This window comes from Podarcis tiliguerta (genome assembly GCF_965153285.1).
Source record: "Podarcis tiliguerta genome assembly, chromosome: 1".
Classification (NCBI taxonomy): Eukaryota; Metazoa; Chordata; class Lepidosauria; order Squamata; family Lacertidae; genus Podarcis; species Podarcis tiliguerta.
The window spans coordinates 109220453-109292541 of record NC_139534.1 but is presented as its reverse complement, the minus strand read 5'-3'; the positions used below and the strand labels follow the sequence as shown (position 1 = coordinate 109292541).

The window sequence follows — 72089 nt, the reverse complement described above, 5'->3', positions numbered from 1 at the left end:
GCAGCTTCTTGTAGAACACATATGAATAGGCGCTGTGAAATAGGTAGAAATTCTCAATGTATTTTGCCCATAAGCAGCTTCTAGACTTTGGCAAAAGGGGATTAGCAAAGTGAGAAACTGGGAAATATTACAGCTCTTCTGTCTAACCACACCATGCAGAAACTTGTTACGGGTGCTTGGAGTACAGACCATGCTCTACAGTAAAACCTAATGATGGGTGACTTATACTCAGTTGACACTTTGGGAATTTTTTCAAAAAATCTGTTTTTAGGCCAAGCAGAATCAAGAAGGCAGCGCTGGTAGAAAGAAGTGCATATAGATGATTCCCAAGAAAATTCCTTCAGTTTTGTTTTCGGCTTTTAACAGTGCTTCTTTTCTTTTCTTTTCTTTTCAGCAATTTCTGCCTTCAGGGGCTAATGCTCTTTCGAAATGCATCTTCGGAAGAGACGAGAACTAGGAGGAAATTGTCCATGAGAGATATGAAACTTTACTAGCCTTCATATCTGAGGAGGTTTTTCAAGACTTCAGGCTGAACCACTCCCATGGAGTTCAATGGGACCTACAGTACTCCCTGATAAATGTGTGCAGCAAAAACCAACCTCTTATTTTCAAATATTAACAGGATTGGACCTTCAGTCCCTCATGGACCTGATTATTCGGTCAGCAACCCTATACAATGTAGAATGCAACATAGTCTCCAAGAATTTGTCTACGAAGAAGTAGAATCTTGATGTGTTAGATCAAGGGGTATCTTAGCAATGCATATACATACAGTGGTACCTTGGGTTAAGTACTTAATTCATCCCGGAGGTCTGTACTTAATCTGAAACTGTTCTCAACCTGAAGCACCACTTTAGAATCATAGAATCATAGAATCATAGAGTTGGAAGAGACCACAAGGGCCATCGAGTCCAACCCCCTGCCAAGCAGGAAACACCATCAGAGCACTCCTGACATATGGTTGTCAAGCCTCTGCTTAAAGACCTCCAAAGAAAGAGACTCCACCACACTCCTTGGCAGCAAATTCCACTGTCGAACAGCTCTTACTGTCAGGAAGTTCTTCCTAAGGTTTAGGTGGAATCTTCTTTCTTGTAGTTTGGATCCATTGCTCCGTGTCCGCTTCTCTGGAGCAGCAGAAAACAACCTTTCTCCCTCCTCTATGTGACATCCCTTCATATATTTGAACATGGCTATCATATCACCCCTTAACCTCCTCTTCTCCAGGCTAAACATGCCCAGCTCCCTTAGACGTTCCTCATAAGGCATCGTTTCCAGGCCTTTGACCATTTTGGTTGCCCTCCTCTGGACACGTTCCAGTTTGTCAGTGTCCTTCTTGAACTGTGGTGCCCAGAACTGGACACAGTACTCCAGGTGAGGTCTGACCAGAGCAGAATACAGTGGCACTATTACTTCCCTTGATCTAGATGCTATACTCCTATTGATGCAGCCCAGAATTGCATTGGCTTTTTTAGCTGCTGCGTCACACTGTTGGCTCATGTCAAGTTTGTGGTCAACCAAGACTCCTAGATCCTTTTCACATGTACTGCTCTCAAGCCAGGTGTCACCCATCTTGTATTTGTGCCTCTCATTTTTTTTGCCCAAGTGCAATACTTTACATTTCTCCCTGTTAAAATTCATCTTGTTTGTTTTGGCCCAGTTCTCTAATCTGTCAAGGTCGTTTTGAAGTGTGATCCTGTCCTCTGGGGTGTTAGCCACCCCTCCCAGTTTGGTGTCATCTGCAAATTTGATCAGGATGCCCTTGAGTCCATCCTCCAAGTCGTTGATAAAGATGTTGAATAAGACCGGGCCCAAGACAGAACCCTGTGGCACCCCACTAGTCACTCTTCTCCAGGCTGAAGAGGAACCATTGATGAGCACCCTTTGGGTCCGGTCAGTCAGCCAGTTACAAATCCACTGAGTGGTAGCATAGTCAAGACCGCATTTTACCAGCTTCTTTACAAGAATATCATGGGGCACCTTGTCAAATGCCTTGCTGAAATCAAGGTAGGCTACATCCACTGCGTTCCCTTCATCTACCAGGCTTGTAATTCTGTCATAAAACGAATTTAGCTAATGGGGCCTCCTGCTGCGGCCGCGCCGCTGGAGCACAATTTCTGTTCTCATCCTGAAGCAAAGTTCTTATCCTGAAGCACTATTTCTGGGTTAACGGAGTCTGTAACCTGAAGCGTATGTAACCTGAGGTACTACTGTACTTCCTTTGCCTTGCTTACCTACTCTGTGCTTTTCTTGCTCGCTGCACACCCTTTCCCCTGTCTTTTGATTTTAGGATTTTCTCCTAGCCAAACAGATCTTTTTCTTCTCTCAGAGAAGCTGCTCTGTTTGCCTGTAGTCTATTGCTAACACTTTAGTCATATCATTTGCAGAATATGCTTCCATAAAGCAATTAGAATTAGAATATGACAGGAAAACATAACCATTCCATTCAATTAGTAGTCTCTGTCCCTCTCACTTTCTCTCCCTCTTGCTTTGAGCTTTAGAAGTAAAACAAACAATATAATATAGTAGTGAATAATAAAAAAAGGAAATATGCTTCTTAACCGGAAAACCCTTTTCAAAGAGGTAAAGAGCTGATATTAAAGAAACAATAGGGAAGGCACAAATAAATAACTGAAAGGAAGGGGTGTGGACTGTTGTGGCCTTTCATATTTCAAACTATTAGATGTTTCAGTGCCTGTAATAGAATTTGGAAGGCAGGGACTGCTCCGGTTGTTTCCAGTAACATCAAATTAAATATCTAAAAATACATCTTCAGAAAGGAGAAAGCATTGCCACATGTGGCAGATCTTTTTTCTCTGTCTGTGAGGGAGCATCCATGGCTGATGGCCAATAATAGTTTCCAACATAGAAAGAATCCTCAACACCCACTTTTGAGTCCCTTGATTTCAAAAGCAGCTCAGCACTAGTTCCCACAACCCCATAAACCTGTCTAAGACATGTCGGATGAACTTAGGAGGTCCACATTCCAGAATGCTCTCACTTGGTCTGCAGCCACTAAAATGGTTTCCAGATAGGAACATGGTCCACTCTGGAATCCACACCCCTGTCCAATCTTATAAGGTGGCCTCAGGGCTGCCTTTCAGATACTTTATTCTTCTTAAACCATGTTTTTCCCCTGAGAATCATGGAGCAAAAGAGCATTAGAAGAACCCTGCTGGATAAGCCCATAAGTGTTATCTAGTCCAGCATCTTGTTCTCATGGTGACCAAGCAACTGCCCATTGGTAGCCCACAAACAAAACATCAATGCAACAGCACTCTCTGCATTGGTGGTCCCTGGCAACTGGTGTTCAGTAGGGCTGTGCATAAATTGGACACATAGAGCCACAGATTGCTGTGAGTCCAGTTGGATTGACCCAGAGTAATCCATGGCCATCAAGGGGGAGTGCATCAGGCAGGAAGAAGGTGGGGAAACGGTGGGAAAAGTCCAAGACCTATCTTGGGCCACATCTTCCAGGAAAAGGTAAACCTGGTGCCACAGTTCTCCTTCCTATATGACATCCTGTTCCACAGGATTAGTGTCTCTACTCATGACCTATTGTGCTCACTTCTCCTAGTCCAACGGTATCAGATTTGATATCCCGCCTTTCACTCCCCTTCAGGAGTCTCAAAGTGGCTAATATTCTCCTTTCCCTTCCTCCCCCACAACAAACACTCTGTGAGGTGAGTGGGGCTGAGAGACTTCAAAGAAGTGTGACTAGCCCAAGGTCACCCAGCAGCTGGATGTGGAGGAGCGGAGACGCGAACCCGGTTCCCCAGATTACAAAACTACCGCTCTTAACCACTACACCACACAGGGCTGGGCAAAGCTTGCCTAGAGCTATTCACATTACCCTGAGGGCATGGAAAGACTGCTGCAAGGTCCACTTAAACAAAAACATAAGTCTCCTGGAAATTGTGCTGGAGAGTTTTTGACACACAGCCTCAGGGAGCAACAGGGAATTTAGGGATTCTTTATATGGTAGAATATAATACAAACCTGCAGCAAGGCCTTTTGATATTGGAGTTAATGTGACAACTTATTCCCTGAACTATGTATACATTAATGCTGAAGCACAATGTAAACGAAAGCCCTATTTTTATTAACAAGCACTCAAAGAGGGATGAAGTTTTTTTTGTTTCACTATTAAAGATGCAGTACTCATTTTCTTTCAGAAATTCCATTTCAGGTTTAAACAGGAACTTTACTTATAATTCTGCACAACAGAATTATTTCGATTAAAAAATGACCGTCCACTTTTACTCTTCCTGTGAAAAAACACCTCTAGGCCCTTTCTTGGTCCTTTCCCTCCACCTAAAATAATTATACAGGGTCATAATGCCTGATAAACCCCTAAGCACACCTAGCTAATTCCATAGCCGGGCCCTATCTGCTGGTTAAACTGTCAAATTTCTCTTTAGCATTCTCAAGCTCTCCTGATTGGCTGTTTCTCCTGCCTTCCATGATTGGCTAAGGGTCTCCGAGATGATGATCTGATCATCTGCCTGTCACAGAGTTAACAAGCAATGAAGAATGCATTTAATAGTTAATACTCTGGAATGTTGAAATGGTCTGTTTCATGAGGAATAATTGATAAAACTTGTGTTTGCACCTCTACATTGATGAATGGGCTTATTTGACTTGGAAATGCCATCAAGGAATGACATTCATTTGGGAATTATTTTGCAATTAAATCGTATAAACACTCATAGCAATGATTTCTCTTAAACTAAAAGTATATTAAAAATGTTGGTCAGCAACTGGCTACAGTATATAAAACTGTTTCAGTTCTTTTCCATAGTTCTCATATTTTTCCCCTCAGTGAAGAACACCGTGTAGAAGTGTCACTTTTTAAACTGTTAAATCTACTTTAATATAGCAAACACTTCCCAGGCTTAAAACAATCCCCCTTGATCAGATATGACATAGGCTCCTGATGCTGGAACCTAGCCAATGTTTCCAGTCTGCTGCTTTAAAAAGAAAGAAGGGGAAACCCTGATAATAACTTTTAAAGACTGGCAAAAAATAGAATTGGATGAGCTCCACAGAGTTGGTTTTGAGACAATGGCATATTCAAGAGATTTCCTTCTTCCCTATGGACCCTCTCAGGATCAATGGAGGGAGCCCACTTAAGTGGTCCCAATACCCTTAGAAGTTTGGAGTGGCGGCGACCTGGGAGAGGGCATTGTCTGGGGCAGCCTCCAAGTTGTAGAATTGCCTCCTCAGAGAGGTGTGGCTGGAAGCTTCACTATCTAGCTTTAAATGAATGCCAAAGATGTCCCTCTTTACTCTGGCTTTTGACAACTGACATGTGTGCTTCCAGAACTCACTCTATTCCGTTGACCTTAATTTGTTTCAAATATTTTTAACACTAAAACTTAAATTGTTGTAACCCACTGTGGGACATCCTGATGAATGACAGGCCATAAATTTAAATAACAAGTATCATGCATGAAGAAATGATCTGATCAAAGTGAGTAGATTTAGTTCTGCTGCACTAATAATAATAATAATTTATTCTTTATTATTTATACCCCACCCATCTGGCTGGGTTTCCCCAGCCACTCTGGGCGGCTTCCAGCAGAATATTAAGATACAATGTATCATCAAATATTAGAAGCTTCCCTAAACAGGGCTGCCTTCTAAAAGTCCGATAGTTGTTTATTTCCTTGACATTTGATGGGAGGGCGTTCCACAGGGTGGGAACCACCACCAAGAAGGCCCTTTGCCTGGTTCCTGTAACTTCGCTTCTTGCAGTGAGGGAACCGCCAGAAGACCCGCGGCGCTGGACCTCAGTGTCCAAGCTGAACGATGGGGATGGAGATGCTCCTTCAGGTATACTGGGCCAAGGCCATTTAGGGCTTTAAAGGTCAGCCCCAACACTTTGAATTGTGCCCTGAAACATATTGGGAACCAATGTAGGTCTTTCGGGATATTGGATAGGATTCACCTAATAAATCACCACAGCAGAAACCCTTCTTCTTGTGCAAAGGGGCTTCCACCTCTTTCTCCTCCTGTGTCACCCAAGAGTGACTTGGGGAAGTTGAGAAAACCAACAGAATAGTGTGCAAGGGGGGGGGGGAGTCATTCTACCTAACAAGACAAAACGTTCTCATACCCATTATGTTACTTTAGATGGCTTTCTAATTAATGGTGCTGAAGCCTGTGACACGTAGCTACCTTCCTTTCTCATTCACCCACTCTCTAAATCCAACCACGAACAAATTTCAGTTTGCCTTATGGGATATTGTATATATAGCTAATGGGATATGAACTCCCTGAAATACCTTTTATCCATGGTATTCGCTAGATCTCCATGGAGTTTGTATCGTTTTGGTTCTTTGTCCTCAACATAGTTCTTCTCCAGGCAGGAATGAGGAAGAAACAATTCAGAAGAGTACTGAAATAATTGTGAAGGCACCAGTGTGGGAAATATGTGTATCACTTCCAGGGCATGTAAAGGGAATATTAAATAATAGGAAAAGAGGATCAAAACCCAGAAGAGTGTGCCAGCCATTGCGAATTACATGGCATGGGCTTTTTCTATGACCTTTCCAAATGCAATGTTTTCTACATTTATATTGGAAAAAAATGATACTTTTCTTCAAGTTCTTTTAAGAGCCCACAGCACCATATATATTATATTTAGTATATTAAAGATGAACTGTAGAGCTATTGCTCCTATGAAGAAACTGAAGCACTTCATAGTGCAATACAGAAGAAAAAGTTGGAGAATAAATGGGTGCCATCACATATGAAAGATGACTATTTTATCACTATTGGATTCCCTCCCTTATTTACTTTTCCAAACGTCTCAGGAATTTACAGGTCAAGTAATTGCTTTACTAACCATTTATGCTGCTAAAAAGTGGTGCACAGTACAGCCTCTTAATAACACTTTAGAAGGGTGAGTTAAAATAAAAATAGACAAGGAAAATATATATTTCAAACTTTTTGAAGATTTTTTTTTTACACTAAATACAATATCACCATTTATAGAGAGCAGAGCATAAACATAGCCATGAAGATGACTTAGCTTTCCTGGACAGCATTTGGAAATATAGCAGTAGAAATATGCTCATTATTCCTCTGCCTGATGCACGTTGGGACTACTGTTATATGGTATTGGTAAAGACATTCAGAAATGGTCCACGGATGCACACATTGTTTATTCCTATCATTTCTTATTTCCTTCTTTTAAAACATGGGTCATTTAACAACAGAGCTACAATAAATATCTGCAATCTGTGATTCTGATACTGTTATTACTCAACAATGGCACACAAGCTTCAAGGAATTTAAAATATGGCTACCAAGTCAATAATTAGGAAGTGTTTTAATTTTGCATAGCATAATGCAATAGCTTCTAAGAGGCAACAATGACAAAAATTATACATCTTGTCTGTGGGTCACTAGAATTCAGAGACTAGGTTCTTACTGTAGTGGTCTGGGAGCTGCTACAGCACTATTCCTTCTGTGCCCTCAGATTAATGTGTTACAGGGAACCAGGCAGAGGGTCTTCTCTGTGGTGGTGCCCAGCCTGTGCAACGCCCTCCCACCAGATGTCAAGGAAATAAACAACTATCTGACTTTTAGAAGACATCTGAAGGCAGCCCTGTTTAGAGAAGATTTTAACATTTGATGTTTTATTCTGTTTTTAATCTTTTGGGAGCCGTCCAGAGTGGCAGGGAAAACCCAGCTGGATGGGCAGCATATAAATAATGTTGTTGTTGTTGTTGTTGTCATTATTATCATCATTATCATCATCATTATTATTACTCTAGACCAGTCTTCTCCAAGTGGTCTCATAAATCACAACACACCTCAAGCTACATAGCAGCTGTGTGCATCCTAAATTCATCCCTGCATAGCAGATTGAAGGCATCAGAAGGTAAGCGATATTGATAATGCTGATAATGTTGGCAGGACCACTTTTACTCCACTACAGGGCAATTACGAGGGGAGGAAAATTCCTGTCTTTACCAACAATAGCTGGTAGTGCATGCATGCTGACTTGCTATCCCTTGCTGATTCCCAGAGTCCATGCTCGCTATTTGCCCCCAGCACCACTTCTCAACACTAGCTGGGAAGACTTGTTCCCTTTTGGGTCACCCCAGAGTGGTAGCCAGCAGATGATCCTAACAAATGGCTCCACTAACTACTGCTGAAGATTTTTTCTTTTCTTTTTACATGTTACTGTCTGCTTTCTGAAGTTATATGCTAGAGCCCCACCAAACTGGAACTTGGGGAACCACTTAATTATCCTGTAGCTAAAGTCATCTTCAGGGACCCAGGTGGCGCTGTGGGTAAAAGCCTCAGCGCCTAGGGCTTGCCGATCGAAAGGTCGGCGGTTCGAATCCCTGCGGCGGGGTGCGCTCCCGTCGTTCGGTCCCAGCGCCTGCCAACCTAGCAGTTCGAAAGCACCCTTGGGTGCAAGTAGATAAATAGGGACCGCTTACTGGCGGGAAGGTAAACGGCGTTTCCGTGTGCTGCGCTGGCTCGCCAGATGCAGCTTGTCACGCTGGCCACGTGACCCGGAAGTGTCTCCGGACAACGCTGGCCCTTGGCCTCTTAAGTGAGATGGGCGCACAACCCTAGAGTCTGTCAAGACTGGCCCGTACAGGCAGGGGTACATTTACCTTTACCTTAAAGTCATCTTCATGTGTTATAGAAATTATGCTGGTTCCATTCCAAACCCCATTGCCCTCCACAAGCTGAATGAGCAAGGAGCTTCCTCTATTTATGGAGGTTCCCCACACAATGTAGAACCCCAGTGTTGTATATATCGCATGAGTAGAAACAGGCTCCCCGCTTCAGAGAGTTGCTCTTCAACTTGCAGAGTGATATGGGGATTGGATGCAACTGTCACACATGTCCTGGCTTCCAGTGGAACTTCTTGATTCCAAAATGCCTGCTTAGGGCTTAATATGGCAAACTGACCGTTGTTTGGTTTCTATTCTGTCTCCTGTGCAATTAAGGAGGCTATTCCAGAAAGAAGTAAACTCTACCAGAATAAAAAGGTGTTGGACTTCTGGTGTGGGAATCTATTGATCTGGCTGCAAAGGTTTTTACTTGAGGTGTGAATGTTGTGACATCTTTGATTGAAATCGCCAAGCAGATGCAAAGTTTTCAAACTATCTTGGTCTAGTCAGGAAGGCAATACTAATCAGGCTCATGAAATTTTCAACTGCTAATCTTGTGTTTGTTTTTTAAAAAAATCTTTAAATGCATGTTATCCTTTGAAACATTTACTTTAAAAATAAGAAACACATTATACAGAGATGACTAGTAGTTGGATTAAGAAGGTGCATTTTCAAAGTTACAAAGACGTAAGGTGAAATAATGGTCATAATTAAAGAATTATTCAGTAATTTTAAATTATCTCCATTCACTGGTTAGCTTTCAATATTTCATCACCCCTTCAACTGCACAGTGTCACCCAGGAAATGTTCACACCCTCAAAAGTTGCTCTGGAAAAGATTTTTCATAGTCAAGTTTTGGAATATCTGAACTGTGACATGATTGGTCAAACAATTGTTTCTTTGCACTGAGCATGTCATTATACCTGCTACCAGATTGGTATAGAAAGGATAGAGATAGAAAAAAATGAAAAAGACCCTAACATACAGTTCAGCATTCTAGCACTCTCGACAACCCAATTATACTGTTGTTGGCTAGATATCAGCTCCACTATTTCTTAAATGGACTTAATTACAGCTGTGGTGTACATTAAATGTGACTGCTTTATTGTAAGATCAATATGACTGTCACACGAATAAATATTGTTCATTATTTTGCACTGCAGTACAGTGTCTGCTATGTCATATTAATGGAAGACAACCCTTATTATACTCTCTTAATGAAGTCCTAGCCCAGCACATATTTGAATTCTTCCACAGGAGACACCGGGGTGAATTGGCATGCACCAAGGTTGAATTGGAGTACAGAGATGCCAACATTTATTACCGCCTGGTGGTCAGTGTGTAACTTTATGCTGTTAAGAATAGATTCACATGTGTACCTAACTGCCTAAGTGCCCTCACCATGTTACATATGGGCATATCTGACCTTTCTGGCCTTTAAAAAAAAAAAATTAAACATGCACTGGATTGTGGAAGGCAATATGCATAATCTCCAATAAGCGTTAGGGAATGTAAATAAATGCCATCACAGCATTTAATACATTCTGTACGTAAGAGTCATAACCTTCAAAACACATGAACATCTTAAAGTAGAAATATAGCAGATCAGGGAGGAAAGCTGCACTCTAGTCCTCTCCCTGCTATGCTACCATTTTCCTTGCACATTGTTTTCACACTGGGGACCTTTCAAAAACCTACCACTTGCAGCCTATAATGGCACAGACCATTCAGCAACAAGAGGATGAAACCATCAGACCTATCAAGAGAGCCAGATATATTTTCTATAATGTCTAAGGCCAACTTTATTTGCAATCTGTGAATGTTTAGAGTCGAACTGATTTCTTGATGGCATCACTATGTAGTGAGGTGCCTCCCCCCCCCCCATCCTTGGAGGCCACACGATGGCCTCATGATCGCGCCATGGCCTATTGGCCAATCAGAAAGTGGTGGTGTGATTGTGGGGCCTTTAAAAGGCGGTGGTGCATTGCTAGGGACTTTACCTGGCTTCACACCACCAAACACCTGCCCACCCACCCTACTGTTTTAGGTGTCTGCTTTGGCCTTGCTCTGGACTTCGGTTGGTCGCCTGTTTTGGAACAGGGCTGGGTAGGATTTTTTTCCATTTGGCAGATTGGCAATGGCCATTTGGTTTTCGCCTACCTCTTAGCAATCGTAACAACTTTGTAAGGTTTGGAGGTTAGGCATTGGCTTAGTGAGATGTGGGGAGGTGCGACCATCACCTGCCCCTCCAGGTACAAAGGTATTCCATTAAAGGAATCCACGCATCTGGATTTCATCCAAAGTCTCCTTGGAGGGCTAGGGACATGCCAGGATCCAGCGGGAACTGTGGGGTGAGCTTTAGTTGGTCGCCATTGATGGAGCTCCCTCTTTTGGTGGTTTACCCTTCTAGACTTCCTGCAAGGCAGGCAGGAGTCAGATGTAGTTATTGCCAATGCCTAAGCCAATACCACTCACACTTCTGTAATCAATAAAGTTGTGGCCTAAAGTTGTGGCCTATTAATCTTTAAACCAAAATTCTGTGTCAATGTGTTTTTATTATTCTTAGGGGATACATCTTGACGTGCAACACTATGTAGCTGTTACATCATTCATTCATTCATTTTATTACATTTATATACCAACTTTTCCTTCCAATGAACTCAAGATGCATAGCTGTCAACTTACAGATTTGAAAATAAGGGGCCAGCAGCCTTGAAAATAAGGGACCAGCAGCCAAAATAAGGGACCTGCAGCCTCACCTGTTCCAGGCACTCCAGTCTTCCTGTCCTCCTGCAGTCTGGTCAAACTCATGCTGGTAGCTTCGAGAACACTGTCCAACCAATTTTGTAACCAGAGGTTCAACTGAATAGAATCTGAATCACATGCACCACAAGGCCTATGCAGCCTCAACTTAAGTTGGCTCCCCGGCCTGGCTTTGCACTGCAAAGTTTGCAGCAGCACGTGCAACAAATGGCGTCCAGCATTCAAAACCCCCCTCAGCTTGCATTAACTAGCCACACACAAGGCATGCAAGCTCCACCCCCCCAGTCATTCTTAGACTTCTTATTGGGTTAGCAACACAGCCAAGCGACACAGTTGGAGCCTCCCTCCTCCCTGGCCAGCAGGGAGGGAGGGAGAGGAGCTGCTTCCTTTGAAATTTAAGGGACATAATTTAAGGGACATTTAAGGGACATCCATCAATAAGGGACAGCAGCGGGACATGGCGCTGGAATAAGGGACTGTCCCTTCAAATAAGGGACACTTGACAGCTATGTCAAGGTGATGTACATTGTTCTCAATTAAGTTGCTCAGTTACTCCTTATTTAACAATGTTCTCCAACATAACTTGCAGACAAAGTACAATTTGAATGAACAATATAGAAAATTCTCTTCTTGTGCTGCTGATTTTCTATAAATTTTCTGAGTTCACTTGGAGGCTATGCTTACTGCATGGACAAAGTAAATGATTATGATCAGATTATGCTGGAGTATGCACATTCCTTATTGTTGTTGTTTTTCAAGCTGAACACATTGCCCAGATAATGTCCAGAACAGTGCTGAGATAGGCACAGTTCCCATTGTCTATGGAATATTATGCATATTGATTTATTGCATTTCTATGCCGCTTTCCACTCAAGTGAATCCCAAAGCAACTTACAAACAATAACAGCAATGGACATAATAATAGAACCTCACAGTTACAGCACATCACGATTATAATGCTTGGGATAGAAAGGACTGATGTTGCCAAGTAATATAATATCATTAAGAAATCCACAATAAAACAGTTTTAAGTATTCATATAAAACAATATTACAAAACAGGAGGTCGAAAAGTGGTCTAAACATTACTTCCTAATAAATATATTTTCCCTCAGCTCAGTTCATTATGCTGATCTCCCCACTGTCCTGAGCCCTGTGAGAATTTCTCCTGCCCAAGACATAATCAAATTAACTTTTCATCTCCTTCCCAGAAATGTTGACAAGAAAGAAACAGTTTGACGTTCTCCATGGTGAGCAGTTGGGATCAGACTGTGTTTGCCCCGTAGATCTTTCCACAAGGTTTTGCTTGTCAGTTGAGACTTTTCGTGTGTGAGGTTGTGGGTTTGAAGTTCCCCTCAGGGGAGCAAATGCTGGTATCATTTGACTGGGAGGCACATCTCATCCCTGCTAAGTAAAGCCAAAATGGCCAACCAAAATTATCCCTGCAACATGGGCGTGGCAAAATGGGTGAATATTGGGGAGGGCAGAAGTAGCTTATCCAGTCTAGTGAGGTCATTATTGCTTCCACTTACCAGGAAAGGTAGTGATAAGGCGGCAATGAATTTGGGACTTTGTGGGTAAGCTGGGCAAGCTGTGTGTGTGAAGTCTTCTAACAGTTTTTCCTCTCAAAATTATCTTCTGAGAAATTCTGGTGGATGAAGGAAACAGAGGAGAACTGGAAGAAGCATCCTTTGTCAATGCTAAAAATAATTTTAAAACTGGATCCATACTTATCCCCGACATCTGACTAAGTATAAGGCAGCTTCGTTTTTTTCTTCATATCCTCCACTTTTACCACACTACTGAAACTTGACATCAATGTTTCCTAGTGACTGTATTGCACAGAAAGGTTGCTCTGCAGAGAGCAGCCAAGTGCCCATCTCATAAGTGGTGCTGATATTTAGTCTCACATAAATAAATTGAAATTCAAGTATTGCACTTTAAGTTGTCTTAGATAAGCTGACACTCAGTGAAAATAATGACTCTGATAGAAGATTCAAATGCAGAAACAACCTCAAGGCACACAGCACTTAGAATCTCTGTTCATGTATGAATCGCTATTCATTACAAAAAGAGAAATAGGGAAGTGAGAGCAATTTTGTCCTAATAATGTTTAGCATTTATATGGCACATTGCAGGGAATCTCGCTAGCCTTATGGAAAATATTTTGATCTCCTTCAGATGGTTCAACCTGATGAGGAACTTCTGCATTCACTTTGAGTTTGGGTGGCATTTCCATGGCAACTCTTGTTTCAGATATTTAAAGCAGATATTCTCTCAACAATACTTTCAGCACCCATGTAAAGTAGACGAGCAATGTTATTCCCATAATGCCAATGGGAAGCAATGCAACCCTTATCAAGTTTACTCAGAAGAAATTCCTAGTTCAATGGGGCCTGTGACCGACAGACCTGGCATCAGGATGGGCTGCTATAGGGTGCAGCTAATGGCTTTGCTGGGAAATGTCATATGAATTTCCCACAATGCCCTTGTTAACTGCCAGTCACTCATTCAGTGTTCTCCTCCCCCTCCTTTTAGCATCCGCCTAGGTACGAAAGCACGTCAAAGTGCAAGTATATAAATAGGTACCGCTCCGGCAGGAAGGTAAACAGCATTTCTGTGCGCTGCTCTGGTTCACCAGAAGCGGCTTAGTCATGCTGGCCACATGACCCAGAAGCTGTACGCCGGCTCCCTCGGCCAATAAAGAGAGATGAGCGCCGCAACCCCAGAGTCGGCCACAACTGGACCTAATGGTCAGGGGTCCCTTTACCTTTACCTTTAGATAGGAAGGGGATCACCATATGGCATTTTGCTAAGGGATCCTTCAAAACAGAATGTGGTCTTGCATCCTAGTAAAGGCATATCTAGCATACTGCCCTCCAGACGTTGTTGGATTTCAATTCCCAACAACCCCAGCCAGCACAACCAAGGTGCTGACAGAAGTTGTCATTCAAAACACCTGAAGGGCATCAGATTGACTACCCCTGTGAGTACAGTTTGTGAGTTTTGAACTGTTGGCATGCCGGTTTGTTTTAGATCTACAATCTGTTAAATACAGTGGTACCTCGGGTTAAGTACTTAATTTGTTCCAGAGGTCCGTTCTTAACCTGAAACTGTTCTTAACCTGAAGCACCACTTTAGCTAATGGGGCCTCCTGCTGCCGCCACACAGCCAAGGCACGATTTCTGTTCTCATCCTGAAGCAAAGTTCTTAACCCGAGGTACTATTTCTGGGTTAGCGGAGTCTGTAACCTGAAGCGTATGTAACCTGAAGCGTACGTAACCCGAGATACCACTGTATTAAAGAAAAATCTCTACTTTGCATTCTTTTGCACATTTACTCAGAAGTAGGAACATAGAAAACTGCCTTATACTGAGCCAGACCACTGGTCAATCTAGCCCAATACTGAAAACACGGGCCAGCAGAAGCTCTGTGGGACTTCAGACAGGGGACCTGGAAATGCTGAGGATTGGACCTGGGGCCTTCTACATGCAAAGCAGATGTTCTCCCACTGAGCTATGGCCCTTCCAAAGTGAATTCCAATGATTTCAATACATGTACTCTCTTTAGTATGAACACATATAGCCATGACTGGTCTGTTTTGCAAGGCCTATATTTCTAGCCGTCCTAAAGCCTTACAGTCCTTGCTGCTCACACACGAGACCCATTGATTTGTATGAGAATTAAGCAGCTGTTACTGAGCACGGGGTTGCAACCATGGCTAGAGTACACATTTGTGGGTGGGTGTTTTATATCATGGCAATGTTTGGGATTGTTTTATATTATGTTTTCAATTTTTTTTACAGCTTTGTAGCTAGGACTTTATGAATTTTCCATAAATATCGGGGAAAGAAAGCAATAACCTTGATATTTTGACAGAACGAGTGCATAAAACAAAGAGCAGCTGGGAAGCCCTGCAATAGATTTCTCCCCCTCCCTCCTTAGACTAAAATGGGTGACATTTCAGATATCCTCGACACTGAATCTAATCCTTTTCCTTGATAACAGGCATTACTCATCGTCTTTCACTTTGCTTCTTTAATAAAGGCAGCATCACACTGGGAACAGTTTCTTTCTCGCTTTCTGTTTTGCTCGTTCATGGGTTTGTGTGTAATTTATTGATCGAAGGACATCTCAGCTCAGTGGTTGCATCTTTTATGTTTCCCAGTCAGATTCTCCCTCCCACCCACACTCACAGTTTTCTTTTTATCTGGACAGAAAAACATTTGACATGACCCAGTAAGAGAATGACATCCTGAATCTAAAGAAATGGTGCCAGGATAGGGTGTGGAATGCTGCCCTGAGGACTTTGGGGGGCTTTCTCCTGAGATGGCCTTTTCAGAAATCAAATAAAGAATAAAGGCAGGCACACTCTGATGTAGCCAATAAAAGCATAGCATGAGAATTGTTTTGTTGCAATAGATCAATATCCATTCTAATCCAGCATTCCACTGACCACATAGATATCTCTAGGAATCTTGCATGTGGACCTGGAGGCAATGCCTTGTTTTGCTTGTTTTCAGAGTTTGGTATTTGGATGTATAGTCCTCCTGAATGCAGGAGATCCACGTAGCCACCAACAGACCTAGCCTTTATGAATATCCCTTGGATCTCAAAATAAAGATTTCTGAGGTTTAGCTCTATGTCTTAACCTTGAGGAGATATTTCAGGCGCAATGCATTGATTTCCCCATTGATTTCTTTAGTTAAGGAGTCATGGGCAGCAACTGGGCACAAACAAGACACACTTCAACACAGTCATAGAATAGTTTGTAGGCCCTTTTCCACACTTGTGGGATATCAAACATTACATCTCCTCATTTGTGATGGAGCAGAGCAGTGAGACAGATGTTTTCCTGGAATGGAGGTGTGTGTGGGGGGGGAGTTCATAATGGAAGTCCAGCTGAGCACTATTTGAAATCTGTTTTGCAGAGCTGTTGCAAAATCCCCCACAGTTTCCCCCTGATTTGGAGTTGGCAAATCTGGGGACAATCTTGGCAATTTCTCGGTGAAAATAAATCTGACTTGAGGTCGTTGGAAGATTTCTGAAGAATTCTGTGGGAGGGTGGAAGCAGTTGTAGTGGAAATAAAAACTACCACCTTCAAGGATACAGCAGTGACAGAGTTCTTTGAAGTGGCTTCTGGGATTTATTTTATTTTTAAAATGCCCTATGTGTAGATTTGTTCTAGGTTATTTGCTTGTGTGGGGTGTGTGTGAAATGGAAGCCACTATACACACAAAATGGCAGCTTCCAGTGAAATTTCAAAACTTGAAGAGAAATTAACATAGCATAAACATCCCTGCCATTGAACCCTACAGCACATTGAAGGCCAACAAATGTACTGTGGTATGAAAAACAAGTGTATTTCATTAGATGCCTACTTCTATCATTATGAAGAAATATGGGATGAATACACCCATAATGGCAACAGCAGATGAGTGGCAGGTTTCACAGGAATCTGATCTTTAGTTACAAAAAGGTGATTCAGTGCTTTGTGTCTTGTTGATACTTTTATGCTATAAGAAGGTACAGACTAATGAATGTCCACTTAATTCCCCAAACAAAACTGCTGAACTTAAGTCTCTTTCTTTCTCTCTCACTCCCCTTCTCTCTCTTTTAATTGGGCATATGTATATATCCTTGGGAATTAACTAGATTTCAGGCTAAATCCTAATTTTATTTATCCTGGAGCAAAACCCAGCTGCAGATGCCTGATTTTTTTTATAAATAACTTTTTTCTACAGTTGTAACCAAATTACTATTTCTTTAACATATTTAGACTGATGAGGATTGGGTGTAAATTGTCATATTTTTTTCTCTGTAAGAACAGAGTCAGAAGAAATTTCAGAATGTTCAGGGCATTCTGCAATCTACAATTCATGAATTCCGTTTAATACAATAACTGAGCCAGAAAAGAAACAAGCCAATTGTTGCATAGAGACCACAATTTGTGTTATGAAAACAAAGAGCTTCAGAATATCTAATGATAGAATTGGGAATGGGAGGGATCTGTCAATTTCAATTCTCTCAGTTTCTTATTCTTTCAATCTTAAATTTGGTTGACTAGATTTCTGCAGCCATCTGTGGGTTTTCTTTTTGAAAATCCTCATAAAAAATTATTCAGCATTTTAGTGCAAATATCTCATAAAGAACACATTTCTGTATGACACTTTGACTAATACATACATTTTTGCAAGGGATTTATCCTAACATAATATATTTTGGTATGTTATTTTTGCTATTATATTCATTTTTATGCACACTTTTCTCCAATATATGCAGTTTTATTAACATTGTTCGGTCAGAAAAAATCCATAACAAATGTTGGTTGGATTTCATAGCATGGATGTGTTTTGGTTCTCATATGGTTTAGGTAAGTGCACAGTTGATAAAATGATAAATTCAGGTTTAAATGTGAACTAAATTGAAATTCTCCCTCATCCCTAGTACACAACATGTTTCCATGTGTATGTAGGGCACCTTTTACCAATGTGTCACTATGAATGCTTTGGCTGTGCAGGTTTAGGGTTATGGGACTTCTGGTACAAAATATCTGGAGGGCATCAGGTTGGCAAAATGCCAGTTTTTCTTTCCCTTAATGGCCCCTTCTATCTAGTGCAATATTGCTGCACTGGTGACAGACTTCCTGTGAGTTCATGGGGTTGTTGCTGAACAGGAAATGTCCCTTGGTGTACATGCTAATGTAATTGGCCTTTCCCACAGTGTATTGGGCTGTGCCCACAGTGTAGAAATGCCTTGAATCGTTACAATATGCATGTGATTGTGTAATAAAATGATTATATATCCAGTTGCATCTATTGCAAAATTGCACATACAGAACAGAACAAAAGCTGAAAGCATTGCCAAGCATTCAAATTGGTCCAGTGTTACATTTTTGCATACAATTATGGGTTTAAAGAATATACCCTGGGATATTGTCAAACTCCCATTAAGCTGCAGAGGGAGAAGGTTGGAAAGGGAAAATGCAGACCGCTGTGCTTGAAATGTAGTAGAGAAAGCCACAAATTTTCACTATGTTTCATTTTGGAATGAACTTCTTGAGATCCCAGTGTTATGTGTTAATTTATGAAATTGGATTTCACCAATCATTGCAATTTTCAGTTTCAACAGTGTCCCATTTGAACTTGAAATATTCATTTTAACTCTGTTCTCTCACCATTCAAGTTGCAATTTCACATCTAGAATAGCGTAGAAGTCCAGAAATGTGCCAGCTTTTATGTTTCATCACATATATTCCCATTACTGTGCACTTGCCAACTGCTCACTGTAGCCATGCAATCTTATGGGCCTATGAGGGTCCATCAAAACCCTCTAGTTGGTTCTGGAACATTTCTAAGACCTATAAGGCTGCAATTTTCAGGATACACGATCCATATCCAAGTTAGTTTGCCACTGCAATTTTAAGAGGAAACTACTGTTGGGTGCAGTCTAAAATTCTCATGTTCAGGTCTTTAAGATTCCGGCTCTTCCCCCCAATCATGTCTTGACCTTCTTGAGGCTGCCAATAAATGTGGCATATTTGTGAGATATTATATTACTTTTCATATTCAGGAAATCCTTCTAGCGGTGTCTAATAGACATGAAAACCTCATTGCTTTCCTTTGGGGATTCAGAAGTCTCAGCTATTAAATATAATTTACAGTGGGTTTTGGCTTCTGAGTTCAAACCAGATCTTGGCAGAAGAATGGCAAAACATTATTTTTCAAAATTTTATTTTCGTTAGTAAGCCAATACTTTTCCCCTTTTAGGAATTTCAGATTTCAAACCCTTGATGTCCTGGCCAAGGCTAAAGACATGCAGACTAAAGTTACCAAACATGTACACCACAAATGATGGTGACAGAGGCAGCAAGAATGACTGGATGGATGTCTTAGTGATTGCCTCTCCTCAGCTGAAGCTAGTACAATGATTCCCTCCCACACCATTAACTGCATATCTCACCTCTACCCATTTTTTTTTAAAAAAGTAACCTGAGATGTTTTTAATACTACAAATACACACTGTGTTACCAGTAGGCTTGAGGTAAAAGGAAAGCAGTAACACTTTTCTTAAGTTCTTATCCTTCTCCAATAATAATGAAAGTTCTGGAAACTATGAAATAGATTTCTGTGTGACTCATGAGACTGTGTGCATGTGTGCGGTGTACAATTACCTTGGGACAAAGACAGAGTCCCAGTGGTCAAATTCTTTTTTTTAAATGTCAAGTCATCATCCTGTTTGGATCCTATGCTTTCCAACCCAATTCTTGATTCCAACAGTGGTGCAGTTAAGTAATTTTAGACTCCGGATATAAAGGCTTTACCCACCCACTCCTCTTTAACTGATAATTGTGCTCCCAACAAATTGGGTATTGTTCTTAAAAAAAAAAAAGTATATATATTTTGCAGCTGATCAGAGCTACTTTCCTTCTTCATTAGTAGTAACAACGATCGCTAGAGCTGTCCAAGGGACAGAGCACTTAAACGAAGAACAACTCCAGGCTAAAATGAATCCCTAGTGCAAATATTCACAAATGGTATGCCAAAAGAGAATGGCAAGCCTGCTGTGTGGAATCAATTTCCGAGTAATCAAATTCTCCCAAGACCCCCAAAGGACACACAGTTTTCCAGTTTTGTCTCTGCACAATTTCCTCCTTAGGCCTTGTTGTCTTCTGAGCAGTAGCCACTGGGCTTGGGTAGCACTGCTTGTTCTTTGAAGTGATCATTCAGTCTCTTCCAGTGACAAGCAAGCTGCCTCTTATTGCGTCTCTGCATATGTCAGTGCTCTGGGCACCTCTACTGAATGAAAAGGGGTCCTTCTTCATGAAAGGAACATGCTATAGATAGGCAATGGAACCTGCACTAAGTTTGCAATGGAATTCCATGCATCTATAGGATAGTTTGGCACACCATGCCAATTCAGCTTTGAGGTATGGGGGCTGAATGTTTTAATGCTGAGATGGCATTTTCGCCCTGCTGAAACATATAGGCTTTGAGGGTGGAGCTGGACCAAAACATACATTTTGTGGGGGGAATGCATCAAAAAGCATTGAGAATGTGTCTTTTACATTTAAAATGCATACAAAATGTGTAGAATTCAAATGTGGATTTTCCATGCATCCTTTCAAAACATCCATGCAAAATGAGAAGGTATGGACCTATGATTGAACATCAATGAATGTAAAAACAAGACAGAATTAAGCTACTCAATCCCTCTCTAGCTATCTGCTTACTGACCAAGCCCAGAACAGGAAAGAAAGAAGAGTGTGAAAGTGAAATTCAAGAACAGAAGAAAGAACTTCACAGAAATGTCAAGAAGCACAGAAAAAGTTCACCTTTAGGTTAAAATATGACCAACAGCTGCTGGGCTCATTTTTCATTCATCTTGAACTGCTTACCCCTATTCCTGAATTGCATTTGTGACATTTAGTAAGATCATTTTATCCACTAGAAAACAGAGAACATAAAGTACGACCTCATTTATCCAAATTGCCAGTCTGGGCAGCCAAGATAGCCAACTTGGTTCCAGAAGACTAGTTAAATGGTGTGTGTGTGTTTACACAGAAGAATATTTACAGTAGCCCACATAAAATTAAGGGTGTAGCCAACTGAATGTCAAATGTTGTGAAATGACCACATCACTCACTGGTATATGTTAAGCCGTAGAAGCTGTTGCATGCCTAAAGCTTAACCACACCAGTTTGCTTGTTATAGGAGGTGGTCATGGAGGAGAATTTACTGATTTTCTCCACATAAGCACTGCCCTATCATGCTTTTCCTCATCCTAATTTATTTGAGTTTCCAAAACTAGTAGTCTCAAGAAATCACAGATCTGGGTTTGGATCTTTCTTCTGCAGGTAATTTAGCTCTTGTACGTATACTTCACAATGCTAATTGAACATTGTGTCATGTTGTTTGAATGTTGGCATTTGAATCAGGGGTTGAATCCTCACTCTGTCATGAAGTTCATTGACAGCACACTCCTACGCAGGTAAACTCAGGAATTAGTCCTACAGTGCAGTGGCAATTACTACCAGGTAGGTGTACATAGGATTGCACCCTGGCAAGCTTGTACTAATCCCCACATCTCAACTTCTCTCACTCCCTCTGGCTAACCTATCTCATAGTCCTGTTATGATAAAGTGGGGCAATCCCATCCATTTAACACAACTCCAAGCACATTGGAGAAAAGGTGGAATATACAGTGGTACCTTGGGTTAAGAACTTAATTCGTTCTTAACCTGAGGTACCACTTTAGCTAATGGGGCCTCCCACTGTTGCTGCCGTGCCGCCGCCGCGCGATTACTGTTCTCATCCTGAAGCAAAGTTCTTAACCCGAGGTACTACTTCCGGGTTAGCGGAGTCTGTAACCTAAAGCATCTGTAACCTGAGGTACCACTGTAAATAGCAAGAGCTGCAATTTCTACTAGTATTTGAAAACAAAATAGCAATCTTAAATGCTATATATAATGTAAAATGGAAGTTAAAAAAAATGCCAATTCTTGGAAGAAATGTTCACTCTATTTTCCTGAGTCTCTTCCAGGTCCTCAAAATACTCCTTCATTCTCTTTGCTTGTTTCATTTTGCCCTTCAGCAAGCAGCCAAGAGGGCAGAATTGATGGACTGATGACAAGATCATTGGTTTATTGTTTGCCTCCATCTGATAACCTATAACCAGAGACATTATATCATCCTAAAAAAATAGTTTTCCTCAGCTGACAGCAAGAGTACTTCAATGATTTGATATTGACCTACTTGAAGTTTGATAGGCATCCAGGCTAAAAATGTTATTTATTAGAGAACAGAAAGTGATTGCTTGATCAGAGAAAGGGAGCAGCTCCAATATTCTGGCAACACTTGCTTTTCTTTTCTTTTGGCTGTTGATTATTTTATCAAGCAAATTTAGAAGCACAGTGGCTCTAAATAGGCTGCAGAATTTTGATGGATGAAGAGCATATATATGGCATATGTTGAAACCTATGTATGAGGAAGTACAGGTTCCATGAGGCACTAGGGATGGAGAAATCTGGGATGAGTTTGTTGTTGTTTAGTCGTTTAGTCGTGTCCGACTCTTCGTGACCCCATTGACTAGAGCATGCCAGGCACTCCTGTCTTCCACTGCCTCCCGCAGTTTGCTCAAACTCATGCTGGTAGCTTCGAGAACAGGATGAGTTTAAGGATGAGTTTAGGGTTCCCATATTCCAGCTATGTCTGGGACACTCTGGACGTATCGCAACCCTATCTCAGTTTCTCATTTTTCCAAACTTAAATTCAGTCCACTTGTGCATCAATTTATATTTTTTTTTAAAGCAGTTCCTATAAAAATTCATTAGCATTTAATTTCACATTTTCCCTAACATACAGATTTTCGTATGCAATTTTGCCTAATGGATGGAAATATTGCCTAATATAACCAATTTCCATTTTTGTATGTTATGTTCATTAACATGCATTTCTGTGCGCACTTTCTCATAATATAAGCATTTGGGCACACATTATTTCATCGGAGAACTGCACCGCAAAATTCAGAGGAGTGAGATTTTTGAAGGATGGCTATGTTACAGTTTGCATTTTGAAGTATGAATTAGTTAAGTCCACATTAAAATGGGATCTGAACCTAATTCCCCTGTCATCTCTATGAGGTGCATGCAGACCATAGGACATCCTTGCATATTCAGTTGCTCTTCAAAATCTTGACTATCACATCCTTAATTTAGCAACCTTATTTTCAGTTAGATGAGCATGAGTCTAATGTGATATGGCAACAATTAATTGTGCCAGTACTAATTTCAGGGAATAAACACCTCTGGAATAGATTTCTTTATAAACAATCTATATGGGGCAGGGGAAGCTCTAAATGTGATCAGAAGATACAGATCTAGCACTGAGCACACAGCAGCTTCAGGTGAAAATGCCCACCACATGTGACCTCTAATCTCCAACTGTGGATACTTCTTACAGTGCATATTCTGAAAATGCCCAGTCTGTGATCTCTGATATGTTACAGAAATTTCAAGGCAAGTAGGCAGAAAGTGGTTGCAACTTTCAGATGAAAAATGTGACTTTGTGAATCTGTCCAAACATCAGTTAGCTTAAAAAGGGGGGACATCACAACAGATGAAGCTAGGGATGGGAGAATCAATCAGTTATGATTTTTCTCCGTTTCTCATTTTGTTATCTCAAACTCAGTTTTTTCCCCCCACATTTCCACATCAATTTACATTAAAAAAAAAAAAAATCATGAAAATTCACCAGCAGTTTGCTGTAAATTTCGCCCGGCATGTACATTGTTGTGCAATGTTGCACAATACACACATTTTTTTGTATGCCATCTTCACAATATATCCAGAATATGCACAGTGCATCTTCACATTGTATGCACTTTTATGAACACTTTAATGTACACATTTTGGGGGCACATTACTTGGCTTGAGAACTGCATTGCAACATTCAAAGGAGTATGAATCTCAAAGGATAGCTGTCTGTCGGGCCACATGGTGCTTCAGAAATTCTGAATTCACCATTAAATGTGAACTGATTTATCCCCCATCCCTAGATGAGACATACGACTGAAACAATGATGTGCAAAAGTGTACTTGTGAAAGTAAAAAGCTAATCACATAGTTCCATCTGATTTAGACCCAACTGCTTGGGTTTGTGATATACCTCTAGATATTGCATATTGACTAAGGGTCTCTGCTGTGTGAAGAATAAAAAAAATGATTTTTTAAAAGAAAGTAATGATCTGGCAGGAGGTATAGTTATTGCTTTTAAAAAAAAAAAAAACTTTCCCCAATATGCACTTCAGACACAGTGTCAAGCTCCTTCCTATCCCCTCAGGCAAATCCTGATTTTTAAAAGGCTCCAACCCTGTTTGAGCGAATTGGTTTTTATTAGATTTAGGTCTTACATATAATGAGTACAAGTATGCGCCAGTCAAGGAGCTTTATGGGACATACTCTGTGGCAAAATATAATACGTACAAAGCATTAAACTGTGCTGGGTAAATTCACTTCAAATTAACATTATACTGAGGTGATGCTTGAGCGAATGGTTTGGTTGCTTTCAAAATGTGAAGCGTGGAGACTCCGTGCTTCCCATGCACTTGGAGAGCTAATCATAAATGGTAAAAGGCTGTCTGGGGTGTACTGTAAATCATTTAGCGCCTCCTGGTTTTCACAAGGAGGGAGCAAATGAAGGGTAGACAATGGGCAGATTGTATTTGTTTTTATGGATTAGCTTTCTGACTTAAACTGTCTGCTGCCTTCCAAAAAAGAAAGAAAAACACCTAAAAAAAAAGCCCAACCCAATGTAATTTGTTTGTTCCACACAAAGTGAGATGAAAATGCAAGAACAGTGTCACCAAGTGGCCAGAATGTGTTTGTTATCTCTGTACCTTTGACAGGGTGGCCATTTTAGAAACAGGGACACAATCGTCACTTTGAATGCATGAAGCTGCCTTAATCATTGGTCTGGCTAGTTCAGTGACTCCCACTCTGAACAGCATCAGGTCTCCAGGTCTCGGAGATCTTATCCAGTCCATGCCACCTGAGTGCTTGGTGCTTGGGACTGAACTAGAGACTTCCTGCATGAAAACCATGCCCTGTTATCCTTTTTGTTCTGGTACCCTTAGATGTCACAGGGATGCTGATGCAACTTCAGCACAATTTCTGGTCATGAGAATTGAGCAGGTCAGTCCTATGTTGCTGGAACCACAGAACTGCTTCACACATAACAATTCCCCCTACGTTTAAGATTATCTTCAGTTAGAAACATAGCAAATATGAAGTGGCCTTAGGCTTAAGGTAAAGGTAAAGGTACCCCTGCCCATACGGGCCAGTCGTGTCCGACTCTGGGGTTGCGTGCTCATCTCGCTCTATAGGCCGTGAGCCGGCGCCGTCTGAAGACACTTCCGGGTCACGTGGCCAGCGTGACGAAGCTGCAGCTGGCGAGCCAGCACCAGCGCAGCACACGGAAACGCCGTTTACCTTCCCGCTATAAAGCAGTACCTATTTATCTACTTGCACTTAAGAGTGCTTTCGAACTGCTAGGTGGGCAGGAGCTGGGACCGAACGACGGGAGCTCACCCCGCCGCAGGGATTCAAACCGCCGACCATACGATCAGCAAGTCCTAGGCACTGAGGCCTTAGGCTTACAAGCAGCAAATAAGCTATAGCAGAGCGGTGTATATTAAGCACTGAGGAAAAATAAATCAAACTGTTTGCATCAGAATATCCCATCTTCTGTTTAAACAAAATTGGATTCCTTAACCGGTGCACTTTTGGGGTGGGGGGAAAGCAGGGCATCTTAAATATGAATGTTGCAATCATTAGGAATAAATTGTGCTATCTTTTGTAGTCATGGGGGAAGAGAGGGGAGTAATTGTTTCAGCCACATCCTAGTTTTCTGAGATGTCATCACATACTAAGTCTAAATCAGAAGACAAAGATGACCACAAGGGCCAGAGGGCAAGATGAGGTTCTTGGAAGGGGAGCGGAACGACCCAGTCATAGAAGGCCAAAGGACTGTCATCATGAATGAGCCGGGATAGCTATAAAAATGGAGCAGTTTGCTCCATCAAGGTCTGGAGCCATACTGAGCCCTCAAAACCTTCACTCGTTTCCTTTTGGCTAAGTGGAGAACTTTGAAATGGCAATCCTTATTTGTGGAGCTTTGTATGCTATCCTTGCATTGGGTCTAATGCCTCTTTGATACTTGAGGAAGTACCACTTCCCAAATCCACCTGCTTTTCTATTAAGATATTCTGTAGAGACTCTTCTCCATGTATACAGTACCCTCTTTAGCAGTTATATGTTATGTTTTCACAAAGGAGAAGACCTTTTCTGTGGTGGTGCCACAATTCTGAAATCCCCCTCTTCTGGGAGGCATGTCTGATGCGAACATTACAACTTTCTTTGTGCAAGGTTAAGGTCTTCCTGTTTGTCCAGGCATATTAGTAGGAATTTTGTGTCACTTATTATTTAGTTCTTTTTTCAGTCTGCATCTTATTTTTCTACATTGTTGTGTTCATTTTGTATTTCTGTATTCTATATTGTATTTCTAAGTTGTGTGAATACTTTTCTATACCTCCTTGGAATCTTCTAAATGAAGGATGGTTAAGAAATATACTAAACAAAATAAAATAATTAGCTCCCTACTCATGGGGTACAAAGGGCCAATCAACTGATGGCAAGGATCCTTGTACACAAATTTAGAAATATAAAGACATTCTTGAATTATTAAATGCTTCCTGACACAACTTGTAGCCTCTGAGTTTTCATTTGCATCGGAGGAGGCCAGAATTATTACCCTCTTTCTGGATAGTCTATTCTACAGAGAGGAGAAGCAGAAGGAACCATATCTGCAAATTGCTTTCCTTCTAAAGCTGTCAGCCCTGTGGGAGCACCAACACTTGCTGCTTACCCTGTTAAAAATGATAAGCACTATAATTTATCAACAATTACAAATGGCTCTGTGATGCCTGGGAGGATTGCATGAAGTGCTACCTCGAGACACATACTGTATTTTAACAGCCAGAATTGAGAGCCTCTGAGATGAGCTCGATGCTGCTGAAGTTCTCTCTAGAAATACCATTGAATTTCTGTTGAAAACTCCTTCCCTCCCTCTCTTTCCCTCTCTCTCAAAAGACCTGGTGAGAAGTCTGGATTAAAAGCAGCAATATAGGCAGGCTTCTCGCCATTGCCTCCGAATGGGACAATAAATTATAGTCTGCAAACATTGAAGGAATTCCCCAGAAGGCAGCATTCTAGCACAATCTTCATTTCTCTGGGCCCAAAGCAAACTGCAAATAATAGTCCCACTCCCCCATCCTCTAGCCTTTTAGGAACACCACATAATTAAACTATGGGATTTGCTATCCCAAGATAGAACGGTGGTTCCCAACTTGGATGACTTCCAGAGGATTAGGGAAATTCACAGAGGATAAGGCCAACATTAGTTACTTGTCATTATGATTATATATTACCACCAGGAAATATGCCTCTGAATACCAGTAGCTGGAAAGCAAGGTTTGGAGAGGGATATTATGCTAGTTTCCAGTTTGTGGGCTTCCCATAGGCACCTGGTTGGCTACTGTAAAAACACAGTGTTGGACTAAATGGGCCTTTGGTCTCATCCAACAGGATTCTTCTGATGTCCTCAATCTGCCTTATATCAGGTGAGCAGACTATCTGGCCACTGTCTTCTCGGACCACCAGCAAACCTTTAGGCAGGGATTTCCCCCACCACCTGATAAATGAACCTTTTTAGACTGCCAGAGGTTGACTCTGGGACCTTCTTTATACAATACATCTGGTCTACCACGGATCTATGGTCTCTCTGTCTCTTTTTGTTCTGAAAAACATGAAGATTGATTTGTGCCCTTTATAGCTTCCTTTAGTCTTTATGCTCCTTATGCATTGGGCTGCTTTATTAGTATTTAGGGATGGATGGATCTGTCATTCTGGGTTTCCCTCATTCCTGCCCCCACCTTAGGTTCAGTTCACCACAGTTCTGAATCAATTGGATTAACCATCTCGTGGAATACATAGATCTTGGTTGGGCTTGGAGGTGGAGAGCTACAACATCACTATATGTGAGTGAAGTATTGGGCAATGGTGATGGCTGGGGACCATCAGGACCAGTGGGGCAGAAGGCAGGGGGAACAACAGCAAGAGGAGACAGGGCCAATAATGGGCAGAGCCCATCCTCCCTGCTAAGGACAACACTAAGACTAATGATGAGGAAGCAGAGAGGCAGGGTTAGCCCTTGAACTGACCCTAAGTAAGGAAGCAGCTAGATAGATGGCTGGTGATTGAAGGCAGATAGAGATTGATGGGGCACTGCTTCAGTTGCCTCAATGAGCCAGCTTCCATTGTCAGAATATTTTTTTTAAAGACCACTACAGCAAGCAAGGACACGAGTGGCGCTGCGGGTTAAATTACAGAGCCTAGGGCTCGCCGATCAGAAGGTTGGCGATTCAAATCCCCGTGACGGGATGAGCTCCTGTTGCTTGGTCCCTGCTCCTGCCAACCTAGCAGTTCGAAAGCATGTCAAAGTGCAAGTAGATAAATAGGTACCGCTCTGGTGGGAAGGTAAATGGCGTTTCTGTGCGCTGCTCTGGTTCACCAGAAAGCGGCTTGGTCATGCTGGCCACGTGACCTGGAAGCTGTACGTCAGCTCCCTCAGCCAGTAAAGCGAGATGAGTGCCGCAACCCCAGAGTCGTCCATGACTGGACCTAACAGTCAGGGGTCCCTTTACCTTTACCTTTTACAGCAAGCAAACAAGCAAAAATAGAGTTTCATCATCACAACTTTATTTTCTTTAATCAGAATCCAACTTTTGTCTGTGTAGAGCTGTGGTTCAAGAGGTGCATTCTCCCTTGGCTAACCTTTCAGAAGACACATACTAGAGAAAAACAAACAACACAGAGATGTACAGGGTGTACGCACAGCCTCCCCATCCCACTTGCTCCATGCATCAAATTAATAAGGTGGAGGAGGCAGTTTACATCCCTATTAGGAGAGGTTTCTTTTTCCTACGTGGAGAGGTTTCTTTTTCCTTTTCTGCCACCCCAATGCTGTGCTTGCTTCAATCCCTACCCACTCTTTTCTGTCACCAAAATCCATTGGTGTGTTGTGGGGGCTGAAAAAAATATTGAGTGTTGGATCAGACCCTGAGGTTGATGAAGAAAATTAGAAAGAAACAGCAGCAAGGGATAATTAATGGTGTTTTGACACAATGAGTTGGCAAAACCCTGAGAGGGTAAAGTGTACTGTGTTGCTTTAGAACACAGGTACATAGGAAGCCACATTACACAGAAGATGCACCATTAGTCTATCTACATTATCCACCAGGGGTTCTCCAGGGGTTCAGAGAGGGAACATTCCCAGCTCTATCTGGGGATACTGGGTACTGAACATGGGTTGTTTTTCATGCAAAACATGTTCTTTACCACAGATCCAGGCTGTTCTTTCAAATGTACCATTCCCACATAGATGAGGGGCATAATTTTTGAATGCTGCATAGAAACACCTTTGCAGGTAGGAAACAGTCACATTACGGTCAAGATACCAGCTCAGTCTACTTTCTGCTGTTCTCTTCTTGCAGGGTTTTTAGAACACAAACAAGTGTTGGGAAACACTTGCAGTCTGAATTGCTTCTGCCTGTTCAGCCACCTCAAGATTGTCTGTGATTTTATTCTGTCCATATAGATTCAGACTCAGTAGAAACCATAAACAACTCCACCTGCTGAAACTTTGCTACATCTCATTTCTGTGAATTTCAGCAAAACAATTTTTCAGCCTACACACACACACACACACACACACACATTTTACCCCACATGTATTATGCTTGAAACATGATCTTTTGAAACCTACTTGCCTCCTTGTTTTTCAGACTGTCAAGAGTTAAGGGAATGTATTCTCCAATAATCTGCCTGGAATGTGTATTTATGGAGTTCCAATTACAGGTCCAGCAGTATTGTTCTTGGTGGATTTATATTAAATGATGACAAGGTTTGTGAAATAATAAAATGCAAGTTAGGGTTGAAGACGATAGATTGTATTAACTATGCACTGTGTTTTGAGAATAACAAGTTCAGGAAAAGTTCAGCAACTTACTATTTCAGCAGCAAAATATGTGGGCATTAAATTGTGCGGGCATTCAATGAAAGCTACCATGAAGGAGGAATATTCCAACATCCACACAAATATTATTGAGAACACAGATGCCATATGAAAATCCACAAGGGCTCTGAATCCGAAAATTATATCTGAGTGTGTGTGTCTCTCCCACACACAGATATTTTATACCCATGAGGCTAATTCTTCGATAAATTTGAGAGGGGAAACAAAGGAGGCAATCATGAATCACACAGCCATGTTATGTAAAACCTGCCTTTACACTTTTTGGTATGGCTTCAACATGGTGTTGCCTCGTCACTTCACTCGCCAACAGCTCATAGTATTTTCTATTGCAGGTTCTGATTACTGACACTTTAAGGAACATAGAAAGTCACCTTATACCAAATCAGACCAAATCAGAGAGCCAGTGTGGTTTAGTGGTTAAGAGTGGTAGACTCGTAATCTGGGGAACCGGGTTCACGTCTCCGCTCCTCCACATGCAGCTGCTGGGTGACCTTGGGCCAGTCACACTTCTTTGAAGTCTCTCAGCCCCACTCACCTCACAGAGTGTTTGTTGTGGGGGAGGAAGGGAAAGGAGAATGTTAGCCGCTTTGAGACTCCTTCCGGTAGTGATAAAGCAGGATATCAAATCCAAACTCTTCTTCTTCAGACTATTGGTATAGCTAGGTCAGTGCTGTCTGTGCTGATGGCCAGTGGCTCTCCAGGGGTTCAGCAGTTCTACATGGTTTCTGATAGGGTTATATTCCAGCCCTATCTGAAGACGCAGGGACATTCACCTGGAGCTTTCTGCTTGCAAAGCAGAAGTTCTTCCAGTGAGCTGCAGCTCTTCCCACAAAATGGCACAAAACCAGCAGCATACTGATGAAATAATGGCACAGGAGTTTTAAAAGAGCGAATATTTGCACAATTTAAGTGGTCTCCTGGAGAAATTACCTCCAAACTGATATTGTTAGTTTAACTCAAATATTGAAACTGGTGAACATTCGGCTCAGCCCTTTGTTTATTTATTGGGGGATTTATCATCTGAGTTCTGGAAGCAGAGAATGTTATTTTTAAAATTGGAAACATCTGATGGCAATGCAAAAAGAAATCAGCCCACTATCCAGCATAGAAGATTCATTGCATGTTCTGTGACATCAAAGAAGCTTCTCCAGTGATGGTACATATGCTGTTTCTCTAACCGTTACACTTTTGCAACACCACTGAAGCTAGGGGTAACTAAGGAAGTCTTGGTAATAGCACTCCACACTTATCTAGAGATGTGTTCATATTGCTACCTTAGAGTACCATGAAGTTGGGCTTGTGTGTGCCTCCATTTCACAGCTCTTTCCCCCCTAACTGTTCATATGGGCATGGCTTCAATTTGTTTCTGCTTTTATTTACACTGTGCAAATGTGTTCACACCTTGGCGAGAGATGACAAAGGAATGACTTAAGGATTTCAATAGGTGCAAAGCTAGTTTGATAAACAATGCATCAGATAGTAATATCTCATAGCAAAGCACAGGATACATATGCATTTTGGATAACATTGTGTGAACACAGATTTAAAACCCAGCACTGAAAACACAGTGGGTGCACAGTAAATGAGAGAGTGGATACAGCCTAAGGCAGAGGACAGACAGGCAATATTCATTTTTCTTTGGGAAATCTTCATGTTTTGCCACTTTATTCTTCTCTCTACAACCATGTGAAGAGTCCTGAAATGATATGATATATCCAGTGTCTGGCACAGGATTCATGGACAAGAGAGATCAGGTGTGTGTGTGTGTATGTCTATTTGATATACAATTCCACTATGGAGTTAGGGAAGCCATGGAGAACACTCTGTTTTACAATTGTGTAACATCCTTGAAAACACACATTTCCCTCACGGGCTTTGCTTCATTTCATCACTGTTCCTGACAGATGAGCGTGAAGTTTCCATTGCAGCTTCAGGGAGAGGAATCAGCACCCAATCTCCGTGGTGTAGATTCTCCTGATTTTCCCTCTCAAATGTAATTAATGACGGTGGCTTTCAACCAGGACTCCCAGAGGGATTCTGTTTACAAATAAAAAGAGCAATATGTTGCTGCCTCGCCACTCTTCCTTCTGGCTACCCATTCTTCTTCCCAGACATGCTTGGCAGTATTGGCCTCATTTTCAATTCATAATTGAAGGAGGCTTAAAAAAAGAAGCTTTTAAGATGTACATAGCTAGCCCCTGGCTCCTAAACCTCTGCCAAGAGGGACTGGATCAACTAAAGGCATTAGCTTGCTCCAGAGAACCAGAGCTTGGTTTGCTCCAGACTAAATCCCATTCCCTTTTGAATTTCTTAACAGCGGAGCTCTATTGCCTGACAAACAGAAAGCCAACAGGTGCAGGTCGTCCCGGTAAGCAGAGGCTGTGGTGTGAGAAGCTGTATCTGCTGAATTTCAACATGCCATAAAGAAGATAGAAGCACAGTGCAGTATTCTACTAATGAGTCCCAACAGCCCTAGGATTTCTTATTGCATTACAGGACTCCTCCCTCTTCTCTCATGCCTTCCTCAAATCTGCCCCAGGGGTTGGAGAAACCCCAGAACAGGTTTAGGGAGGCATGGGAAGTTCTATTTTGCAAGCAGAAATCTCTGTGCTGTTGGAACAATTGTTTTAGCACTATGTTGAAGGTGGTAAACTACTGAAGTTCAGGAAGAGAAATACTGGAGTAGGGGATACCAGCTGCTACTCCCTGAAGTCTTTGAATCCTTGGCTGTGTTTCAACAAAAGGTTTAGCCATTGTATCATCATAATGCTCCTTTGCTAGGAAGAAAAGTAATATCTTTGAAACCTTTCCCTGCAGCATAGATATTAAAGACATAGGAATAGGCAATTCAAGACTAATAAAGCGGGACAAGGTCACCTAAGAAACTAGGAGGCGCACCAACCAATCCCGGTAGAGAGCACAACTATATCTCTGCCACTTTGGTGTTTTCAGTCTAATTGGCTACCTTGTGGTGAAAAATGCACACTGGACATGACACAGTGAAACACCTATCTATTAGATTATACTTGATTAATGGAAGCATCTATAACTTATGTGCAAAGTATGCGACTTCTTGTTTCTTAAAGGTTATAGCTGCCAATGCATTAAGTGCAGCTGGGTAGTTAGTGTGAATTATGTATCTTCTTGTGAGTTTGTTTCCAGCATGTGAGGAACCCATTAAAGATCCTGTGTGCAAAAAGAGATGCTCTGTAGACCCAACCTTTGTGAGCCAAGTTTGAATCTGGGAGTATAAATTCCATCTTCAGCTTGCATAGCAGCTGGTTGTGACCTTAAAGTCACCATCATCTTAGGGCCAGGGTACCTGATGTGACTCTGCCTATAAGAGAACAGCCTAAGCGCACTGGCAAATCATCTGTTTTGCATGCAGATGGTTCTAAGATCAGTCCCTGGCACCTGCAGATAGAGTTGGGAGATACTCTTGTCCTAGCGAGCTGCTGTCAGTCAGTGTTGACAGTATTGAGTTAGACGGAGCAATGCTCTGACTTGGTATAAAAAGGCAGCTTTGTGCTGGCTTGAGCTATTGGGAGTTGATGTACAGAACATCTGGAGAGCAGCAGGTTGGTGAAAGCTGGTATAGAACACAGGTATGCCTGTGCTATCTTGAAAAAGATTGTGGCTTTTCCATTTGTTTGATAAACTATGCTAAGCTAAACTTTGCATCAGGCTTCCCAACTCAGGTGTTTACAGCTGTGGTAACTGTTTGTGGTTCTGCTTGGTGACAATAATAGCTAGGCCTGGTGTCTGTGCAGACTCTATTGAAAGTTACATCTCCTTTATTTGTGGCATTTCTTGCTTTCACTTCTCTTTCAAGGCAAAAAAAGGAGACAGCATTGAGAAAGTCAGCAAAATCGCACCCAAAACCTTGGATTTCTTGGCTCACCCCATCAGCTTATTTTTGACTAGGTCATTGTATTGCATCCCAAGAACTGTGCCCTACTGTTTTAGGATAGTTTGTTCTTTTTCTGTGTGATTGAAACCATCTGGCCATCCATCATCATGTCATCCCAAGGCTTTACTCAGCTGGTGACTATTTTCTTGCCTTGCTGAGAAGGCTGTGCTGACCGATTCTTGTCTGGTTTCAAGAGAAGCCTTTTCTGGCATTCCAGAATTCTCTTCTCCTGATGAAGATACTCTCAGCATTTGGATGCTGGATGTCAAATCCAGCAATCAAGGAATGGGAAGCTTTGCTTCGGCTTTGATCCTTACTTGATAGCCAAAATACTGAGTTATCTGTTTCATTTGAAGATGTTATCCAAGTGCCTTTGCATTTGTCATCGGCTGCAACTGGGAAGGGAGGAGACACAATACCTTTAGTGTGACATATGATCTAAAATAAACTATGATCCCTTTTACCTGCACGGGTTGGAGTCAAATGATTTACTGCAGTGATGAATGCACTGCAATTACAGAATTGCCTTATTATTTAGTACCACTTTGTGGAAATGTTGCCCAAAGTGCTCTCTGCATATTCTTTATAGAAGGTTATTATTTGAATGAATTTTCAGCAAAGTTCCACTGGCAAGTTCTACGGAGTGAATCAAAGGCTGCAAACCTTAAAGTAAGAAACTGCATTAAACCTAAAGGGACGTATTCATGCATAGAAACACATAGGAACTGAATGCCTGCTGTCCATCTAACTGTCATATAGCTAACGTGAACCCCACGACTAAGAAAATATTCTGATGTATTTTAGTTGGTGTTGTATTTATACTCAACATATATTTTGTTTCCATGGAAGAATGTTTTCTTCAGTATTGATTCATGTGGTCTGCATTTAGAAATGGGGAATTTAAATCATCTGTCTTAAACAAACCCCGTTATGCTATATAGGTTACCATTAAATTCATTGGAAATCATCAAGTTCCATCTGTTTTATTAAAAAAAAAAATGAAATAGTAAGGCTTGCCTTTTTGTTATACAGCATATTGGCACAGGTTCCAACTACCAAGGGGCTTAACCTAGAAAACTATATTTATTGCCATCATCAAGCTAGTAACTGCAGAAAAAAATAAATAAGAACATACATCTGAGTTAATAATGCAAGAACGTTGGATCAGGCCAATCATAGAATCATAGAATCATAGAGTTGGAAGAGACCACAAGGGCCATCGAGTCCAACCCCCCGCCAAGCAGGAAACACCATCAGAGCACTCCTGGCATATGGTTGTCAAGCCTCTGCTTAAAGACCTCCAAAGAAGGAGACTCCACCACACTCCTTGGCAGCAAATTCCACTGTCGAACAGCTCTTACTATCAGGAAGTTCTTCCTAATGTTTAGGTGGAATCTTCTTTCTTGTAGTTTGGATCCATTGCTCTGTGTCCGCTTCTCTGGAGCAGCAGAAAACAACTTTTCTCCCTCTTCTATGTGACATCCTTTTATATCTTTGAACATGGCTATCATATCACTCCTTAACCTCCTCTTCTCCAGGCTAAACATGCCCAGCTCCCTTAGCTGTTCCTCATAAGGCATCGTTTCCAGGCCTTTGACCATTTTGGTTGCCCTCCTCTGGACACGTTCCAGTTTGTCAGTGTCCTTCTTGAACTGTGGTGCCCAGAACTGGACACAGTACTCCAGGTGAGGTCTGACCAGAGCAGAATACAGTGGCACTATTACTTCCCTTGATCTATGGTTCATCAAGCCCAGCATCCAGTTCTGTCAGTGGCAAACAGATGCATGTGGGAAACCTGCAAGCAGGATCAGAGCACAAGAGCACTCTCTCCTCCTGTAGTTTCCTGCAACTGGTACTCAGAAACATTATTGACTCTAACTGTGGAAGCAGAACATATCCACTATGGCTACTAACCATTGATAGCCTTCTGTTCTGAGAATTTCTCCACTCTTTAAAGCTGTCTAAGTTGTTAGCTAAGTTGTTGTCTAAGTTGATGTATGGAAGTGAGAGCTGGACCATAAAGAAGGCTGATCACCGAATAATTGATGCTTTTGAATTATGGTGCTGGAGGAGAAATTACAAGTAGCTGGTAAGTAACCCTCCTTGGTGAGAGTATTCCATAATTAGGAAAGCAGAAACGAAAAAGCTCGTTTGCTAACTAGTCACCTGATCTACCTGTGACAATAAGCATACTCCAAGAAGGGCCTTTGTGGATGATCTTAAAACGCTGGCTCATACGGAGAAAGGTGATCCAACGCTTGGTCCCAAGCCATGAAGGTCTTTAAAAGAGAATCACCAAAAATGGACCCAGATCCAGCACAGATGTTTTCACACAGGTGAGATGGGTCCCTGGCAACCCGTCCAATGTAGCACTCTTGCAGGACAGTTTCAGAACCATTTTCAATGGCAGCACCATGTATCATACTTTGCAGTAGTTCAACCTGGAGGTTACCAGGATATGGATAACTAAGGCAAAGCTGTCTCAAAACAGACCAGCCAGGCCATGGTCTGACAAGACAATCCTTATGTCATTGCGGATACATAAATAATAAGTGAATGTAATATTAGGAAATGCTTTAAAACATTTGTGTACGCATTGTCAGACAATGGAACATAAAGTGTTCATTGCTTGGAAGCGTAGGACCCTGTGAAACTCAGCTTCCAATGAAAATACTGTTTGACTGGGGAAAACATGTGAGTAATATGACCTGTGACTGTTCTTAGATAACAGAAGTCATAGGAAAGGAAATATGTTGTCTCATCGACTTTATGCTTGAGTCCATGTGCTGACCACTTTCCTGCTACTCTCTGTGACATCTCTCCTTCCTCAGAAAGAAATGGGGAATAAATAAAAAAAAGCAGCCCAAAGTCATTATTCCCAACTGCCTGCTAGCACAATTATGACATTTTGTAAGATATGTCAATTCCCCTGAAATGTAAAAGCTAGCAGTACATAGTGATAGAGCCCTGCATTCATTTACAGTACACTTTAAAAGCTTTGCCGGATACAAGATCAATAGTTTCATTTTCAAATGGAGGAGAAAACAGAAAAAAAAGTTATCATTTGCTTTGCATTTCTCCCTAATGAGTGGCCTTGAGCAAACGTGCATTAGCTCTACTTTTTCTTCAAAAGCCAGCTTGTAATGTTTAGAAATATGGTTTGAAGCTTCTGCGTTGTGACAGGAAATGTAACCAAAAGCTTCAGTCCTGAAAGCCAAATAAACAGTGCCTGGCTGATTACATTTGGGGGCTTTTGTGTAAATTTCATTCACATGAACTGAGCAACTCAGAAACTACTGTAAAACCCCCCCACAAAAAACCAAACCCCAAACTAGCCCCCTCTTCCATTACTAGATATCGTCAACCAAAGAGGAACTCTCTAAATTAAAATCAGGGCTTAGAACCACTCAGTTCTCACCATCTTGCATCATTTGTCATGCCCCTGTTTTGAGCCATTAATTCAAGCCAGATTTATTCCACAGAAACACTGAAATATAGTGGAGGCAAGAGGCACATAGCTATATTTAGAATTTGTTTTGGAATGCTAGACAGAATTATGGACTTTTTCACTGTCTTAAGACTGTGGCCCCATCTGCACTACACATTTAAAACACTTTAAGCAGTCACAACTTTCCCCAAAGAATCCTGTGAGGTTTGATAAACTGTAGTTTGATAAAAGCCCTGAGAGTTGTTAGGAGACCACTATGCCCCTCATATAACAGAGGAGGGCTGTGAGGTTTTCTGGATTAGCCCTCCCACCCGCCCATGGTCATGGCAAATCATCACACCCTTTTGCATGTTCAGACAGTGTGGGAACGGGAATGCTAATTTGTCTATGGTGTGGAGGACCTCTATTGTTTATTTCATTGATATCTTCTTCTCTCTTCTTTTTTTGTGATCACTCGTAGCCGAGTAAGATTGTCTTCCATGAACATGGTCTTAACAGTGAGTCCGTAAGTGACTGTGGAGGTCGATTCTGGTTCCACACGTCCTTCCACAGTGGGGACATAGGTTTCCGGGTGGGAGTTGATCATGGTGAGGGGTTGCCAAGCATGCCTTCCTCTTAGCATGCTTCTCCCTTTCATCCTGAGTTCAAGCATCTTTAAAGTCCATGGCACATTTGGTAAAGGCTGTTCTCCAATTGGAGTGCTCACAGGCCAGTGTTTCCCAATGGTCAGTGTTTATACTACATTTTTAAAGATTTGCCTTGAGAGAGTCTTTAAACCTCCTTTGTAGGCCACCAGCATTATACTTTCCATTTTTAAGTTTGGAATAGAGTAGTTGCTTTGGAAGATGGCAATCAGGCATCTGAACAACATGACCAGTCCAATGAAGTTGATGTTGAAGTTCACTGAGGAGATGGTCACATGGTTCTCCTCTCCATTTTTATCTGTGCAATAATTAGGCTGAGTCACTGGGTGACTGGCCCAAAGTTTCACAGCTGAGTGGAGATTTGAATCCTGGTCTCCCATGTCCTTGTCCAGCATTCTAACTGCTATACCACACTCAACACATGTTCTGATCGATGTGTGTGGCACATGTCAGTGTGGTGTAATGGTTAGTGTTGGACTAGGACCTGGGAGTGCAGGCTTTGAATCTCCACTCAGCCATGAAGCTCTCGGGGTCACCGTCTCTTAGCAGAACCTACAGTACCTCACCGGTGGGTAACAACAACAACAACAACAGTCACAACCACAGGACACAATGGTGGCAGGCCACACAACCTTGTGACTCCCTTACAACTTTTTTGATGGCAAGAAAGTGATTTGAAAACTCCTTGTGTCAACTCTTCTAATGTACAAATTTGGAGGTGTAACTGCACCCCCCCCACCTCCCAAAAAACGCAGCAGGGTACCTGGGGAATACATTGTTTGCAGTTTCAAATTTGATGCTAAAGCACAATAATGCATTGGCTTTGCTTACAGATTTCCAATAGCCCTCAGGAATTCCAGGCTTGCTACAACGATAATCAAACATTTGTCACCTTGTATCACAAGGCATCCTCCAGTTGTGATTCTTACAAAGTGGCCGTAAGTAGTGATTGACTAGTCTTTTCAGGCTATGCCGCTTGATGAAAGAGGGGAAATATCTAGCACAGAGGACATGACAGCTTTCCTCACCCGCATGCCACCAAGCAGCTTTAGAAAGAAAAAAGAAAGTCAACAAAAACAATTAAAATTCCTTTCACTCACTTTAGGACCTTTGAAAAACAAATCGCTCAAAAGTGGAAGTTTTATTTGGGGCTCATGATGAACAATGGCATACGAAATAGTTCCATTGCTACTTTATGCTCCCATTACCTTAATCCTGAATGCCATTCATCAGTTTCATTAATTGAATCCATGGAAAGAAAGGGCAATAAAAACATGGATGGATCCATAACTCAGTGATGGAACCTATAACACATTGCACTTTTATCCTGAAAAGCAAAAAAAAAAAAAAAAGAAGTCAGTAGCATGAAAGCCTGCATTAGCTTCTTGGATTAATGAAATAAACTGGGGACACAGCTGTAAATAACTTGGACACCTGAACAGGGACACCAAATAGGGTAAACCGCCAGCATCACACAGATCTTTTAAAAGTTGTTTTCTAAAACATATTATAAGGCATTTTGGTCCTGGTATGTTGCATAAAGTACATACAAAGCTTGATGGATATATGTTTCGAAAGCCTAAAAAGAAAATCAGTGTGACATTTGTCACAGTAGCCACAATGCAGCAAAGCAAGAAAATGTAGAGAAGGCAATGTCTGACCTGAAGACTCTTGAGAGCATAGCGTGAAAAGGGGGTCTATGTTGGAGCTGTGAAAGCTACACAACCATTGAAAAACTCGGGTTTAAGTTCTATTTTGAGCCCATGCAGAATGGAGGGTGTCTTGGAGATGAGTGATTTGTCATAACACTTATATTCCCTTTTTATTTCCTATTAAGCTCTTGTCTATTTCCCATTTTATTTACCTTGCTCAGTTGCTAGTTGGAAGAATATAATCAGTGAGAAATGACTTATCTGCTACTTGTGTTCGTTTCTTGAGTCCAAAGTTTATTTTACTATTGTCTACAGGAAAACAAATTCTTTTTGTGGGACATCATAGAATCATAACATGGTAGAGCTGGAAGGTACCCAAGGGTCATCTAGTCCAACCCCCCAACAATGCAGAAATCTCATCTAAAGCATCTATGACAGATGGCCATCCAACCTCTGCTTAAAGACTTCTAATGAACCTGAGTCCACAACCTCCCGAGGCAGATGTTCCACTATCAAATAGCTCTTCCTGTCAGAAAGTTCTTCCTGATGTTTAGTCGGAGTTTCCTTTCTTGTAACTTGAATCCATTGGTTTGGATCCTAGCCTTGGGAGCAGGAGAAAGCAAGCTTGTTCCATGTTACATGTGACAGTCCTCTTTTCTGGGCTAAACATACTCAATTCCCTTGACCGTTCTTCATCAGGCTTGGTTTCCAGACCTTTGATCATCTTGGTCATCCTCCTCTGCACATGTCCCAGCTTATCAATACCCTTCTTAAATTGTAGGGCCCAGAACTGGACACAGTATTCCAGGTGTGGTCTGACCCAGGCAGAACAGAGCGGTCCTGTTACTTGATCTGGACACTATACTTCTGTTGATGCAACCTAGAAGAGGATTCACTTTTTTTGCTGCTGTATCACACCATTGACTCATGTTAAGCTTGTGGACTAGAGCCCCTCACTGCAGTGCAAACACCCACTGGAGTCCATTGCAGCTGAGGCAGGCCCCCTCAGGTCTTTTGGAGGGTGTGGCAGGCCCCGTCGGGCCTCCTCCCATGGTGTGGGCTGTGGAATATTGAGGGAGCTCAGCCACCATGGCCCTGCAGGCCCTGCAGGACTGACAGGACACAGTGCCCAAGGCCCTTCAACTTCCTGCCCAGAGCCTCATAGTTGCTTGATATACACTGAAGGCAGTGTTAATTAAAGTTTGCTGGTAACACTAGATTACTGCGCTGATCTTTAAATAACGTATTAGGAGCACAGGAAGTTTCATCAATGCCTGCCAACATGTTTGAGATAAGAACTAGACTAGGGTCAAGAAAGTTCATTTAGGGATATATATTATATCAAGTGATACCAGTTGTGCTGATGCCATGATCTTTGGAATAACTACTGCAATGCGCTCTACGTGGGGCTACCTTTGAAGGTGACTCGGAAACTACAACTAATCCAGAATGCGGCAGCTAGACTGGTGACTGGGGGCGGCCGCCAAGACCACATAACACCAGTCTTGAAAGACCTACATTGGCTCCCAGTACGTTTCCGAGCACAATTCAAAGTGCTGGTGTTGACCTTTAAAGCCCTAAATGGCCTCGGCCCAGTATACCTGAAGGAGCGTCTCCACCCCCATCGTTCTGCCCAGACACTGAGGTCCAGCGCCGAGGGCCTTCTGGCGGTTCCCTCATTGCGAGAAGCAAAGCTACAGGGAACCAGGCAGAGGGCCTTCTCGGTAGTGGCGCCCGCCTTGTGGAACACCCTCCCATCAGATGTCAAAGCGATAAATAACTACCTGACATTCAGAAGACATCTTCAGGGAAGTTTTTAATCTGTGATATTTTAGTTTATTTTTGGTTTCTATGGAAGCCGCCCAGAGTGGCTGGGGAAACCCAGCCAGATGGGCGGGGTACAAATAATATATTATTATTATTATTATTATTATTATTATTATTATTATTATAACAGCAACAACAACAAAGATTGCACTATGGCCCATCAGCCCCATGGTGAGTTCATGGGCAGAAAGCACCAATCTCCCCGATCCCTCATACCATCTTAAACTTTTCCCACCACAAAGAGGTGTGTGAACTTGAAGAGGAATGCTGTTCTTGAGGTCGCAGGTCTGAAAGGCCTCTGGTTGCCTTCACACATATTGTGTTCCTTCCTTTGTTGTTGAACCTCTGGGTTTCGTGCACCCCACCTGGGTTGCTTAACAAACTTTCATTTTCAGAGTTTGGGCAAACTGCCTACCTTTTCACACACTTAATAAAACCAGACAGAGGGAACTTCAGACTTAAAAGGCAAAGAAAGAAGTGGGGGAGGGATTGCTTATGGAAAAAATAACACCGGGTTGTTATTCTAAAGCAGGCTGACATTTGTTTTCAATATGGACCTTGCATATAGCATGGAAAATTGAAATGGTAGTTTTCTTCGAAGGCAGCAGTGCTGTGAGAATGAATGGAAAAGGTGATTCAAGCCTGCAAAGAATATCCGGTGTACAACAGCATTTTGATCTGAGTAATTTCCAAGCCATTACTCTGCTCTCCTCGGTTGCATATTTTTTTCTCCGGGGTAAAATAAACCAGGCTAATAATTGCTACAGCCAGGCTACAAGCCTTCCATTCCCTCCCATAAGTGCAAACACTTTATTTTGTATTTTTCCCCTCCTTAAATGAAAGCTATTTTAACACCAGTGCTGCAGGTAATGCCACTGTTATTTTATCCAGTGCCTGATTTTAGTGTAAGCCAAAGGCTATGGTCGTGCCTCTGCAGTAATGCCAGGAAATGAATAGAAAGTGCAGCATCTTGTACCAGTGAGGGAAAATAGCTCTATGAGGGAACAGGGGGAAATAAGAGCCCGCTGGTCTCTTTCCCTCTGCAGTAAAAAGTTCTTTTATTTCCTAATTTCTGTTTCTTTTTATTTTTCATATCAGTTTTCTGAGTGAAAGTGGAAGTGCTCCCAGCAATACAACATGAAGGCTTCATATCAAAGAAACAAAATCTAAATACGGGGTGACAGGGGACAAGGGAACCCATCAGAAGGAAGGACGCAGACTGAGATGAGCATTCTATGGTTTAGCTGCTTTGTTCAGGTACTTTCTGTACACCGTTTCTGGTACCACCAGGACAGGACAGGACTTGGGCTCTCTGGGCAGGGAAGAGGGGCCTCCTAACAACTCTCACCACCTTAACAAACTACAGTTCCCAGGATTCTTGGGCGGAAACTTGTGGCTGCTTAAAGGAGCATAATAGTGCTGGTTTGAATGTGACCTGAGAGAAGTGAGACTCACCAATTGTTTATAATGGGGAGGGAGGTACATATGGCAATTAAATCCGGGGTCTAAAATTATCTAAATGCACTTCTAAAAAACGCAGAAAAATAAGGAGATTAGAAGAGAAGCTATGTCAAAAGAATTTCTCCATCATCATCATAATTTATTATTTATACCCCGCCCATCTGGCTGGGTTTCCTCAGCAACTCTCAAGGCTATGTTCTCCCAAGGGTAATAAATAGAAGGTCTGTGGATCTGGATCGGTCCCACAAAGGCCTTTTCTCCATCCAACCCACATGCCATGTGGCATAGAGGCCAGGTGAGAGGACAGCCTAGTTTCTCCATACATTCACATATCCCTCTCATTCTTCCATTCTGACAAGCAGGAGATATAGGAGAGTCTCACAGCAGGAAGGATGTATGATACAAGTGGGATGTTTAACCTGAGGAATATTTATGGGTTTTTGTTTTTGCTGTTTACTTATATTTGATTCCACGTCCATTTTCATACAATTATATTAAGATTGTGAAAGGTTTGGCTGAGCCTATGGGAGATGAGCAAGGCTATCAAAGTAAAATAATAAGGATGCATAATCTGGGTAATGGTTTGCATTGCCCATTGCAAGTTCTTTCCGCAGCTGCCTGCTGTTTTGTATTTTGTTATGCAGAGTAATTCCCCCCTCCCTTCATAAGTATGAAGATGCTACACTGCTGAGACTATTGCTGGTTTAAATAGCTCTCGGCCGTCAAGCTTGTCCAAGATTCCACAGGGGCCAATTGCTGTCATGTTTAGAGTGCATTAAAAAGCTTGATTCATTTTGCTTTCTCTGTGTATGTGAATCCTTCCTCTCTGTCAGATGGGGCCTGTCCTTTCAGTTCCAGACCAGTAGACCCCCTCCACACACAGAGGAGGAGGAGGAGGAGGAGGAGGAGGAGGAGGAGAGTAGTTTGGATTTGATATCCCGCTTTATCACTACCCGAAGGAGTCTCAAAGTGGCTAACATTCTCCTTTCCCTCCCTCCCCCACAACAAACACTCTGTGAGGTGTGTGGGGCTGAGAGACTTCAAAGAAGTGTGACTAGCCCAAGGTCACCCAGCAGCTGCATGTGGAGGAGCGGAGATGCGAACCCGGTTCACCAGATTACGAGTCTACCACTCCTAACCACTACACCACACTGGCACACACACACACACACACTTCACTCTAATGTTCTTCAGTAGTTGTCAGAGTAGTAGCAATTCATCTTTTCAACTTGGGTTTTCTATCATTCCTTCCACTCAAGGGTACCATCTTGACCCATGTTTCAGGAGGGGTTTAGCCAAGATACGTACAGGTCCTGTGGCAAAGGTGGGGAACCTGTTCACCTCTAGTTGTTGTGGCTCTCCCAACTCCCATCACCCTCAGGTCAAGGCCGATGGGGTTTGTAGTCCAGCAGCAGTTGGAAGGCCAAAGGTCAGCTGCTATTGATTGGAAGGCTGTGTTTAGGGGTGACACATCCTGATTCACCACTTGTGGCGAAACAGGAGGCGCCACTCTGCCACTGATGTTGCCTGCACTGCCCATGATGCTGCCACCAGCAGAGGTTGGCCAGGCAAGGCACCTGCAGGAGCGCCACCTAATGGCTGCACCAGCCCTGCTTGTATTGACTATAAAAGCAAATGGAAAGGAACACTGCTATCCTATGCATGTCTGGTGTTTTGGACAGCCAGAGTGACCAATGGTCAAGGGTGATGGAAGTCATAATCCAGCAATTTCTGGAAGACTACAAATTCTCCATCCCTTGTATAAATGGTATACCAGGGATTATCTTACAGATACAGATGGATATCTTAAAAAGGAAAACTGGTCTAAAATGAATGTGGTATATGTATTATTATTGTTATTGTTATTGTTATTGTTATCGTTATTGGACCTATGCAGAATTGATGCTTTTCTTGTCCACTTGTTCATCTCCTCCAGTGAGGATAAAGGAATTGACATTTATTTATTTTAGCATACAAGCACTCTGAAATTGTACTGCAAATCACAGCTTATCAACAGCTCAAGCTTCTTGGAGGTGGATGTGGAGGGAGCTTGCCATACAAAACCTCTGAATGCAATTTTACCAGGGAAAAGAATTGTCATCCTGACTGTCTAGGGAGAGGCGAATCTTTAAAAATAGTAATAATAATTTGTCTTCCCAGAACAAATTATTTCTAATTTATAAGAGGATGGATTGCTTAAAAATCTCGATTGTTTAAATGATTTGGCCAACATTCCAAATAATATTAGTAACAATGCTTTGCAGCCCATTGAAACACCCACAAGGGGGTTCCACATCCTATCTTCCCTTCTCCCAAAGGAGCCAAAATTCAAACATTTTAGGGTGACTCTTGCTATCATAACTCACCAGCTTTATCTCAAGGACTTGTCATCAACCCTGCAGTTATTTCTTGTTCTGGAAAAGGGAGGGGGGGAGAACAGAAAAAAAGAGATGAGAAATCCTGGTTTAAATAATATATAAAACAGGTGAGAGCTCTGTTTAAAAAGAACAGATTTTTTTTAAAAAATGAGAAAGTGTTCCTTGCTTCATAAATGTCATTATTGAAACAAAAATAGCTGAGGTCTTTGAAAGTAGTGCAAAGGAGGCAGATGGTGCCATTGTGATAGCTGAATCTGATTATTCACCCCCCCCCTCAGTCTTCATCAGTCTAATGAGCAGAGTGATAGAGTAATGATCTGTGACTGCTAACATGTTCTGGCAATGCAGCCACCGGTTAAGGATATTCTCAGACTTCATAGTGTTGGTACAAAATTGGCAATGTTTGGATGCCCAGCATACACTGCTGCTGGATTTGGTACAGGGCTGGGGAGGGTACATTATATAAAATTTGTGTGGACTAATGGGCAGAATGTTGAATCTCTGAATCTCTGCCAGAAGAAGTCAGAATGGGGACATGAGGGAGAAGCATGCCTACATAATGTGGTTCTACAAAATGCCTGGGTTTTCAGATCCACTGGGGCAACCCACCCAACTTTCCCAGGCCAGTAGTGTGGGGTTAGTCAGTCACATTTCTGGATGTGATTCCTTCAGTTGGTACGGTGGCCCTCCTGATGTTGCTGGACTCCAACTCCCATCAGCCCCAGTCAGCTTAGCCTATACTCAGGGATATCGGAACTTGTAGTTCAATCAGCTGAGGGGTACAGATTCCCCACCACCGGTCTACTCCATACTGTTAGGGAGTGATGTGTCAAGAGTTGACTGATTGGATATTTGAATTGACACTAGTCAATTGAGACTAGTCACAACTAGCAGGGAGTGTGAGCGAGAGCAGGAGTTATGAATACTTTGAGACACCTGGAGGGTCAGTTTCCTAACCTACTTTTCAAGACCAGCTAGCTCAAGGGGATGTGGGAAGAATGCTTTCCTTGTGCCCTGGAGGCTTTAACCCATCAAATGCTTCCCAGGTAGTGTGGTACAGACAGGATTTCCTTGGCTCTCCAGCAGGTGAAAGCTGTAGATCCAGAATGGTGTCATCCATATTGTGAGACAGTGACTGGTTTTTCCAGTTGTATCCTTAAGATATAGGATGCTCACATGGATATGAAGAATGTTAGATAATACAGTGATAGTTGCAGATCCGTGGCAGATCCTTATTAGTTATGAGCCTTCCACCCAATTATGGTCTACTGTCTTCACTTCAGGCTTGAGAGAAGGCCATGGTAAATGGACCCAGGAATCGTAGAATTGTAGCGTTGAAAGGTACCATGAGGATCATCTAGTCCAACCCCCTGCAGTGCCCATGTGGGGCTCTAACCCACAACCCTGAGCTTAAGAGCCTCATGCTCTACTGACTGAGCTGTCCACTTCAAGACGGGACTCAAATGTCCACTTAAATCACAGGATCTGGACTCTTGAATGCTTAGAATGTCAGCACTGGCTTGTGCTCCCTGAGATATTTGTGTATGCTGTTAACCAGTTTCATTTCCTTGGAGTGGAGTGTGGCGCTCAGTTGAGCCCTGCACATCCATCCCAGGAAATCTTATCCAATTATCGCTGTGGTTTCTGAGATTCTACTAGGCCCACAAACCTTCAAGGATAGCCTTGTAAGTACCCATAAGGGGGAGGGCACATACTGAATATAGTTATGAGATTCAGTTGTTCCTCCAGATGCAATTTCAGTGATATGGAGGGTGTGTGCCCTGCTTTGCACACCCACCCATTGCATTCCCCATGGCTCATCGCTGCAGCTGTCTGTGCATTTGAGCTGAAGTTCTTCTCTTGTTAACTCCCTGTGCAGAGTAGAATCTTGCATAAATAGGATCCTGTAATGTAAGTGGAGTTGACTTTTCTAGATAAAAAGACCTTCCACTTGAACACATTGATAGGCTATTGGGAATGCAGTGAAAGGAGCGAGGCCAAGTGTGTGCACTGGCTTGCCCTCCTCAAATGGAATCACATGAGAATGACCTGAATTCTGCATCTAGTATTCATTATGTAGTTTGTAGGTAATCAGGGACAACACCCGCAAAATCCAATTCCTTCAAAAAAATCTCAGTAGTTTTAGCTTCCATAGTGTGAGTCCTGGTGTTTTCAAATTGTGAGGCAGGCCCTCTTTGTGGGCATGTGCTGAATATTTGAAAGTGCTTCAGGTTCTGGGAAGGGACAGGATCCTGAGACAAGTTGAGCCTTCCTCCCTTCATCCTTGAAGTCATGAACATACTCTTCAACATGTCACACTTTTTAAACCCCTATCTTCATCCCTAAAACTTACCCTGAACCCCCTGCTAAGAACACACTGCTGAGGGCTCTATCTGTATTTGTTAAGTCTGCTGCAGCCTGTTTTCCATTGATATAAAGTCACAATTACATGTGCACTTTGGGGCAGCCACTATTTGTCTGGCATATGCTACTGTGGTTCAAGATAGGCCTCAGCATCCAGCATGTATAATGGCAGACTGGGTGATGGATACATGGTGCCTTTCTATTAATTTGCATGCATTCACATGGCTGTGCATTCAAATAAGTTGTGTGTGCCTGTGTGTATGACCCCTAGCAATTCTAAATAACAACATGTGAACAAGGCACCCCAAATGACAAAAACAGTGTCTGTCTCTGGTATATCAGCAGAGTTGAAATATATGCATATGTAGGTTAATTTAGCCATGATAAATAAATGAGGATTCAATGACAGGGGGCAGACTTGTGGAAATTAGGTCTGCCAATGGATGTTAGTCATGCTGGCTATACAGGAGCAGTCTCTGGTCTAAATGCTGCATAATTTTAGTTGCTGAAGAGTTATCGTCTTCCCATGCTACTTGTGCGCTTCCAGGAGGCATCTACTTGGCCTTGCTGGGCAGCAGGATAGTAGACTAGATTAACACCTGGGCTGCTCTTTTGGGTTTGCAGCCCCCATTGCCCCAACATAATTTGGGAAGAGCTCCTGATGTGTTCTAATGGTGCCCCATGCACGTGGTTTTAGGAGAGGCGTCTTCTTCCATTCTGTTTTCCAATACTAGCACTGAATTTGGACTCTGCTCCTTTACACAATAGTTGCAGTTTGTATGCATGCGAATTCATGCACCACTGCTGTGGAACGGATGCTGCACTGTTGGGGAGGCAGAATATGCAATAAGGTTAGCAACGGTGGCAAATGCCAAAAGTTTGAGAAACACTTTCCTACACTGAGTGATGATATATAAATACATCTCAAAAGGAAAATTGTTTTAAAATAAGTAAATAAATAAGGCAATGCCTCGGCATCTATATAAAGGCAAAGGTGACATCCCTTTAGAGTGTGCTCGGACAATAGAAGGAAATTCTTGGGTCTCTGTGCTGAGCTCACAGGCTGAGGATTTGCGACAGACAGAGTCCTGTAAGATCCTCCGCCCCACTCATAATTTTCTATCTCTGTAGCAATGATGCCACTGCTGAACACAGGCCAAGCTGCCATTGGAAGAGCTTGTGGTCTGCAGCAAAGGTGGGTGTACAGTTTCATCCCCATGGATGAATTGCCCTGAGACCTCTTGGATATGGGGCATTTGGTTTGCTTGGGGTGCTCCTCGAGAATGTTGTCCTGCCACCCTGGAAGAAAGAAAGAGTGTAGGCTTACAAAGGCTTACCAGAGCAGCACACAGAAACACCATTTCCCTTCCCACCAGAGCAGTACCTAGTTATCTACTTCCACTTGACGTGCTTTTGAGCTGCTACGTGGGCAGGAGCAGGGACCGAGCAACGGGAGCTCACCCCGTCACAGGGATTTGAACCACTGACCTTCTGATCAGCAAGCCCTAGGCTCTGTGGTTTAGACCACAGCGCCACCTGATCCCTACAAAATGCATTAGGGTAGAGACAATTACTTTGCAAAAAAATATACTTGGTAGGCAAAATTCCATACAAACCGTGTGCATAATAGGAGATTCTTGAACTAAAATGCTGGTGTATTTTCATGAGGACATTAGCAACAATGCAAACTGATGTGGGAATGAGGAGAAGTGAAGTTAAAGACTGGGGAAAAAATGAGAAACTGAGAGAAACCCAAACTGACTTATTTCCTCGTCCCCACTAATGAGTTAAAAAATGAAGAGAATATTGAAGACAGAGATGAGTCAAAGAACCCACATTCTGTACACTGGGAGAAAGTAATCCCTTTATATAAAAATAACTACTTATTTATTTTTTATTTATTTTTGTGTGTTTTTTAAATGCTTGCTATTGTTTTCTTTCCTTCCAGGCAGCCTGTGGTCTGACTGTGGCAGTGAAATCATTGTCTTTTTGTGGGCTGAACTCTGTCATCCTGTCAACTGGGGAGTGTGACCGTCAGAAGGGCAAGGATAGGTCACTGCACCTGGGACGGATTTGTATAAACAGGCTTTTCCTGCTGTCTGTCTACCTCCCTTCATATCCTTGATCCCACCCACAGACTGTTTGAAATTGCAGGCAGGAGTCCTGCAGGGAGCGGGGTGGGGGGGGGGGAGAGACCTGGGTGAAGTGAAGATAGTGGCCTGATTGTGTCTTTATATGCATGCTGCTATTTTTTCATCAGAGTTTGAGCAGTGATTAAATTTTCACCTCTTTCTTCCTGCTCCTGCAGTCATCATGTATTGTAACCATGGAAATATTTGTGACTTGTGGCTTTTATCTGTACAGTTTCCTGGCCAAGATGATACATCTATTTTCTGTAAATTTCAAAGTAGCTTCCATCTTGGTCCCAAATAAATAAAATTTGGGTTCTTTGTACCTTTATTCTCAAAATCAAATATATCCCGGCAGGATGATGAAATCATTCTTTCTCCCAGTTTGCAGTGCAGTCCTAACTATGTCTACTCAGAACTCTAAATACGCTTCTGCCATTAAATATATGGCACCAGAACACCCCTGGTTACAACATTGTGTCCAGGCTTCTAAACCTACTGTTTTCCTAAATGTTAGTTTAACCTTAGCAAAATTCCCTCTCACCCCACTATAGAATCATGGGTTTATGAATGAATGCTTTTAAAGAATGGGGATCTACTTTAACTTCAGTTTTAAGTAATGTGCCAGTTCTATTATGTGTGTCTCCAAGTAGCCCATGTAGAAATTTATTTTGCATTATATTCAAATCATTTCTTCTAGAGCAACCCTAAATTGCTGTACCATATAACAAGCAAGGTAGAGTTTCAGCTAGGAGGAACTTTTACCGTCAATGACCCTTAGTATAATAAGCTGCCTTTATAGTCCCCCAATGAATATGCAGATGAAATTTTAATTGCCTCACAATGGGTGTGCCATAGAGCACCTTCACAAAAAAATGAAACCCTAAGTACTCAAATGAACAAGTCATTTATGATGCTTATGCCTTTTGGCAAACACCATCACTTTAGTCTTACCGTAATTAGTAGATAAACCTCCCGGCTTCTGATAAGTAAGCTCCTGGAGTCTGTGACAGGGTTAAGGACCTGGGGGAAGCCAAGTGTCTGTAATAAGTACATTTCCCATCTCCTGTTGTGGCTAAGTGGTTAGGTCTTGCATCCTGGGAGCTTTTTGGCCCAGACATAGCTGGTTTCTGCCAAGCATAAACAAGGTAAATGGAGCCATGTTGTCCCTTCTCTGCGAACAGGGCTCAAAATTCATCTCCTAATTCCCAACCCCATTTACTGCAGTGAGCTTGTGGAGATTTGCTGCTGTTGTTGTGTGTGCACCCTTCTTGAGTTTCCTGGCCCTTCCTGGCCCTGGCTGTTTGTAATAAGAATATTTTCTTCCCTGTGTAGCTCTTTAACCCTTGACCTGGGAGGGGAATGCCTGCTGTTGGCATGATCCCTGCCCAGGAGCTTCATGTGTGATGGACTTTCTTGTGAACAGCACGAGGAGATTCAAATCCCAGTCTGAATTGATGCCTGGCAGTAATGGGGCCATTTCTGTTTGTTTTCTTGGAGCTGGAGGAGTTTGAGTAGCACTGTGGCATCTTGTGTGTTTTGATGTAGGGCTGTGTGCTGGAGACATGTCCATGTCACAGTGAGTTCATTATAGGCAGCGTGAGGAAGTCAGCGCTGGTAAATTCCACTAGTTATAAAACTAGTGAAGCTTAAGCCTAAACGACCTCAGCCTCGGCCCAGTATACCTGAAGGAGCGTCTCCACCCCCATTATTCTGCCCGGACACTGAGGTCCAGTGCCAAGGGTCTTCTGCTAGTTCCCTCACTGTGAGACGCGAAGCTACAAGGAAGCAGGCAGAGGGCCTTCTTGGTAGTGGCGCCCACCCTGTGGAATGCCCTCCCATCAGATGTCAAGGAAATAAACAACTATCTGACTTTTAGAAGACATCTGAAGGCAGCCCTGTTTAGGGAAGCTTTTAATGTTTGATGGTTTATTGTGCTTTTAATTCTGTTGGGAGCTGCCCAGAGTGGCTGGGGAAACCAGCTAGATGGGCAGGGTATAAATAATAATAAATATTATAAATAATATAATTTAAGAATATTATTATTTAAGCTTGAGGGCCCCTAATTCCAGAGGGGTCCCAGAAGCAACTTTAGTCCACATTGTTTAATTTTTGGGGGTCTAGTAGACCCAATTTGAGTCACATGACTCAGATAAAAATTAATCAATTTATTTCAACAATACCTGAAACATATAAAATGTGCATTTTTTATTTTTACAAAAAAAGTACACAAAACTTAATTCTATGTTAGATGGGCTTGCTGAAATAATCAATAAAACACATATGGAACTAACTCCAATTCCCATCATCCCTGACCTTTGGTTGCACCGGCAGAACCTGATGGGCTTCCTCATCCCTGTTGTAATGTCTGAACCACCCCTGTATGAGCATCTCTGGTGACACACCTGCTCTAGCGCCATCTAGAGGCACAAGCTGCTGCCATTGAATTGCACTGCAGCCTTGGAATTTTCCTTGGGGCTTGCCCATTCCAAAATAGCTCAGAACCAATCTGCCAAACACCTGGCCTTGAACATAATCGCAAACCAATGTGGTGTGTCTACAGGTGCTTAGTCTCCCAGAGTTGCCGAACTGGATGCCACAAATCAATGCCTGACAAAGCGGGAGAGGGTGAGCAGTGAACTCGGTATAAGTGCAAAAAGATCTGAAATCAATACTGGAATGATGTTTGCGGGGTGGGGGGGGCGGTAGGGGAGAGACCAGGCATTAAAGTACGCAGTCGCTCTCTTTATTTATGAACCTGCCAGACATGTAAAATCTACACCCTGCAGAGTAACTGTAGGTGCTTAATTGACTGCCTGCAAGCAAAGCATTACAATGCCATTACTCCATCAACTGCAAGGGAAGGCACAGTGGGTAAAACCAACTTGTAAGTAAAGTTTTCACACCCCTGCTCAGCAGCTGACTCCCTCAATACCTTTTGGGCCATCCTCTTCCTTTATCCATTCCACGATCACATCCTCAGCACACCGGGGCCCGACCAACTGAGCCTGATGATTAGAAAGAAGTTCTGCTATGCAGCAAACATCCAGGCTTTCTAGGAGAGACAGCGGTTTCCAGTGGAGATTTTGCTGGAGTAACTTTCCTGGATGGGCTCCATTAACATCCAGTTTTCCTGTTAAAAATCCATTTGGTGCACAGATGGAAGGGGAGAAACCAAACACAGCTCTTCCTGTTTTTTATTTATTTAAACCGTTTGCCTCGCCACAGAGGTCACCTCTCTGGGACCGATGTCAGTGGTATGCAATGAAAACAATGGAGAACCTCTGGGGCTTTTTTAAACGATGAAGACATATCCTAACTGCAAGGAAAGTTTGGCAGCGCAGAAGCTGCGGAATATCTTCCCTTGGAGCTTCCAAGAAAAGTTTGGGCCTGCCATGTGCTGGGAATGATGTTTTAGGGCAGGGGTGGAAAACTTCAGGCTTGGGAGTCAAATACAAGTCTGCAGGCCTCACTGTGTGGTGCTTAGGACCCTCACAGGGCCACACAACCTCCACCAGTCAACATTCTCTCTCTCCAGGCCAGACCACTCACTAGCCTTGCTTCATACCTCTCCTTGCCTAGCTGGAATGTGTTGTTGAGCTTTGATAATGCCTCTGTTTGCCTGGATGAAGGGCAGAGTATATGAGTATATGCAGAAACCAGAGAACTGTGCAAAGGTAACATTTGTTTGCTCTGCCCACCATTGCCTCTGGCTCAACCATCATGGGCAACGTTGCCTAGAAGGGCTAGAAGCCCAAACTTGAACTGGAATACCAGCACAGATGAAAGGGAAAGAAATAGTAGGAAGGGCAGAGTCCTGGTTCATACATTTTTTGGGGGGTGAACAGTGCTGAAATAGCATAGCCATAGGGTCACGTAAGCGCCTTCCCTCCACCACGCAGACAGCCTTCAGTGTGAAGCATCCTCTTCATCTGAACATCAGGTTCCAAAAATCCCCATTTCTTGTAGACATTCACACAAGCCCTGTTGCATATCTTCAAAGTGTCCTGGGGGAAAAAGGGACATTCCATTTTTTTTATCTTGACAGCCATTATCTCACACGCACTTTGGGGCGAGGCAAGAGATCTCACCCAGAAAAGCACATTTGGGGGGCGAGAGTGAGGCACAGATCATGTGCCTCTCCTGGGAGCATGCCCAGAAGGCAGGCATCCTGGTTTTGAGTCAGAAAACATTGGACTGTATGCTATTGACTGGTTATGAGGAACACATGGTGGAGGAAGGGGGTCATATGTACTATCACCACTCCCAGTCTCCACATGTTCTGCCACGTCAACTGGCCCATAGTTGCTGGGACAATCTCAGTACTACAGGTCTTCACAGATGTCCAGGACTGTCAAAACCAGATCATGATCTTCTGTAATTAAACTATGCAATTTGCTCCCACAAGAGGCAGTGATGGCCACCAATGTGAATGTCTTTAAAAGAGGATTAGACAAATTCATAGAGGATAAGGCTATCAATGGTTACTAACCCTGACGGCCATATTCTGCCTCCATGGTCAAAGGCAGTAACGCCTCTGAAAATCAGTTGCTGGAAACTAGAGGAGAGGAAAGTGGCTGTTGTTCTCAGGTCCTGTTTGCTGACTTTCCATAGGCATCTGTTTGGCCACTGTGAGAACAGGATGCTGTGCTAGATGGCTCACTGTCCTGATCTAGCAGGCTCTTATGTTCTTATCACACAAATAGAATTATTTAATTTTGGGGTTCCTACTACAGTTAAGCATCAGAAAAAGCCAAAGAAAGGAAGCCACCAGACTCCAACAGTTGGAATGTTAGAGACTGAATTTTCTCTCTAAGGAAACAATTACCTCTAAGGAAATTGGGGGTGAAGAGGAGATCAAGAAGGAACTGGTCATTTCTCTTTTCTGAGAACAGCTTGCAGGTGTGTGTATATTTTACTACCCGCACATCCATCTTGATAGTGTTGATGGATTTACTTTTTTAAGCTTACATTCCCTGCCAATAAATTCATCATATGCAACATGCTATATCCCAGTAAGGCAGCTGGGATATGCCTTTATATTATTTTGTATGCTATTCTGCTGCCATTATTTCAACACTAAATCTCAAGAGAACCCTCAGCATATATATCACCTTTAAAAACCAGTCCCTTTTAATTAAGGAATTGGCAGAGGGCGGGGTGAGAGAGAATGAAATGAAACATATTACGAGAAATGTTGATATGTTGCTACACATGTGAAGAACGTCAGGAGCGCCCTGCTGGGTTAGGTCCTATTGGGAGCTCTATGGGACTTATAGGAAGCCCACAAGCATGGCCTGTGTGCAACAGCAACTTACCACTTGTAAGGTAAAGGGTAAAGGGGACCCCTGACCATTAGGTCCAGTCATGACCAACTCTGGGGTTGCAGCGCTCATCTCGCTTTACTAGCCAAGGGAGCCGGCGAACAGCTTCCAGGTCATGTGGCCAGCATGACTAAGCGGCTTCTGGTGAACCAGAGCAGTGCACGGAAATGCTGTTTACCTTCCTGCCAGGGCGGTACCTATTTATCTACTTGTACTTTGGCGTGCTTTCGAACTGCTAGGTTGGCAGGAGCAGTGATCGAGCAATGGGAGCTCACCTCGTCGTGGGGATTCGAACCGCCGACCTTCTGATCGGCAAGTCCTAGGCTCTGTGGTTTAACCCATAGCACCACCCATGTCCCGTCCCCTCTTGTAGTTCCCTGAAAGTGGTATTCAGAGACATGCTGCTTCTGACAGTGGAGGGAACACATAGCCATCATATTAAAACAGGATCAGAGAGAAACCATTGTCTCAAGGCCTTTTCTGATGACACAGCCATGTTCAGGGCTTGCGAAAAGCATGACCCCACTTGAGGCCTGCAGCTCTTCCACTCACCTCATCTCTCTCTATTCAATAAAACACAGCTACAACCCACAAAACTGTGTTTGTTTGTTTTTTTAAAAAAAGTTATACATAAGATAATTATCAAGGGGATAGGGGAAACAGAACATCTTATTCTAAAATAAACTTAGATAACCAAGTTTTTGCATGGTGGTAGTGCTCCTGTCCTTGGATCAAGCCACGACCCACTAGTTTCATCAGTGTTCTCTAGAAGCTGTATAATGAAGGTGCCAATCACAACTCTGTGGGGAGGGAATTCCACAACTTAGGGGTCCCCTTTCCCAGGCTGCCACCCCACTGGGCAGAGGAGCTACCACGTTGCTATGTTATCAGAGCCATGGTTTTTATGCCATGCTGTAGGTAGGAGAAGATAGGGTTGGGTTGAGTTCTGAAGTACATCCCAAGGCAAAGTCATGGTGATCTCAGTCCTGCTGCCAAGACTGCGATAAATGCATCAATTAGTCATTTTCTGTTCCACTTTGTCATTCATATTTATCAGGCTATGCCAGAGAGTCAAGGACGATACAATCCCTCAGAGAAAGTCGCTTGTTGTATCAAAGCAGGAACACCAATGTCTTGTTCATCTTGCTAAGCAAGGCCAGGTATGTTTTTGTAACCTTCAGTGTTGGGGGCACTTTTTTGTGGGGTTGTGTTTGTGTGCGCAGCCAGCTGCTGTGTTCCTTGGCAGAGACAAGCCTGCCTCCAAGATGAAGAAAGCTATTTCCATCTTTTAATAAGTCATTCCAAGTTTCCTGTGATGTTATAAATAAGTGGGGCGAGTGGTCAGCCTTATTTGGCTTAATTTGATATGGCAAGACTTGGAAAGTGGAGGGTAAAAATAATAATAATAAGGAGTCTCAATCTCTGGAGCTGGAATCGGACCAAGTTTCTTTTTCCTTTCTCCCTTTCCAAATGTGATAAAGGTTTATCGCAAACTCTGCCTATCATTGCAACTGATATGGTGCTTGGCCTTCGTGTCTATATTTGTTCAAGGGTTCTGCTCATGGTCAGACCCCTGCATGCTTGGTGCATGAGGTCACCCTGAGCTAGGCTTGCTTTGGGGAGCTGGCAGCTAGGCTGACAAATGTTGCCTAAAGTGCTTGTCCTTCAGGATAAATGAAAGTGCTTGTGAAACAAGGCCAATTAACTGGAAGTGGAGACGCACCCTGCAAGTTTGTAATGTATTAAGGGCACTAATGCCATATTTAATATTCCTTTCAGCATCTTGTAGAGGGCGGGTTAGGAGCAAGGGGCAGCATCCTTCAGAGCAGTTGTTCTAAAGCTTTGCTGTGCCAAGAACAAGTCTAAAAAATAACGGTGGCACATAGAAGAATTTCCCTTGTGTGTTAATAGAGAACAGAAGAAGAGCCCAGCTGTATCAGACCAAAGGTCTATTTAATCTAGTTTCCTGTCCCCCACACTGGCCAGTTAGAGGCCTATGGGAAGCCTGCAGACTCGACATGAGTGCAATTCTGGGGCATCTAGACCAGTGCAGAATACACCAGATGCTAGCTGTTAGCCAAGATCCCAGGCAGAGGGATTTGCCAGCTCTGCTAGCCATATGCCTTCTAATTGGGGACCATTGGTGTTGTTTAGGCTCATTAATTTGGGAGGGACCTCATTTAGTGCAACCATTTAATAGGAAAGCAATGAGGGGAGAAGGGACCTTCTAATGTTGTGAGGTGACTAGAGGACTGGAACTGTCCCATCCCAATATATCAATGATAGCAGGAATCTCTCTTTCATATCTGGGTACTGTATGCTTCCCAGCTGATCTTCTGGACAAGAAATAGTATCCTAAATCATGAAAATATAGAATAATTAGAAATGGGTCACTTTGTATTTATTTTTTTAAAGCAAACATTTGTAATTAGTTAGCTAAAATAAAATGTTTGTCTGAATTACGGTACCTCTGCTCACTGTCTCTGGATTCATTGGATGAAGAGGAGAGGAAAAAACCAGACAAATAATTTGTTTGGTTATAGGTATGAATTTGTTGGGAAAAGTAAGCTACCTTATTTGTAAGAAGCAGGGTGGAAACAGAGGGAAATGTATTGAACAGGAACTTCTCCCTTCCTTTTCCTAGCCTTCCTTGAGGAGGAAGATAATGTAAAAATCCATAAAACCTATAAGTAAATGGGGAAAGCCCCCACCAAACTGCCAATACTGCTTCAAAAATTTATCCCTGCATTACTCTTGAGAATTAAAAGTTATCCTAAATAAAAATGTCTTAAGATATGCTTCTGTTTCTGTTTTGTTGATTTGTAATGTAGAAAAAAATAGTAACGCCGAATAGTTCCTCTCTGTTAGGTATGCATTGGATTCAAATGAATCCTGAGCAAGAAGCCTCAGTGGTATTTGGGGTTTGCAAAAGTTAAAGTGGAATGTTTATGAGGTGAACACAAGTTGAAGCAGGAACCCCTGAAGCACTTCATGGTATCTCAGCGATCCAGACATAAAAAGACTTATTGACAAGCTTCTGCCAAAAGCAAAAAGAATATATCTCATCTTCCTTGATGGAATGAAGGGGGAAGGGAGAGCAAGCACTACAGGGGATAGAGAGTATGGAGAAAATTCTCTTTTGTGACTGACAGGACTACCTGGTAATCAAAGGGGGTGATTTTACAAGCACTGTCCAATCCTAGTGCTAGGGGATGGGAGGAGTAGCTTTCCTAGAGTGAAACTTATGTCTTGAAGCTTAAGGAAGATGTCAGGCAGGAAATGATGGGATGGAGAAATCCTTCACAGTAGACTGTTCTAACTTGTAACCAGAGAGAATAAGTTTACCTTGGAGACCCAAGCCCTTTTGTTCTTCCCACACCAAAACCAACTTCTAAAGTTCCTAGTCCATGGACCTATTTGACCATAATTTGGCAGGTTTCTTACCCAAGGACATCTCTTCCATTTTTGCAATTTCCAAAGCAATTGCCCTCCAAACCCACAGGGGATAACAAGTAATTCCTTTTTATGCACCCGCAAACTGTAATAGCTGCCTGTATAAGAAAACCACTGCAAACATTCTACTGAAATTTGACAGGATTCATGCCCTCAGAAGGAGTAACCGTTCCTGCAAATTTCATTTGATTTTGTCAAATAATAATAATAATTTTTAAAAGGCTATATGTTGTTCAGGGTCAGAGTCATATTTTAGGGGTGTCCAGCACAAAAGTCCCTAGATCCACTCAGGAGGGACTGCTGTGTTCAAAAATTCCATTCCCTTTTGTCAAAAGCAACAACATAGCTATATTTTTAAAATGCCCCAATAGTTAATAAGGGTGTGGGGAACAAAGCAGACTTAAGGCTCCCCCTGCCCCAACTTGATCGGAGCCAAATCAGACTGTTTTAAGAAGTGGCAAACTGGAGTCTAAACTGAATCTTGTGGTCAGTACACACTATTCTCGGCAAGCCCCACTTCAGACAATTTCTAAGCTGCATATTTTCTTGTTAGCCAAAGTGATGCCCTGAAGGCAACCACATTCTGAACCGAAAAAAAGCAAGGTCTTTTTCTTTAGAATGTCTCAGATTATATTTTCAGATCAAAATCATTTGCAAAATACAATCCAGATGTATTGCTATAGATATTTCATAGTTACTGCAGAAAGGTATATCAGTGTTGCACACACAAGAAATTAGCTTGCTTGATGAGTCATAATATTAAATAATTTCCTTTTAAAAATATAAAACTAAAACCTCATCTGATTTCATTACATTCTGTGCTGTTATTTCCAAGGTGATAATGTAATCAAGATTGGTCAGAGTGCTCTTCCTCACTGACTCTGCAGTCTTAAGAATATGATTATGCTGGGATGTTTCTTAACAAAGCTCCTCTTTGATTTCAGGATGCTGGTTTTATAATGCTGGCAAGAATTGAATCAAGATGAGCTTAGTTTAATTATGAAAGGTATGTCTGTTGGTTCCCTATGAAAAACAAGCTTAGCAGATAAAGTATTCAACTGAACAAATGTCAAGTCTAGAAAAAGTAGTTACATTTAGGCTTTCTATACTATTGGCTTTACAGTGGTAGAACAGTTAAGAACTTAATTCATTCTGGAGGTCTGTTCTTAACCTGAAACTGTTCTTAACCTGAAACTGTTCTTAACCTGAGGTACCACTTTAGCTAATGGGGCCTCCCTGCCACCGTACGATTTCTGTTCTCATCCTGAAGCAAAGTTCTTAACCTGAGGTACTATTTCTGGGTTAGAGGAGTCTGTAACCTGAAGCATCTGAAACCTGAAGTGTCTGTAACCCGAGGTACCACTGTATTTGAAATGCCTCATATGCTTTGCTAAGGAGGAACAAATTTTGACTTAGGGCAGGAAAATGGAAACTGTGGACTCCAGACATTATTGGACAATACCACCCTGACTATTGGGCACACTGACTGGGGCTGATGGGACTTGGGCATCTAAATGCATCTACAGAGGATTTCGCTGCTTAGGGAAAACCCGGTGACTACATAAGAATGAGCGCTACCTCCTTAAGCTTCCAGCAGCAACTATGCCCAATGCTAACTAATGACTAAATTTCATTTGCTTTCAAAAAAGTGAAACCTCTCATGGACACCAACAAGGGGTGGGGGATACAATTGAAATCCACTGGATTTTATTCTAAGGAAGCGAGTTTGGGATTTGGGTGGAAGAATCAAGTTTGCGTTACTGTCCAACTCTCAACCCGAGAGAGACATTAAAAAACAGCAAGTCAATATCTGAAAAATCAACAATGTAGAACAGCTAAAGGTCTTTTCTGGAAAGCCGAAAGTCAAAAGTACAAGATGATTAATGATGATGGCCTCTATTGATCCTATTAGCAAACAAATTCACAAACAAGTGTTCATTGTACCAGGGAGGTAAAATTCCTATTGCACTCAGGAACCCAGCATCCACTAATTTATTACATGTGAAGCAAGGTCACTGAATGCTTTCCCCACGATCAATGATATTAGAAAATGCATTAATCCTTGGACATGAATCAGTGGCATGGCCCTTGGGAGAATTCACAGGATCCAAAATGACTTTCATTGTGCGTTGGAAATGAAGCATTTATTTCTTAGCCTCCTGGATGCAATGTACACTTTGAGTTAGCTAAGTATAATCTGTGACTTCTTAGTGATCATCTCTCTGCACTTCAGTCCCCTTGGAAAAGTTTTGAGTCTTGGTAACGTATAGCACATTTCTTACCTTCATCACTGCTAAATTTAAGTATGCCAGAGAAATTTTTGGACACCAACGGAAGAGTAATAAGGTAAGGTAAAAAGATAAATGACCCCTGGACAGTTAAGTCCAGTCAAATGTGATTATGTAGGAAAAACTCATAACTATCAAATTGCATTGACACAACACAAAAGGCTTAAAAGGAGAACATGACTGATGGGTACCAAGTGTGGATGTAAAGAGATGTTTCTTAGCATCTGTGCTCATATTCATTCCACTATTAAGTTACTCAAGATACAGGAAAAGCACACGAGGAAGACTAATAATGGGAGCTAAATTTTAATTACGGTAGGGCTGAATATTCCATTATTTCAATATTCACTTGAAAGAAGCACATTCAACATAGCCCATTGAACACCAAGAACTCACCTTTTTGAGCATTTGCTTTGCTTTGATTCCATTAATTGCTTTGTTGTTCCCATTACTGCTTTTTCTGAGAGCTATTTTCCTCCATGTTTGCCTTTCCTCATCAAAAGGTGATCACACTGCCATTCAATACAATTGGTTGTTGCAAACTTACATGATTTTTGTTTCTAGTGATGTTCCAATGATGGCACCATCTCAGCCTTACATGCACAGAGATGTGCATTTGTGTGCATATGTTCCCCCATGCACAAATTTATATAATGCCCCTTCTCACATGCCTTTTCTTTTCTGATTTCTATACCTCCCTAGTTATCCCTTTCTGCATCTTACCTAGCACTAAAATATCCCCTTTGAGCTGTGATGAACTGTACACAGGTATTCTAACTGTGGTTGCACCATAGATTTGTACAAAGGCATTATGATATTGGCAATGTTGTTTCAGTTCCCTTCCCTAATGATCACTAACATGGAGTCCTCTCTTTTCACTGCTTCTGCACACTGGGTCAATTTTCTCATTGAACTATCCACCATGTCTTCAAAACCACTTTCCTAGTAAGCTGCTGTCAGTTCAGATTCCATCAGTATATATGTGAAGTTAAAACTTCACACATATATGTATATTGAACCACATTTGCCATTTTAATACCCAATCACACAGTTCTGAGAACTGCCCACACAACCTTGTTTGTTTTGCTTTACCATCCTGAATGAATGTTACCAGTAAACTTGGTCAAATCATTTCTCACCTTTATGTCACCTATTCACCAGTCCAACAGCACCGGTCTTTGGCTGAACATCTTACCTCTCTCCACTAATTCTTCTTCTCTGCTTCTTGTTCTTCAAGCATTTATTGATCTGTAAGAGAACCTGTACTCTTATCCCATGCATAATAAGTTTACTCAGTCTCTGCTGAGAAATTTTATCAAAAGTTAATGATGATGATGATGATGATGATGATGATGATGATGGAAGATTGCAGTTAAGTGTATCATGCAAGCTGGCTTCTCTGGACCCATGTGAGTTCAAATATTTAGAAATGCTTTCTTTAAATTCACATGTCCATAGAGGAGCCAGACATTTTTGTTTTCTTATACCAGGGATGACCGACCAACATGTATTCTTGGGAGCTACTCTAGTCTCCAGGCAGGCAGTGGTTCAGAGGCTGGGAGTATATTTTCCAGCAGAAACCGCCTCTTTCATGGCTGTCCAGGCTTTGTGATAAAGTTGCTCCAATCTAGCAATAAGGGAATAATGATTATGGAAGACTTGCAGTCAAGCATAACTGGAGCATTATATATAAAATCCAAGAGAGAGATGTGTGTCATTAAATTACTTATACTGTAAACCACCCTATGATCTTCAGATGAAGGATGGTATATCAATCAACCAATCAACCAATCATATTTTGGGGGCCCTATCTAAACTATAAATTTAAAGTGGGACACTCTGGGATCAAATCAGAAACTGGTATGGCTTCTCTAAATCAGGGACATCCCTGGAAAATAGGGATACTTGGAGGGTCTGGAATGTATAGTGTGAATGGGGCTATTATGAATGAAACTTTAGTTAAATGTTTCACCAGATCTGATTAGAATTTAGTAAGGCTGCCTAATAATTGGGGGAGGGGGAGCACTCCAGCTATAGGCTATTAGTTTCCTTCCTTGCTTAAAGGAAATGTGGAATAAAACTAGCCCCTCCCCCAATAGAATTTAAATTCCACCATTATTCTAGCTAACAGGCTTTGATCATCAGATATACTATATAGAACAGATCATAAACAGCAACTAGGTACTAAAGGTATCTCTAGTGGTCTTTCCCCAAATAAAAATGGTATTTCAATATGTTATTATTATTTTAAATGTGTATACCGCCAGTGTGGTGTAGTGGTTAAGAGCGGTAGTCTCGTAATCTGGGGAACCGGGTTCGCGTCTCCGCTCCTCCACATGCAGCTGCTGGGTGACCTTGGGCTAGTCACACTTCTCTGAAATCTCTCAGCCCCACTCACCTCACAGAGTGTTTGTTGTGGTGGAGGAAGGGAAAGGAGAATGTTAGCCACTTTGAGACTCCTGAAGGGGAGTGAAAGGCGGGATATCAAATCCAAACTCCCCTTCTTCTTCTTCTTCTTCTTCTTCTTCTTCTTCTTCTTCTTCTTCAACTGAAGACCACAGAGCAGTTCACAGCTATATGTTAGATATGCCTGCTTCTTGACAACTATCAAAATAAATGACTTTATTAACCGTGAAAGATCTAGGCAACCTACTTTAACAACAATGATCTATGTACATTTTGTTGAATACTGGAATAACCAATGCTCTTTTTCTAGAAAAAGAGGTGCCTGATTTCACCATGAACACCTCCCTCGTTCTCTTAGAATAGCAATGGCACCCACCTGAGAGGTACCAGAACGGGGGGGAAAGCCTTGATAGCTAACATTGATTAAGAGACTTCCCATTTCATAAAAAGAGTTTTGAATATTGACATGTTTAGATTATCTTTTCACCTCAGACGTAGGTGACTCACTATCACATTATCTAATGCTTTAATAAAAAAATTGAGCTTTCAAGGCCTGAATTTTGAGGTTAATCATTCCCAAAGAGCCACTGAGATTAGTTTTGACCCACGTCTAAACTGAACCACTTCAGACAGAAGGTGGTGCTCACATGAAATAATTTCCTCCTGTGCAAAAGGTTACCTGCATGCAGGAAACTATATTATCAAGGAGAAAGATTCCAGCTTCAACCTCCCTGGATAGCCTAGAACCTAGATTTTTATGTGAAGGGAGGTTTTTGCATAGAAGACTCTTCCATTTGCAATATAAAGTGTCCCAACCCAGACACTGGTTTGCCATCCCAGTGAGATCTGGATTAAATTTTGGGGATTTAGTTTCATTGCTCAGATTTTTGTAATATTTTGTCTTTATAGTTACAGAGTGGGTGGGATGGAAGCGGGGGAACTTGTTTACAAGCTCTTGGGGTTTTCTATATTGGAAAATTGTTTTTATTATTTTATAGGATGCCAAGTGGCCTTCAGGCATGGATGCCTATAAATGAAATTTATTATTATTATTACTGTTATGATTACCCAATATATTGTGTTAAGCCCCTTGGGTCATAAGTAAAATGTACAATTTTAATGGAAAGGAAATCAATCTTCTACACTGTTGTTGCTAGAGTGGAACAAAAATACACAGGTCTCTCTTTTTTCCATTTTGAATAACAATAATAATGCTTTGAACTTGCATAGTAATTTCCATCTGAGAAACTAAGGCCGCAATCCTGTACCCATTTGCCCAGGAGTAAGCTACATTAAAATCTTTGGATTTAATTTTAAGTAGACGTTTGTAGGTTTTCACTACAAAGGTGCTATAAATTGCAATTGCTGTTTAGTCATGCCACACAAGTCTGAGGTTGCTAACAAAGGAAAATAAAACAAAGGGGAATAAGTCTGCATAGGTCTACCTGAAAGTGTGCTTCCTTGTATATTACATCTTAGGAGTATATCTAAGATGTTACTGTATCCCCAAGGCCGGCTGTAGTGAACACATGTATCATGGAAACGCAAGGCTTGTTCAAACGTTATTCTAAACAAAGGTATACACTGTCCCTATGAATTTACAAGTGTAGGTGTGAAACAGTGTGCACTTTTTAGAATCATATGAACATAGAATGATAGAATTGTAGAGTTGGAAGGGACCCCAATGATCATCTAGTCCAACCCCCTGCAATGCAGGAATCTCAGCTAAAACATCCAGGACAGATGGCCATTCAACCTCTGCTTAAAAACTTCCCAGGAAAGAGAGTCCACCACCTCCCGAGGGAGACTGTTTCACAGTCAAGCAGTTCTTACCATGAGGACGTTCTTCCTGGTGCTTAGTCAGAATATCTTTTCTTGTAACTTGAAGCCATTGATACGAGCCATTTTAGGGCTAATCAGAAAAGGAACTGAAAATAAATAACAATTTAATAATACAAACCTTTATTGCGACTATATTTGGATTACTGAAAGACCTACATTGGCTCCCAGTACATTTCTGAGCACAATTCAAAGTGTTGGTGTTGACCTTTAAAGCCCTAAACGGCCTCGGTCCAGTATATCTGAAGGAGTGTCTCCACTCCCATCATTCTACCCGGACACTGAGGTCCAGTGCCAAGGGCCTTCTGGCGGTAATCTCACTGCGAGAAGCCAAGTTACAGGGAACCAGGCAGAGGGCCTTCTCGGTAGTGGCACCTGCCCTGTGGAAAGCCCTCCCACCAGATGTCAAAGAGAACAACAACTACCAGACTTTTAGAAGACATCTGAAGGCAGCCCTGTTTAGGGAAGCTTTTAATGTTTGATGGATTACTGTATTTTAATATTTTGTTGGGAGCCACCCAGAGTGGCTGGGGAAGCCCAGCCAGATGGGCAGGGTATAAATATATTATTAGTAGTAGTAGTACTGTATACACCTCACCTGAAAAGGGATATTGTAGAGTTGGAAATGGGTTGGAAAACTGCAACCAAAATGATTAAGGGGATGAAGCAATTTACCTATGAGGAAAGATCAAAATATTTGAAACCTCCAGTTGTAGGCAGTATGCCTCTGAATACTACTACTACTAATTTGATTATTTATACCTCACCCATCAGTCTGGGTTTCACCAGAGGCAGAGCTAGCTGCTCCGGCACCCGGAGCAGTGCACATGCTGTGCACCCGGGGGCAAGCATCCTGGGGGGGGGTGTCACCCCCCCCCTCAGGGATGACACCTGGGGTGGCCCGCACCTACCGCACCCCCTTCCTCCACCAGTGAGTTTCGCCAGCCACTCTGGGCAGCTCCCAGCAGATACAACATGAAACATTAAAAACTAAACAGGGCTGCCTTCAGATGTCTCCTAAAGGTCAGACAGTTATTTATTTCCTTGACATCTGAAGGAAGGGTGTTCCACAGGGAGGGTGCCACTACTGAGAAGGCCCCCTGCCTGGTTCCCCGTAACTTTGCTTTTCACAGTTAGGGAACTAGCAGATGACCCTAGGAGGAGGACCTCAGTGTCTGGGCTGAGCGATGGGGGTGGAAACGCTCCTACCTGTTGCAGGAATCACAGGTGGGGAAAGTGATTTCAGGGTCTACTTGTTGGCTTCCATTATGCATCTGGTTGGCCAGAATGTGAAAAGAACATGCTTGATTAGACGAGCCCTTATGTACTTAGTCCACTGTGCTAGTAAATAACTGGCCAACAAAGAATTTTGTGTCTTCTGACAATCCCCTATTCTCCTCCATTGCTTTTCCTGTCCCTGTCTACATAAGTACTATGGAAAATTTCTGGAACAAGTTTCTTTTTTTCCCTTTTTTTGAGAGGCTGCAGTTTTATTAATGGCCTGACTAGAATCTGATCATTTTATTTATTCATATTCACTATTAATTGTGTTGCCTCTGCCGTGACTCTTTACCAAGTTGACATCTATAATGCAAACCGCATGGTGACAGAAGATTTTAAATTTATAACTACAGGGAAGTAAATCCTTTGAATGATTTTCTTTCTGGTTAAGAAATATCATGTGTATTTTTTTCCTGCATCATGACAAGATTCCTGTTTTATCTGCCTTTTATGCAATATAAGCTGTTGATTATATAATCAGCCCATTTGGATTGCCCGTAATTTAATCTGTTTTCAGCAGGTTAAGCAAAAATGATCCTTTAATTGTAATTGATGACTCCAAATGAACTTTCTCATGGTGGGAAAGAAAAGCTGAAGTGCTTCAGATGATAATCAAGTCTTATATTGCAAGCTTGCCTTTCATCCCTCAGGATTGCCAAGTAAGTTACATCTTATTAAACAGAAATATAGCATGAATTATTGGCTAAGTCCAGTGGTAATTACTTACAGTCCTCTGCTCCTTGCTCCCACATTCTGGCGTTAGTGGGGACCATCCATTTTTGAGCACATTCTTTGCAAAGACTTTGTGTACAAAATTACCCTCTGGCTTTTTTAAAAGGGGAAACATCCATAAATAAAGGGGGGGGGGAGAGATAGAGGGGAGGTTGTTTCATGTCACACTTTCAGTCTTCTTAGTGACCTTATGCCACAATATGGTCAATTATTACATACAGCTGCTCTGATGGAACAATTTCAATTTATCTCACCAACACAACACACACACACAGAGAAAGAGAGAGATTAAGCTTTTATATGCACAGATTTGGAACTATGCTGTAATAGACCATCTAACAAATCACATCAGGGGAACTGAGGATTCAATTAAATCTGAATTGTTTTTTACTATGTGGTGCTCTTTTCTTCCATATGCTGACATTTAAATGAAAGCTGCTCTACCTTGAAAATACAGAAATCTAATATTATAGTGATTCAGTGTAGCTGCAACTGCATTAATCTGGTATTATTATTATTAGTGCTTTTTTCTGGGGGGACGCAGGGGTGGGTACACATACCCCTAAACAATTTGTGAAGCTAACGGGAGAAGAAACTTTTTTAAAAAAATAAATAAATAGTTTCTTCTCTAGCACAGTGAATCATCAGTTCCGTTGCTACCCCCAATGGCGGCCTCATTTTCTGTCACTGTTTTTCCTGAGTCTCAGACAGAAACGAATGTTTAATGTGTGAAGCAGTATTTTTTTCTGGATTTGAACTATAAAATGGCGATTTTATTGAGACAAAATGAGAGTACCCCTAAACTTTTTTTGGGAAAAGCACAGATTGATGATGTTGTTGTTGTTGTTGTTCTCACTATTATGCCTTTAAAAGGATTTATATTTAGCTCTCTTTCATTGTAATTGATTTTTTGTATGCTGGGATACTGAGGAGGGCTGTATATTTTTTATTCTGGCTTCACAGTTTTAAAATGTTCTTAATACTTTATTTTAAAAATAAAATTTAAACCCTCAATAAGTTCCCAAGATTCTACAAACTTAAGAAGTGTTTGCTGGATCAAGCCAATGGCTCTAGTATCCTGTTCTCACAGTGGCCATCCCGATGCTTGTGGGAAACCTGACAGGAGGACCTAATTCTGCAAAGCATAATCCCATTTTTTGGAATTTTTTTGTTTTTTTCTTTTAAACCCCACTTCCATATCCATTTATACACAATGGCATATTTAACTAGGTTCATTTACTAGCAGAAGCCAGCACAAGTCCCACCAGCACAGTGGAACTTCCCCCTTTCCTCACACCGTGCACCCTGCGCCCTCACAAAGTCTGCTCAGTTGGGTCAGGATAACCCCTCAAACAGCACATAGGAGGGGAAATTATTCCACCTTTCAGGCAGAAGTAATTATGCTGATGGAATGATCTCCTGTGTGTGCCATTGAGCTCCATCCAGAACATATATATTTGACTCTATAGCTTTAATAACATGTGCCAGAGCTTGCTTTCCCCTCCTCCCTCCCATTCATTTTTCTTTATGTGTCGCACCTAGAATTGTAGATTCATAGAACTGTAGAGTTGGAAGGAACCCAAGGGTTATCTAGTCCAACCCCCTGCAATGCAGGAATCTCAGCTAAAGTATCCAGGACAGATGGCCATCCAACCTCTGCTTAAAACCCTCCAAGGAAGGAGAGTCCACAACCTCCCAAGGGACTCTGTTCCTCTGCTGACCAGCTCTTCCTGTCAGAAGGTTTTTCTGAATGTTCAGTCGGAATCTCCTTTCTTGCAACTTGAAGCCATTGCCTTGAGTCCTACTCCCAAGAGCAGGAGAAAACAACCATGTTCCCCCCTCCATGTGACAGCCCTTAAGATATTTGAAGATGGCTATCATATCGCGCCCGCCCCATGGAACGCGCTCCCATCAGTTGTCAAGGAAATAAACAACTATCTGAAGACATCTGAAGGCAGCCCTGTTTAGGGAAGTTTTTTAACAATTGATGTTTATTGTATTTTTAATATTTTGTTGAAAGCCACCCAGAGTGACTGGGTAAACCCACCCAGATGGGTCCCCACCCATATAAATAAATAAATAAATAAATAAATCATCTTCATCATCATCATCATCATCATCATCTCCTCTCAGTCTCCTGTTTTCCAGGCTAAACATACATTTTCTTACATTGTGAGCTGCCTTAAGTAAGTCACCATGTTTACTTTTTTGGCAAATAGTCTAAACAAACAAACAAATTGAGTGGAATCTTAAAGACTGCCAGCCCTGTCCTCTACATGTCGACTCAGAAGACACCTCTACTGAGGTCAGTAAGACTTACACCCAGGTAAGTGACTAAAGAATTACCACTTACTGGTAAATAGCTAAACAGGAAGGTCAAGATCAATCCTACCTCTCTGATTCCACAGTGCCAGGGGACAGACTAACAGCCCAAGCATGAAGACTTCTAATTTTATATCACTGATATTAGTGCCCTCAGGTTGCTAACACAATAAGCTGAATGAGGCTCTTCCTGACAGCAGTGCCATGCCAGCTCTTTTGGGGTTAATCAAACAATGCAAGGCAGGAAATCACCTTGTCAAGTAGCTTCGAAGATGCACATTCTTCAGGCCAAAGTTCATCTGCCGGAGTCGTCTAATAGATCCCCCTTTGGCTTTCTGCACACTTTTGTTTTGTTTTAACGGCAGTGCTGTTGGCTTCCTCCTTGCTTTGCCTTCTGCAGATGTCTCCCTTTCAGTGGGCATGATGCAAAAATGGGACGGCCAAGTGTAACCCCCTACAGACCTCTCTCCGCCTGTCAGTCTAGACTCAAGGCGCTAGTGGGAAAAGCTCAGAGGCAGATTAGGCTCAGCAATCCCTTATTTTCTTCCCCTCCAATTTCCTCTGTTTCTTTCCTCTTCCCTGTTGCCAGCAACTGCTTTGGAAGCCAATCTGAGCAGATTTTGACGAGCATTTTCCCCGTGGACCCTCCTATTCCAAAGCCTCTTTCTTCTCTCTCTCTCTCTCTTTTTTTGCTCTTTTTAGTAATCATGTAAGCAGAAATAGCTTGCATCTTAAGTGTCCCCTCATTCTCAGGGCCATTCTGGGTTGGAATCCAAAGGCCAGTCACCGTTAGTTCAAACCCCATGAGCATATCTGTGAAATGTAGACACAGCCCTATATGGCCTAGGACCCTTGTACCTATGGGACCGCCTCTCCTGGTATGTCCCACAGAGGACCTTACTGTCTTCAAACAAAAACATCTTGGAGGTCCCGGGCCACAGAGAGGTTAGGCTGGCCTCAACCAGAGACCGGGCTTTCTCGGCTGTGGCTCCGATCTGGTGGAACGCTCTGTCACAAGAGACTAGGGCCCTGCGGGACTTGACATCTTTCTGCAGGGCCTGCAACACAGAGCTGTTTCACCAGGCCTTTGGCCAAGGCACAGTCTGACCCCCTCCTTTGGCAATCCTCACAGAACTCTAGCCAAATGCTTGCCATTAATCTGATTTGAACTGATTTTATAATGAAATGATTTTAGAATGTTGTATTATTTTACTGTTGTTAGAAGCTCTGAGCCTGGCTTCGGCTGGGGAGGGCGGGATATAAATAAATTATTATTATTATTATTATTATTATTATTATTATTATTTTTAAATTTGCCTCAATGGGCACCATCTCACACTTGCTTACATTCAATTTCATTTGCCATTTTACTGCTCAGTTACTCAGTGGAGAGATCCTTTTGGAGCTCTTCGCAATTCCTTCTTGTTTTTACCACCCTGAATATTTTGATATCATCAGCAAACTTGACCACCTCATTGTTCACACCTAGTTCTAGTTCATTTGTGAGCAAGTTGAAAAGCAAAAGTTTCCAGTTCCTCCATTGGAAGAATTTGTCTACTTATTCCCATGTTCTGCTTCCCATTTCTCAATGAATTTGTCAACCAGAGATAAATCACTTGAATAAACAGGTTTTTTAAAAAATGGGATTCCTAGAAGAGAGGCACAACATGCATTTATGCAGTAGTTGAATTACAGTTGAATTATGTTGTGTTCTGCTTTTAAGTAAAAATGGGCTGCTTAATAGATTTTAAAATGGTAGGTGAAAATTATTGGTGTATCATCTCTATTCAATCCACTTGTCATCCAGTGAGCTTCCTGGTCCTCCAGGACCTAGTCCAATGCCCTAAGCACTACAACTTACTGCATTTCTAATGCTATTTTGACACTCTCTGTGCTTTGAGTGCAGTGGGGCTTGCTCTGCCAGGTAGGCAGGTGCAGGATTGCAGCCTTAGGGTAGTTTGCCTTCTGACTTACAAATGCCCACAGGTTACAAAACAATAATGCTATCTTCTTCCCCCCCAAAAAACATACAAAGGATGTCTTCCACCAGGTAAAAATCTATAGCCATACTACAAGGGTATGTTCTTATCAGATGAGCTTCTGATAATACCAAGAATATGTGACAATGCTCTTTCCATGCACATTTGATTATACACATTCAACGTGTGTCCTTTTCCTGTTTCCTCCCAAAGGGAGGAACAGCGAGTACTCCATTCAGATAGGTCCCTGATTAATGTTCACTGCTATGAAAGAGAGCTGGCTTCAGGAGTTGTTTATTGAAATATGTAGCTGAGTCTCAAAGCCAACAACATCCCCCTAGGGTGCCCATTAGGTAGAAGGGCAACGCAGTTGTAAACAATCTGTTTTGTAACGTTGAAGAATATGATAGAAAAGACATCTAAGCGGCATTTGGTAAATATTTCATATTCTCGAATGAATCGCTTGCAGGCAGGGAAAAAAATGGTGCAAGGCAATAATTTATATGCACAATTCTTAGAGAGGGAAGGAGAGAGAAAAGAAAAACCCTCCATAAAGTATTGCAGCAACAAATTAATATTAAAAAGTGAGTGGATACAAGC

At 42.1% G+C, this 72089-nt stretch overlaps 1 long non-coding RNA gene across 1 annotated transcript; it reads left to right on the top strand.

The window, feature by feature from the left end:
- Positions 1–56247: 56247 nt before the first annotated feature.
- LOC310681514 lies at positions 56248–69075 on the top strand. Its single transcript, XR_014513367.1, has 3 exons — positions 56248–56349; positions 66977–67115; positions 68731–69075. It is a non-coding gene; the product is annotated as an uncharacterized lncRNA (long non-coding RNA).
- The last annotated feature ends 3014 nt before the right edge of the window (positions 69076–72089 follow it).